The 72,089-nt window shown below is 42.2% G+C and overlaps 1 protein-coding gene and 1 long non-coding RNA gene across 3 annotated transcripts in view; one reads left to right on the top strand and one right to left on the bottom strand.

Annotated features, from left to right (window-relative positions):
- Positions 1 to 3,947, bottom strand: part of LOC126406902 (G-protein coupled receptor 26-like) — a 9,437-nt gene extending 5,490 nt beyond the window's left edge. The window contains exons 1-3 of one of the 2 annotated variants that reach the window (XM_050071460.1): positions 3,179 to 3,947; positions 2,275 to 2,388; positions 1,049 to 1,272 (exon numbers count right to left, since the gene is read on the bottom strand). In XM_050071460.1, coding sequence (XP_049927417.1) covers positions 1,049 to 1,272; positions 2,275 to 2,388; positions 3,179 to 3,849 — 1,009 coding nt within the window. In that variant the 5' untranslated portion in view covers positions 3,850 to 3,947. Of the gene's footprint in view, positions 1 to 635; positions 1,273 to 2,274; positions 2,389 to 3,178 lie in introns of those variants that run through there. The other variant, XM_050071459.1, reaches the window with a different exon arrangement.
- A 2,725-nt stretch (positions 3,948 to 6,672) lies between these two features.
- Positions 6,673 to 36,369, top strand: LOC126407161 (uncharacterized). The gene is made up of 3 exons (XR_007571758.1): positions 6,673 to 6,807; positions 33,083 to 33,140; positions 36,192 to 36,369. It is a non-coding gene; the product is annotated as an uncharacterized LOC126407161 (long non-coding RNA).
- Positions 36,370 to 72,089: the final 35,720 nt, after the last annotated feature.

A 72,089-nucleotide genomic window follows, 5' to 3' on the forward strand; every position in this document is an offset into this window, starting at 1 on the left:
CCTCTACTGTTGTCCAAAAACTATTAAAAATACCTCTATGAGTTGCACTGGCTGACATGTTCCTTCAATTCAATCAATCAATTTTATTTATAAAGCCCAATATCACAAATCACAATTTGCCTCACAGGGCTTTACAGCATACAACATCTCTCTGTCCTTTGGACCCTCACAGCGGATAAGGAAAAACTCCCCAAAAAAAACCCTTTAACGGGGAAAAAAAACGGTAGAAACCTCAGGAAGAGCAACTGAGGAGGGATCCCTCTTCCAGGACGGACAGTCTCATAAACATGGGCTCTGTTGTTTATTTTGATGTAATGTCCTGCTGCTGTAAATATCAGCTTGTGTACCAAATCTGCTGCTGAAAGTCCCCTACAGATGCACTTTTAATTCCTTTTAAGGAACATTTACAAAGAAAACTGCAGTGCTCAGTCGACTAAGGAAATGATTTAGATTTCTTTAAATAAAATAATTTATTTGTGACCTATTTTAAGACTTGTGTCCTGAGCAGGAATGAAAGAACTTGGGGCTGAGTGCCACGGACATGCTGGGAAAAGGCCCTGGCTAGATGGTAACCCTAGAAGAAATATCCCTGTCTCATTAGGTTTAGGCACAAAAAGCACTTTGTTAGGGTGAGGGGAAGATAATGGTTTGTGTTACAATGATCGCTTGAAACATGGAAAATTAAATCTCGTGAAAGTTTTCGCAAATCTGAGGTTACCATCTAGACAAGACTCTGAGGAAAGTATTCAGAGATGGACTCGTGTGCAGTTTGTTTTGATCTCTCATCTGACAGTATGAAAAATATAGAATATCACCAGCCTCGTCCTCCAACAACTAATTAAGTGAAAAGCTCACTCTGATGTTACACCAACACACAGAGGTGAATCTACTGTCATACTGCCGTTCTCATGAATGTTGACATCAAAGTAAGATGTCAAATCCAAACCACCTTCAGCACTATAAAGTACCCTAACTGTCTCTGAGAGTGATTACCGTCACGGGCCGAGTGGCTTGTTGGCAGGTGGCTGGATGTTGTTGGTTGTGTTGCAGTTGTTGTCGCTCCTCACTGCGCTGTTCTCCATCCTGAGGGAGGAGGAGTTGAGCGGACTCCTCTTGAGGACTTTGTTGGCCAGAAGGTTGCAGGTCTTCCTGTACTGGTGCCGCAGCAGCGAGTAGACAAATGGGTCGCTCGCTGCCTTGCTGTAGGCCAAACATTTGGACAGCACGCCCCAGTGAGGGTTTATGGGCCACGGGGAGAAAAGCTCTACAATTCTACCTCAAATGAAGACAAAAAAAGAAAATAAGTCACACGTTATCCTTGAGGAAAACGCAAACCAACTCTTAGTAAGTGGAATGGAAGATATCTAAAGCGAATGACCCTCTCCCAGTGATGTAATGTGGTGAAAATGTCATCATTTCACTTCACTGAAATGTCACCACTGTGCTGGGGAATGTGAACTGATGGGTGTCAGTTTCACTGCCTCTGGATTTCTTGCTCGTTAAATTCATTTTACAACAAATCCAGTGCTTGACACTTCCTTTGTCCAAATAAATCAAAGTGAAAACCAGCAGGAGCCTTGTTTTGTCTTTAATCTGTCTTCTTAACGAGCGTGATCTCCTTAAGTCTAACATGTCTCACCACCGCACGCCTCCTAATGTTTGCACAATTCTAACAGCTTCTGACAGGTTGCCACCACTAATACTGGGGCTAATACTAATGAGAGCCAGTGATACCATCACTGACTCATTTGCTATCTCCCTCTGTCTCGCTCCCTCTCCCTCTCATCTCCCCAGTTGTGGAGACTAACGACAAGGATTAGGAATGTGTGTGGAACCAGTAAGCTGCGGGATAATGAAAAGGAAGTAGTTGAATATGTTTAAAATGTTACCAGATAACAAGACAGCATTGGAAATAATTATCGCCATCTGTGTTCAGGCGATAAGGCGAGTGTAAGCACATTAGCAGCAGCAAGGTAAGTGAAAACCCAAAATCACTCTGTCAAATCGAGAGAGAGTCTTGGGAGAGTTGTTCTACTCGTGAAGCAGAACGAAGAAGATAATTTGAATCTTTTTCTTACAGCTAAGTGAAGACAAAATGTGCAGAATTCAACTGTAGTTTAATCTCACTGACGCTGAATGTAAAGCATTTCTTTTCAATCTTGTGATTCAAAAGGAAGGACGCATTCACATGTTTGATGATACTGTACATGTTGTTAATTACCTCATCACCTCACACATAAATCCCCATACACAATACTATCAATCTCTGCTCACCTTGTGATGACATAAGGGGTGAAGCACACCACAAATGTGCCGATGAAAGTACTGATCTTCTTGGTGGCCCTCTGCCTCCTCCGCTTCTGCTCATCCAAGCATTTCTGCCGCACACTGCCAAAGCACACACGCACAATTATCCACCCGGGAGGCATGATCAGAGACATGCAGACATAATGAAGCAGTCCGCAGAGAAAACATGTGGGATGGACAGGAGGAAGCCAGTGAACTGTGCGCCCTGTCTCTGAGGATTGCACTGGAGAAATTTACACTGTGCGTTTTTCAATTATGTTAATGGAGGGTTTAATTATTTGACTAAATCGGGATGGATGGCGGATGATGGGAATGCGGAGAATGAGGAAGGCCTTGGTGACCCTAATGAGACATGATAGTGTAAACACTGACTGCAGGCGGGCTCAACAGGGTTTAATCATCATCAGTGGAGCATTTTAAATGAATGTGTGGTCCCACAACATATACTGTTATACAGCAATTAGATAAAAGTCTAAATTTGACGGGAATCCAACGTGACATTTCAAATTGCTTGTTTTTGTCAAACAAAAAATTCCAAAAGAAGAGACAGGAGTTGAATTAAAATGATATAAGCAGCAAATCCTCAAAGTGGAGACATTTCTTATGAATAAATTGATTATGTTTTTGTCCATCAACTGACAGCAACTAAGAGAAAACCAACACCATCATCATACAGTGCAGGTTTTCAGGCATAACCACACTTTTAAGCACACACAACGTCTTAACTGCAAATAGAGCATGCTCTGATTTTGCCACAGGATCAAAATGTTCCTTCTGCTCACCATACTGAACAAAATGAAAGGGAACAGACACAAGCATTTCCGTCAAAGACAAATGGATTAGACTGAGTACATCTCTAATGACTGTTTACCTGGGGTGAATATCCACAAGCAGCACCAGCGTCTGCATAGTGATCACGTCGATGCGTTTACAGTGAAACCTTGCAACTTTGAGCACTTTCAGGTACGTTACACACAACACGATCAGCGTGAGGAGGAAAGTGAGGGAGTGCAAAGCCACGGTGAATATGATGAACTGCGTCCCGGCTCCCTTGGCCCTGACACTGCAGAGAGTGCACGATGCGTAAAGGTGATGGTACCCGACCCAGGAGCGGCAGGTGGCCACTGTGGAGAAGCAAAGTGAGTGAATCCACGTGTATGCCAGCGCTATCACTGCGTCCCGGTGCCGTATTCTGGAGTGGTAGCTGAGTGGGAACACAACAGCCACCCATCTATCGATGCTGAGAGCTGCCATGCTGAGCATGGAGTTAGTGGTGAGAAAAGTGTCGAGGAAACCCACAATTTGGCAGAAGCCGCTGCCTCCGGGGTGGCCCGTGGTGATGAGCCCGATCAGAGTTAGTGGCATGTTGGACACGCTTAGCAACAGGTTGCAAAACGTCAAGTTGAGAATAAAAAGAGCTGGTACCTGTTTGCGGATCTCTGGGTTGTACAGAAAGCAGATCAGCACCACAACGTTGGACAGCAGCGACACGATAATAATCCCCAAAACCAAAACGGAAGCAACTATGTCCGCTGCGTCCATGGTGCTTCCTCTGAAATATCCAGACTTTTGATGAGTGCATCCACAGTCCTGATGCGAACTGTCATCGTGAGCTGCAGTCACAACATATATGAGTCCCATACATTGTCATGCTTACTCTCCCCGGGCTCCAAATGTCTTCAGTAAACGCAGCGGTCCCTCCAACAGCGTCCACACTTCAGCCGCAGGTAATTCATAGAGAGAGAAAGCTCGCCTGGCTGTTATGAGGAAATTTGGGAGTCCGTTTCATGGGAATGGGGTCACAGCAGGAAGCTTTTTTTTTCTCGAGAGGCGCTGCGGTAGTTTTCAAGCCCCCTTGCTGCCTCTGGTCTCACAGCTCAGGGTTTCCTGACTGCGCAATTGCGCATTGACACGATGGCAGCTTTGAAAAGGGCATGAAAGTACTTCCAGCTTTCAGTCTCTGTGGCTCTGTAACTACTTATATTGTCCTCTCTGTCAGTCTAAAGCACGTTGGTGCACCCCAGTTCAAAAATAGCCTTTTGATGTAAAAAATAGAAGCACGACGCACGATTGCGTAGCTGGTGGTAAGGCTGATGTCACCAGCATCACGTTGAACACATGAGATTATTTGTGCAAATATTACACATATAAATCAAGTTCTTGGGTGTTAAAATAGCACAGTGTAACTCGTTAATTGATAATTATTTTGTGCAAGTCAGTGCCTGACAAGGTAGAATCACCACTTTTTTAAATAAGAAAAATCTCAGCAGCAAACACTTACAGTTTAATCCACTGCTTAGGGAGCATTGCGACATAGCAGGGAGACCCAGAGCCTCATCAGTGCAGTGTTCAAAGCCTTATATGGCGCTTCACCTAAATGGACGCAGTGCAGCTGGACTCCTCCATCCAGATTATTATAGTGGTCCAGAGTACAGCAGCAGCACCACAGCCTCTGGTTTACAGCAATACTCTCTGTGTACAGCCTCCAATATGGTACAGAGGGAATACTGTGGTTTCTGGCCCATGACCTAAAAACATGCTGGTGTGTGTGTCAGTGAAATTGGCCAAAAGGACCAATATTGCTGTCATTTCTGCAGCAGCGGTGCCTACACCAGGATTAAGATAAACAGGGGTCATAAGGTCATAAAGTATCCTCTACAGTAAGAGTCCTGTATTTAAACATTTTACATTAGTGCAAACATGAGAACAAGAATATGAGCAAAATGCCTATGCTTCGACCCCTGCCACGGGCCCCACCTGCTGGCAGCAGAAAAAAAACGTGTGGTTTATGTGGAACTATAACTTAATCATTAATTAATCTAATTCTAGATTAACATGTGACATAAAACTGTGGTTGCTACTGTTATTTATGTCAGTGGTTGAATATAATTGTTTTAGCCTCATGCTACACACGGTACCTTTAACTTCAGCTAACGCTACAATGACATCACAAGACTAACATTACTTTCCATAATATTTGCCAAATATAGACATGTGTGCAGTTAGCTAACCTCACTTATTATTTTAATACCTATCTATAAAGGTTACCTCGAATTATGTAAGATAACTTTCTTACCGACGATTCAGCACGGCCAAGCTATTCTGCGACGTTCAGTCAGGTTGCAGGTGTTCAGATTTACTTGGGACCATGTTAATTGGCGCCTTTCAGCCGGAAGTGTCTGTGGTTGCCATAGTGACAACGGCTGTTTTCAACCAAAAAGAGAATAGGTAGTTGTCCTCGGGAATGCCTCTTTGATAATTTTTTTAAGTTATATTACTAAAATAGGCGTGCCACATTAGAGAACCATTCCGCCATTTTAAACGCAATAAACAGAACATTTTCACGAGATTCAAACTCACTACATAATATGGCACGTTTATTTGAACAGGCACCAAAGACGAAACTGTGCTGGCCTAATTAGAAAATTTAGAGATATGAGTTAAATTTACAGGAAAAGCAACTTGCTTCCTTCCTGTTTTCAACATTACGGCACAGCAAGGGTGATTCAAAATGCGACTGAGTGTTAGTACATCACTGGTTTACTCAAACAAGAGTCCAAAGACGAATACGATTGTTTACGTTTTGACATTGCAACGGAAAAATGAACAAATAGGCATTCACGAGGACAGCTATCTTCAGTTTGAAAACAGCTGTTGTCGCCAGTAAGCATGGTGGCAATTAAATCAAAAACACCGGTGTAGGTGGGCGTCCACAGCTCCACCCTCTCGTCCAAATATTTGCATGTCTGGCTCCAGAAATCCAAGATGGCGACGGGCAAAATGCTAAACTTGAGGCTCCAGAACGGCCTTCCACAAACCAATGGGTGACATCACAATGGCTACGTCCTTTATTTTTACAGCCACAGGCTGTGTCCGGAATCACTCACTACTTACTGCTATATAGTGGACTATATGGTGAGTACGCCATTTTGAAGTGCCAAGTGCCCAGTGTGGGGGCAAAAAAACACCACTGCGCATGCCCAAAGCCCTGTTGCCTTTCTGCAATCTGATTGGCTATTTTTATATATACTCCTGTTGACGTCATTTGCACGTATTTGGCGGACGTTAGCATGAATATGCGGATTATCTTCAACTGTACAAATGTTAAACAATAATATTAAATAAATATGAAAGCCTTCTGTAGAAAACCTGAGAAACACAGTGCCCGCACCAGCCGTAGGATATTATTATTATTATTGCCTAAACCAAACCTCGTGTAAAAATAATCGTATTTATCGCGGAGTGGTTCTCCAGGTAAAAAGTAGCTAACGTTAACTGCTAGCTTGTCGGAGAAGATGCTAACAGGTGTGTGTGTTGTATTTGGAGATTGTACCTGGTCAAGGACAGACTTTCAGGCTCTCAAACATCTCCCCGAGAGGATTACTCAACATGAAGGCAGCAGGACAACGTGGTGAAGTTGGGCAAACATAGCTAGCAGCTACCCAAACCGACAGCGCATACAAACGGGGAGTGACCAGTTCAACGGCTCCTTGAGAACAGGTAAGTGGTCAGTCTCATTATCACCTGTGTGTAACTGTTGGGGTTTGCCTCTGTCCAAAGTAACTGTTAACGTTACTTCTCCATTTTTCCACCCCAAAAGACTCCTCCCCACAGATTGTATTATATTTTTAGCTTTGTGAGTATTAGCTATGTGTGCATCCATGTCTGAGCATATTTTTTAACTATAGATGTCAAGTAAATGTAGTGAATTAAAAAGTACATTTTCTTCTGTTTAGGAGCATAAAAGGAAATTCTCAATTAAAGTCTAAGTAGGCCTACCTCAAAACAATCAAACACCACTCCTATATAATACTACTATACCCAAGTATAGTGCTTGTGTAACTATACATAGTCACATCCCACCACTGATACAAACACAACATACAGTAGGTGGCTCTATACAGTTCCCTGCACATGTACCCTTCACAATAACCTTGCTGATAGCCGAATAACTGATCTAAAGCATGATGCTTCAAGCAAACTTCATGTAACTCTGCTCTGTAAAGATAACACGATTCCCTCTTTTGCATTACAGGCCCTGTGTGCATGTAGGGCTCCAGTGTTGCTATCCAATTGAATTTTTCCACATCTGCTGTCAGGCAGTGATATTGATAACTGTGCAGATAGTGAAGACCTTGAGAAAATACTGTTTCCAATTTAAAAAACCTAGCATTTTTTTTATGGAAGACAGGATGCATACTGAGATTTGCAATTCGTGCCAGAAAGTTGTCAAGCAAACGTTGTCAGACGTGCAGTGGATGGTGTATTTTTGTGATTCGCCCCAGTCGAAATCTTCTCAGCGCAGTAAACTGCACTGATCCAGTGGCCCAGTAGATTAGAAGGAGCTATTATTTGATCTAGGTCTGGTGTCATATCTGAGGCAGAGAGTCTGCAGATCGTCCTGCTGATGGGAGAAGACGTCAGAGATTGACTGTCATCCGAGACAGTGTAATGTGCTGTGGTAGTGGGCGGTGAGATCTACAGTGTTTAACAAAACAGAACACACAGACTGAGCATTTTTATGTAAAGACTTATGTATATATGGCCGTTATGCTACATTAGTAATATAGCAGTTTCTAGTTTCACCTATTCTTTAAATACAAAGTAGACTCATTTACCACTGTCACAGACCACCATACGTTCCAGCTCTTTAAAAAATTTCAATTAACATGCTCAGCGAGACCTCCCAGTAAGGCTGAAAGTTAAAATTACTCATTTGCGAAAAAATGATTTGCCTCAGATTAGTTTCGGGACCAAAATCGTGGATGTGATCTATAGTGTTTAATTGAAAGAGATTTCTTTTCTGTCTGGCTACAAGGATAAGAGAAACCAGTCTATGTCTTATAACAGTGGTCACATGTGCAGCTGTCTAGCCATCCTATGAATTATCAGTAATGACAAATTGCCAATAATGGCTGCGCAGATTTTCTAATTAATTCCAGAGAGGGAGAGAGAGAGGAGCTTTTCACTTCTGCCCTTTCCACATAGTGAGGGAACAGACGGTGAGACTACATTGGATTTTTTTTTACACAGCATCAGGTCTCTGCAGTGCTCCTCTAAATAGAATAAAGTTCAACTTCATTTGCCCATAGACGTCAAGTTAATGAGGTGAAAGGTTACAGCTAGACACGACCACACGTATAATCCTCCAAGAGTCTCTGCAGACACCTGCAAATGTGTTTTTGTCTCAAAAAACCCAAACAATGATTGTCAATGCTTTTAAAAACATTTTTGTTCTACACAAATAGGCAAATTATTTCTTATTTCTGTCTTACATGACCTATCTAGAGACCATTTATAGTGGAGTTTCTGCTGCTGTGATGGGTTTTCATATATTGACAGTGTGCAGCTCAGTGCTGTTTGTGTTTGCCTGGCTTGATATGACTGCCTTGTTGTTGACTACTTCCTAGTTTACCTTTGCTGCTCTTGCTGCTCAGATTCAGTTTATGATGGGATGTGCATGAATTATTGGCATTTAAGGCTTTGGTATGCAGGCGAGGTCTTGCTGATGGCTGTTCAGTTTGCTGTGCTGCTAAATCTCTATGTATCAATAATTTGCACTGGTATAAATAAGTGGTGTAAGTTCATGGGGCAGTTGAGCTAATTTATTGTGTTGTTTTCTAGCAATTGCTTACTTTGACGCTAATGAGCATAGTTATGAATCTGAATACTCCTGTGTGGGCTGATTAATTTTAAGCATATTTTTAACTTGGTCGTTTTGAGTTGTTGTGGAGGTTTTCTGTATTCTCATGCTGTCTCCGGCTATTTGGGGGCAACAAGCTGTAAACACAAGACTGACATATTATCTCACCTGATAAATTTGTTATTGTTTGGTGAACATGTTAGCAAAGAAGGTGACTCAGTAAGGACTCGGCCAGATGTTTCTGAGTTCTTGGCTGAGATGGACGGCATTGGGCTGCAACGTGTGTCTTTTGGCATTCATTTTTAAGGATTCTGTTATTCTACAGTATCCTTGCTTCTATAATTTATTCATGAAAAACATTTTCCGAAACATTTGGCATGTTTTATGCATGTTTGTCATCCCGAGGGGTTTGGATCAACGAGGTCTTGTCTATTAACTTTTCTTGTGGCAATTTTTCTTACGCCTGATAGAGTGCTGTGACCAAAAAGAAAGAAAAAAAAATCTGAATCCCAAAATTGAAAACCAAATATTTAACAATTCAAAACATCCTGGTCCAATTCTACTATTTACCCATCTAGCAGACACGGAGCAGCATTCATTTTGAGTCGTGTCAATATTTACCCCCCTCTTTAAGCTTTGTTTTGGACTCCATCAGCACCTGAAACAAACTGTCTCACTCGAGCTGCTAAATCTTCCATTATGTTTATCATCTATAATTGCTCCCTTTTCTGCAGTTTGGTACTGGTTTGGTAGTTTACAGCCTGGTGGTGTTAGAAATGTGGTTGAAGAGGGAAGAAACGTCTGCTCTTTTTCTGTCTTATGAAGCTTTTCTAACCTGTTTGAATAAACTGAACATAAAGGGTGGTCTTTGCTCCTGAAGCAGTGACATTTTAGAGGTTACAGTTTACCATGGGCCTGCGACAGCAAGCTTAATGAGGCTTTTAGAGACCCCACAATTTGAGCCTGTTCTCACATGCAGTTGCATGTTCTGCAAACAACACATCAATCAGCCTTGTCTGTTTTGTTTAGTTGTATGAATTAGCTCATATAAGCTGACCGTAACATTTATTTGCCTGCTTAGCCGGACATCACCTGTGTCTACTTGCACAGTTGCAGCTTTGTCAACTTGCAGAAACAGTTTCACCTTCTGTACATAATATTGTCAGAGAAGAAGTGTATACAATGCATGTTAGCACTGAAACAAAGCTCATAGTCGTTTACTAGCTGTGAATAAGAGTGTGGCTTTAGGTCTGTTTATTAGACGTCAGACTCCAATTTGTTTGTGACAGCTGAAAATTCAAAGTCTTACAGTTTGTATCTTCATCTCTGTTTTTCTTCCTCTGCCAGTATCCCTCGTCTACACCTGTAAAGCTGAATTTACCGCACACACTCAGCGTGCTCCTCTCGTTAGACGCAGGACCACTTTCATCTTACTGTAGATCTGAAGGCTGAGGTTTTCCTATTGGCTGAATCTCAAATGGCTGGTTGTGTCTTGGCTGTACATAAATTCTCGCAGCGATTCCAGGCTCAGTTAATCACGCTCGCCCATCTGCTTTGATGTCCTTCCTCTGGTAATGAGTGTGACATCGCTGTACACAAGCATGACAGTAAGCAGCTCCCAGTAGTTTTTTTTTTTTTTTTTTTCCTATAAATGAAGCAGGGACTCTTAATGAGAGATCATGATGGTTCATGTCAGAACCGTCACTCAGCATGTGTGGTTTGTCTCTAAATGTGATGCGTGTTCCTAAAACTGACTGATTTTATTACATTATTATCTGGCTTCTGCTAGTAGCTTCAAAACTGTGTATGTGTATCTGTAACTTTCAGTTTAAGTGGGAATAGATTTCAACAAGGACAGAAGTCACAAGAGTTTCCTTCACAGTTGATATCTGTCAGCTCTTGATTTTATTAAAGGAACAAGTCAGTTATCAAAACGTCCTCTTGAGCACAGTAAAGCAAATACCATACGGTGTGCATGTTGTAGAGCGGCGCTAGCAATAGATGACTCGTGCCTGTGGCTGAATAAACACGCCTGGCTGCAGCCCCAACTGGCTCATGCACAATTTCCGAGGCTGTCTTTTCATATTATTCTTTGTTTGTCTAGTGCTTGGACAGCAGTCTCACTTCTGTAGAGTAAGCTCCACATCCACATGCACGGCCAAGCTGCTTGTCCTGTGTCATGATTCATACTTTCATACGTCGCTTTGGTGACTCAGAGGAGTGACAGCGAAATAAGCATGCAAGTATGCATTTTAGTCTCTTGAGGGGATGTTTTGTTGTAAGCGCACGGTCTGTGAAAGCCAAAGAAGCACACGAAAAATCATTCTGTCTAAGTGCTTAGAAAATAAATCAAGGGCTCTCAATGGGGCCTCTTTTTGTAGTATATAATAAGTAGATAATGCAGGTACTCATACTTATTATGCCAGTCTTGCTACTCTAAGAAAAAGACATGATGCTTCTGCAAAAAAAGGTTTTATTCTAATGCATAATTCAGCTTGTTCAAGCCTAATTTGAGTATTTCATCTTTTTTCTCTTTACTGCTCAGCTATTTTAACATTAGGGAAGCATTGTTCATTTCACACCTATTACATAAAATCAAACGCCTCCTGAAGTGCAGGACTGACAGGCTTCTGAGCCTTAAATTAGCATAACAACCTTTCCTTCCCCTGGCTGAGCTGGCTGCCCTCCCTACAAGAGGTGAGATCTCTGATTGCAAGGTGTCGTCCACGCACTCGAAGTTATCAGCAAAATCATCGGACCATAAAATGAAGTCTTGATTTGTAGGAATTACCTCTCAATGCCTTTTTCAGTTGTCAAAAAATAAGGGATTTCCCCCCTTATCTCCGCTAAAGCTTGCGAGAGGCGAATAGTCTGTGTTGTGGCTCGGTTGTACAATTTCAGAGAAAGAATTGTTTACACTCTCCACTTAGAATGGTGGATGATGGTTTCAAGTGTACGCAGCACTGGAAGTAATGGGTCTAAGTGGGGGAAGAGGAGTCATTTTTTCCAGAGACCTAATGCAACATGTCCACCCAGAGAGGCACAGCTGATACTTACAAGAAAATAGTATGTCAGAAGGAATGAAACCTCAATAATGTTTCAGTGCAGGCTGTTCAATACATCATAACTCGGCAGTGTCCTTCCTTACCTCTGAGCAGTGATGTCAAAAATATCGATTTACTGATTCTGAATATTTAAAAGGGTTTTAATACTCATTTTCCACAGTATGGATACTACTTTCTCGCTCTGCCACAGTGCTCTTCATAGTCCCATCTCCTCTCACTCAGTCTCTGTTACCACTTTAATTCAGTTGGAGGGTTAGGTGTGAAATAAAAACAAAATTTGTTGGTATCAAAAATAATATGGTTTACCAAAGAAACCAAATTGAATGGCTAATTGTTGCTGGTTCACTGACTCATCTCAGCTCAGTAAAGAGCTCTGTTTCAGGCCTCAGCGTGGTGTGAGGAGGAAGTCGCTGCGCCCCTTCGTGGGGATTGAGGAAAGTAGGATCCGTCCTGTCTCTCTGTCTACTCGCTGGGATAAAAAGCCACTGTTGTCACAAATCAGTGGCACCAATCACAACACCCACACTTTCTGAGATGTGGGTGGATGGATGTGCAGATCTGTCTGTCCCCTGCTCCTACCTGACAGTCAGGACTGCTGCTGCTACAATTCATTAGACTCACACACAGCTGTTTGAGCACACGGCGATGGCTGGGCGGAAATAGCTTTAAATGATTTTGACATCTTTCCAAAATTTCCTCAAGCAGTGTTCCTGATTCTGTGAGAGAAATACAGACATAGGTCATTTATGTTGTTAGATTATTTGACATTTACTGCAACAAATGCACTTGTCATTCATTTCCAACCTGTGTGGAGTGTTGTGTAACTTTTGATGCAGTGCTTCCCCCTAGTGGAGGGAAATTATATGAAATAAATAACTGCATTTAAATAGTAATTCCAAGACATAACATATTATTATTACAAATAAGATCATAAAAATATTTTATTTTCAGTTTGTTTATGAGCAAGTACATATTTTATTTTACCTGCTCATCTATTGAGGTTACTGATATGTTTAATTAGCTGTTGTCATAGTGATTAAACTGATTGATTTGATTGATTGAGTTTTACTCAATTTAACTCTTCATATAAACAGGTGACAGGGACAGGAAATGACAGGGGGACTCTATTCGTAGGAGCACCTCTGGTCCCCGTGTTAGTCACTCCCTGTTTTGACCAGAGGGGGGCACTCTCTGCTCTCTGTACCCTCTGTCAGCTGAACCTGGTGGAGGTGAGCTGATGCAGCGGTGAGCTGTCTGAGCTGTCAGCACTCATTAGTGCTGTCTCATTAAAGTGATGTCAGTGGCACTCCATTAGCAGTCAAATGAACAGCTGCCCTGCCTCGGGGCCAAGTCAACGACTGAACTCTGTTGGTCAGGGAGGTCTGCAGGTTAACCGGCTGTGAGCAGCAACAGAGAACAAACTCTTTTTTTGTTGTTTTTATCAAATGGTCTGCAAAACTGTTCAATAAGAACACTGTAGCTGCTTTTAACTTCTCATCTGTACAGCAGAGCAGACAGTGAAACACCTACTGTGCTTGTTTTTCAAGCAGGACTATAGTTACTAAACTATACTTTAAAAGGCTAAAATGATCACAGATCCCTCCCATGTCCTGTATTCAAAATACAACTGCTATTTTATACCTGAGTAGGTGTAGAAAGTCTTTCATGTCTGTCAGTGAATCTTCTAAACTCAGGACAAAAGGAGGGTGTAAAAACAGAGGCAGTGTTGTTTGATTTCACTTTATGTCTGCACTTTGCACCTGTTTTTGCACTATGTGGCAGCCTTTATGTCCATGACAAATTTCCCGAGGGACAAATAAAGTAATCTTGAATCTACATACATGACACGGCAAAATAAAGGAAAAAATCTCCCTCTGAAGTAAGCGCATATTATCAGCCTGAATCGCAGTGTAATGCTGTAACAGAAAAGGTCACCCCTCCCCTCTAATTTTGATGCTGTAGATTTGATATACTTGCTCAAATATAAGTGTACTGTATATATAATATAAAATGAAGGGTGTGAGAGCAAAATACAAATTTGCGTCTTTAAGCTGTAATATGTAATAAAGCTGCAGGATTTTCCCAAAAGAAAAAAACAATGTATAGACTCATACATAAGTAATTCCTCTTCACTTCACTTACAGGTATGACTCACTAGAACTGTGTGGCATTGTATTTACCTGCAGTATGTGATTCAACAGATGTAGACTGTGGCCAGAGGCCTACTGTTGGCTGGTTAATTGGGCCGGCATTTAACCCACCTTCCGCTTTTTGCATGTTACCATTTCAAAATCACCTTCACTACCCGGAAATAACAACAGTCTCCAAGCTAACATGCAGAAAATGACGAAGACTTGGATCATGCAATAGGTGTAAAAATCTACAGCAGACTACATCTCACAGGACTTTCATGCCTGATGTTGGTCTGTTTTCTGACATGGCCAGTCAGAGTTGCTTTGCAGCATCTTTTTACCCTGGCAGCGACGTCAGTGACATTGACTTCACTGATGTATCTGTTCCGCTTTATATGAGCTTCTGTGATATTGTCATAATAATGTTCTGTAAGAGGAGCTACATGCAGCCAGCATATCGTCAGGCTTGACCTTTGGGATGGCCGTTTTAGAATAATATTAGTCTTTTTTTCCATCAGAAGAAGGTGAATCACACAGTGACAATGTTCTTGTGGCGTTTTCCTGAACTGGACCATCTTAATGACGGTGCTCGCCTCCTCATGTGCAAATATTCCACCAAAACAAGTCCCCCCAAAACTATTTTGTAAGGGCACCATCGCTGCATCCTGGGCTTACCCCGCCCAAGACAGTTGTGACTGGTTTAAAGAAATGTAAATAAGCCAAAGAATTTTTGCCCCTATGGCAGAATGATAATGTGGACCCCCAGACCTTTCTCTTGAGCTGAAACATACAGCACTGTGGAGATAGGTCTGGCTACATAAAACTTATCTGCAGAGAATCTGACATCTGCCTATATTTGCTTCTTATTTTGCTATGCAGGGGAAGTTATGGGCACAGCACGCAGGTGAGACTGGGACTAAAAAGGTGGCACCTGGGGCCAGACAGCACAAATCCAAGAGAAAACCATGACAGTTGTGGGCACATCACTAAAAACAAAAGCAAATATAGTGAGGCAACACGCCACGTGGACAAAGATCAAAATGATAGTGAATCAGGGGTTGGCTTTCAGTTTCTCTGGCGAGCGTGTTTACAAACAGGAACAGACAATTCCTGCGTTGTAAACCTTTCACATCAACATAAGAATTTCAGTCTAGAAAGAGATGGTGTCACCAATATTTGATCTGTTACACATCTTTGTATGAATAAGTCACAGATGTACCCTGACTGCCACATGCAGCTTATATTAGTTTAAACAAACAGTTACCCCTCTTTGCCATGTGGGGGCACAAGTGTGTGAAGTTGCCCCATTTGGCTCTGACACCCAGGATTTTAGTGTAAGTAAAAATGTAATGTAGACTGGTTTTAAAAAGCATGTTCCCAAGTTTGAAACCTGGCACTATATGTGGTTTTAACAAGCCCCTTCGCAAATGACATGGAAAACATTTGATCTCTTGAGACGTCTCAAACACTGAAGGCCAACCCACACTTCAGCTCTTTTACCATCATCCCCTTCCTCTCCCTCAGCTCCTTGTGACCCGACACATGCTACACCTCAGACAGCCACTCAGCTAGACCAGGATCTGAATGGTATTTGGGGTCAAAACTACGATATCCCCCATTTGCCTCCCTCCATTAATGGCCTATTTAGCGTACTGCCGATGGCAGTAAAGAGATAGCTGGGCTTTTATACCTTGTGACTGGATATATTAGCAGGTAATGTCCTTAAAGAGGATTAGCGGATGGAAAGAGAGGAAAGGAGAAAGAGGAGGAGAGTGGCTGAAAGCGCCGTAGGGATGGCATGGCAGTAAATAGGGAGGTGATAGCAGGGAGGACAGGAGAGCTTATGCTGCCTTGTGCTGCCTCTGGCTACGGTCAGGGGATTAGCAGCCATTGTGGATTCTCTGGTATCCTGAAGCATGTTGAGTCATAGCTGTTTAATTGTTTGCATATCAACGTGTAGAAAAATAAAGCTTCCTTCCACATATGAGCAATGAAGAAGCTGTTTGTCTCATAATATTGAGCCGTCCTCTCTTAAACGCACACAATCAGGAAAATCAGTGGTCAAGGTAAATAAGTGGTTAACACAGCACTGGTCCTTTAGTGGTTAACTTTACCTTTTGATCCCGTGTAGTCAGTCAGCCAAGAATGTGCCGTGGGTCGAGGTCAAGAGTCCCAGCAACCCAAACAAATCATCTTGTTTGCTGTGTTCAGCAATTAACTTGCTTTCTACTCAAATACATTCTTAAACAGGCATTGAGACCTGTGAGGATTACCTTTAAGAATGAGAATGTGTGTACTTGGATATTTTATAAAGTAGGATGACAATAGATGAAGCAGGATACAGACAAAAGGAAAGAAAAAGAGGAAAGGCTAAAGATTCATTAATAAAAATAGTCACTTAGCCCCTCGGTCAGAGCATAACACACCCTCTTGCAAGGCCTTAGGGGTATTATTGGCAGTCGACCCCCTAGAAATGGGGGCCAGATGGGGCCACCAAACATTTTGGGGTAGTACCCCAAGACCAAAAGCCATAACTGGATTTCAGGAGTTCAATTATGCTGCTAAAGCATATAGGCTAGTTGAAAACTATGTCTATATGTGAGTTAAGGAATCACAATACTGATGTACTTTGGTTTCTTATTTTACAGTTAATATTACTAATTACCCCACCCCCCGTCCTGTGGATGCCATTGATTATCAGTGATTCTAATTTGTCTACTGTTTCTTATATTTTGTGAAGAAGTGAAACATCTTTTTAAAAATTTGTATGGATACTGATTTTTTATGACAGACGGATGGACCTTTCCAGCCCAGTATCATCAGGACTCACATTCACACTAGACTGTTGTGCACCTTGTTGCATCAAATGCCAACACTCAGTGCCAATGTAGGAAATAGCCCTTTAAGTAGCAGGGTAAAAGTAAGCATGTGGAGGTTGGAGTGGTGGATGGACATGTAGAATATCTAACACACCATATTTTGTCTGCCATGACCACGATCTGCCTCTAACCTTAACCAGACCATAGTTTCCATGCAAGGGTATTGTAGGAATAGATTATTTCACAAATGTTGGTAAATGTTGGTAACCTTCTTGTCTGGCAAAAGAGTTGACTTTTGTCAGATGATAATACATATATAAATGGGGCTGAACCTTAGCTGATGAAGGTTTACTGGAAACAAAAAAAGCTTTATTTGGATAAAGTGAGTTCAAGCAACTGTTTCTCGTTCCTCCTCAAGACCTTTCAGATGACAAACACTTTTGAATGAGCTTCTCAGTCTAATCTGCTCCGCCCCTCCTCCACCGTTCTAACTGCCATATGACTAATGCCCTAGACCCGAGGCCGCGGCTCGGCCCAGCTAAGCTGTTTTGGGGGGATTTGATCATGCATAGATGACATTGAGTTAGAATGGGTCACTGCAGATTCTGCTTTAGCCACAGTCTGCTGGAAAGGAGTCAAGTGGAGGGCAAGCACCTGGGCTAGCTGACCTTTACCGGCAGAGAGGAAGCGGAGAGGGATCAGGAGGGGAGGCTGCAGAGATCCACTTTGTCAAGAGTCTGTTTCAGGGATGACTAAGTGAAGCATTTAGCATCACATGAAATCCTGTCATCAAAACCGGAATGGTATCATCCCTAGTCACTCTCTGTCCATTTCCTTATCTACTTAAACTTTTGTGTGTGTGTGTGTGTGTGTGTGTGTGTGTGTGTGTCACACATTAATACTTCCTCGTGCTCACTCAAGTTTCCAAATGTTGACAAAGTGTGAGACTGTACTCTCTCCAAGGGAGGTATGTACAAAATCTTGTCCGTGCCAAGACATCCCTGTGACCATCTCTGCTCTCAGCAGCACTGAGGGTATGAAAGGAGCATTGTGTGCAGCTTCACGCTCCATGGCCAATTGACTTCTTTTCCCATTAATCAAATGCGCTGTTTACCTAATCTTTCATAGCATTTCAAAACCATTAAAACCAAGAGGATTATCCTAGTATTTCTGACGGTGTTTCTTTACCTCAGGTACAGGTGCCCCGATAACACTCTCCCTCTTTTGCTCCCCCTCTCTCTCCTTTCCTCCTTTCCTCTCTTTAGTCTTTGCCCCTTTATCACTTCCTTTTTTCCTATTTTCACTTTCTTTCCCTTTCTCAGCTTTCCTCTCTCTCCAAGGATTACAGTTTGCATGATCTCAATGCTTAAAAGTGCAACCTCTCCATCTCACCAATGGACAACTCTACCCCCCGCTCTGGATAAATAAAGTATTATTGTCCGATTAAAGCAGATTAAGCAGATGGAAAGGGGGTCAATCTGAAATTGGGTTTGATTCTGCACTTATCTGAATTCTTGACTGCTTCCATAGTGTACACTTTTGTGTCTTTGAGCAGGAAGTTGGTGTGGGTTAGAGGGGCTACATTTCGGAGAGTGTATCTCACTGTAGAGCTAAAAGAGGAAATTGTGAATTGAATTGCACTTAAAACCCCTCTTTGTAAAACTAGACGAAAGCGCAAAGCAAACTCACATGCCAGAGCTGTTGGCCAGGTTCTACAGGTAGGTGTATAGGTTATAGCCAAGCTGCACTGCAGGTTGTTGTACCCTGAAGCTGTGGAAGCGTGTTTTTACTCGCTTCAACCAGCAGACGACCAACTGGGGTCAGATCTTTAGCGGTTAATAACAAAAAGTCTGCCTATGAGATTCAATAAAATAGTGCCAGTGGAAATCTAGATTGTTGCACAAATGAGTGTGTGTGAGACTTTGTAAGTATGCAGCCAGGAAATTACATCCATATTTGACAAATATGCACCTCAGGAATTATGTTAAATGCAAATGTGCGGTGTAAATCAGTACTAACGTGTCTTATCTTGAAACACAGTAAAAGGTTGGTTCCTCAGCGGTTCTTTGATGCAGGTTGAGGTGCTACATTCTCTACTTCTTCAGCGTAGCGACTATTTCCAGAGGATAACACCCTCAAGGAGTGGCTCTCAACTTGCTGCCCCCATTTGCATAAAAATATTCCAGTACCCTGCACATTTGACATGATAACATCCAATAACTCTTTAGAAATTATCAATAATCACTCATATTTTAAGTATAAGTGTCATGTAGAAGCATCTTAAATCTTCCATGGTATTATCTGGCATCGTTCAAGGGCCCGAAGGAACAAAAAGTTAAAAACAATATATGGCACTACTTCAAAAAAGCGCTGTAAATCACCTTATAAACATGGGTGCCATATAGAACAAAAACAGGTTCTCCTATGTGTGTAGCATGACTGACTGTCACGTAAAAGGCCGGAATTTGCATACCGTCATTGACGTGCAATTAGCTTTTATGTTTTCATTAACCGTAACCATCTTTTGCTTCCCTTTATCATACCGTAGTTGCTGTGCACAGATATTGTGCTGTTGGAAGCAGTTTTTTAAAAATGCTTTTATTGTATACAATCCAGGGTTTCACAGAATCATCCAATATTGACGTTGTTGACTTGTGATAGGGTTGTTTTACTGGAGTGTTAGAGTTCTTTGGCGTCCCACATATTATCTGACACCATCTGGCCATGATGAAAGTGAAATATACATGTAACTTGAATGTTAACTCCTCAAGTGAAGAATAACGTGACCTCAGATGATTATGTATATTATTAACTGTGCTTCAGATAATTTCCAGTTAGCTATCAAGCTTAAAACTCTTAAACTAAGGCGTAACACTGAAAAATTAAGAGCATATGATTACTTTTACTAAACCAAATCTAAAATCTCTTTAAATGACTGTATTTATCACTACAGCAGACTGTGTGCATACATATGCTTGCACACACACACACACACACACACACACACACACACACACACACACGCATGAGGGAGTTAGTCATGTTGATTGAGTGGCTGCTGATGATGCTGAGGGTTAATCTGTATTTAGTTGGTCCATCCGGATGCCTTAGAGGCCATCTTATTAAAGGAAATGAGACGTTGTGAGGCCTTTTTCAACAGACAGTTACTGAGCTCCGCATGCATTCCTTCATGTCTCCTGCATAGTGGATAGGAACAGCGCTGTCCACAGTAGGTCCCAACAGAACAAAGCTAGACAAAAAGGCCCTTGTGCTGGTACACATGTTAGAGAGGACATGCCGGTGTGTCAATCCAGCGCAATTTTGAAAGTTTATCTCTAAACAGAACGTGACCACCGCAGACGGCTGAAGTTCTGAGCTATTTGGATCAAGATAGCCGAAGAATCTAGAACCGTAATGCTTTAAAAGATTGCCCAACCCCTCCAGTTACAGGGCGGAGGTTGAAAAAATGGGGACCTGTTGAAATAGACTAATAACGTCTTATTCGGGTCATTTTTTGGCTTGCCAAGGAGTTGACTGTACGTTTAGATGAAAGGGTTTAATTGGAAATGATAACCTGCTGACAGACGGGATCTGTCAGCCCACAAGCCCTGGCTGTCTGTCTGCCAGTACTGCAACAATATCCACAGGGAGATTGGCAGATAGAAGCTGCTGTCAACGCCCTCAAGCTCAGGGTTGTTCCAGTATAAGCCCTGCACTTGTGTTTGCTTCAGCTAGGGTACGTGGCACTATTGCTGGCTGTGTGCAAGAAGCCCTAAAACCTCCACACACAACAAGCAAAGCAGTACCTGTACACACAAATAGTTTCTGGTCATTTACATGCTGAGGATAAAAGGATAAAGACACAGGGGAGATGAGCATCAAGGAAACTCAAATGCTTTCGGACCATCAGAGCAGTTCAACAAGATCCAGGACATCAAAGCCACTTAAATATTTTTCATTCTTGGGGCCACAAAATGCAGGATGATATGACAGACACACAATAGGCCCACAGTTTCCTCTTGGCCCCTGCAGCAGTGTTGACATGAGTAGAAATTAAGTTATCACCCCTTTTTAAAGTCCAGACGGCTGTCAGACAAGGCCCAGTGGCACAGGGGAAGATTTGATGGTTCCAGCAGCGAGCTGCTTTACATAGAAAGTTCAATCCCACATCTCCTTTTCCATGAGTGCTGTGCTGCATCTCAAACCTGCTTCCTACATGTGTATCAGCTTTGTTGACTGATGCTTTGAATAAACCTGGCAGTGTGGCTTGTGTTTCTTTGGAGCACAAGAATATTTAGTGGCGTATGAGTTGATGATTCTGTATGTGACCACCTTTTATTGTTGATATAACAAATATTTATAACTGATGCTTATTGTTATGAGGATGCCTTCAACATTCTCCCTTGCATCATCTGCCCTTTTGTCACTCTCAGAAAGTTTTCCTCTTTTAGTCATCACCTAATTTACTTATCAGACTGTGTGTCTGCTCTTTGTTGCCAGTTACTGATGCCAAAACATGTCAAGGTATGTAACATCCTAACATGTCTGAGGTAAAAGAACAACTAAAGTCATTATCAGAAACTAAAGACATAATGAACACCATTGAACTAGTTACTGATGTGGTTACAGTATAATCAGTCCAAGAATAGACCCAACAGAGTCTGTGTTCTCCATTCAGATGGTGACTGAGTTGAATCCAGAATGCCATGTCAAACCTAGCTCTAGGTCCTGTAACTGCTACCTTCAAGGTTCCCATAAGAGCTTCCTTGGAGTGTCTTAAGGCCCCAGACTTCTAACATCAAAGAACTTGTGATGATGAAGGCCGACTGTTATGTCACTTCATGCCACCTGTGTCTTTGCCAAAAAGTTGCACTTGAGCACACTGCAAAGACTACAGCCAACATCCAACTAACATGTACGCTCTGCGCCTGTGCAAGAGGAAATAACTCTCATACCAGCAGGTGGCAGTAGTCTGTTTTTGTCATGCAAAAAGGGAAATCGGATGGCAAAAAACAGCTCACTAGTGCCAGTTGTGTGCAAAAACTAGGGTACTGACAGCCCAACATTGATCAACAGCTGACTGTTTCCTGAGGTCAGCCTCCAATCCCCAGTACATTTGCCGAAGAGCCATCTTAGCACATCATTAAGCCACCTCGGTTAATCATCTTCTGGGGTTCATGTTGACCCTGAACCTCCAGATCCAAGCATGTCACCTTGCCCCCTCGGACAATGTTGGGTGTCCCCCAGTTGGCTTCTTGAGGTTCAGTCACACTGACTGGTACATCTTTTTGTGGGGCTCTTTGTCATTGCTCATACCAACAATCCAGCTGTCGTGTACCTGTGTTTGTCCAGGCAGGCTGGTGTGACCCAGCAGATACTGTATCCTGGATCAGTATGGACTGTCCTTGGGGTTTCTACCCTGTGGTTTCTTTTAAAAAGCAGTTAGATTACACAAAACTTCCAACTTTAGAAAGAGCTGTACTTTGCCAACAGAGTTGCGAGGCAGAGTGCTTTTTCAAAAGCAGCCACCTTTGATGTGTTGCTTCCTGTATATTTCCATTTAGAAAAAGATGGAGGCAAACTGAAAATAATATCACATGAGTGAACACTACCCAAATAAATATTCCCATATCCTACATACCTCATGAGAAGGTTTGTGAGGACATAGAGGCATATAAATGTAGCTACTGTAACTATCAAACTAGTACATCATGACCATGATAGCTGTGTCTTTACCCAAACAAATTAAATTAAAGGTAGTAAATTGTTGCAGTAGGCAGATAAGTGCCTGTAGCGTCACTAGTGTATTGTGAAACTTCCACTAAATATATGAGCAAATGATGCTATTGCATTAATGCAACAAATATATTTGTCTTTATTAAGAGAACTACCAGAAATGAGGCATTAGCATAGAAATCACCAAAGGCTCTTTCTCAGGTGTGTTTTAGGGGATTGGTCACACGTATTTAACTTTCATCATGTTGACCCCATCAAGGCTGTGCCCCACCCTAACTTATCCCCACAGAAACAAACGTTAACAGGTTCCTGCTTTAAAAGGGAGTCGCTCGCCATCAGAGAGCCACCATTTAATTATGACACACAGGAAATTATCCCTAGAATGGGCCCAGTGCAGATAAGAAGTCCAAGCCCCCTGGATGACAGCTCTAGAAACCTGAGAGAACTTATCACCAAAGTGGAGGGTGGGGGCCCACCACTGGGCGCCTGACAATCTGATTGGACTGTCATCCCCAGGTCATAATTAATATATTTATCAAATTAATAACTGAAAAGAAAATCTCAGCGTCATTGGCGCTATTGTAAAAAGAGGCTTGCCCTGGCCCCAGAGGTGAACAGTGGCCAAATTCATGTGGCGGCCGGTTTCCCTTGTGGCTAATAAGGCTGCTGTCAGTATAATGGGGGCAGAGGGGGGCAAAGTGAGCTGACTCTTTTAGGAGCCATGACAGATAAATTGCCTCCCCCCTGCACAGAATGAAACAGAATTTAGAGGAAGAAAAGAAATACGTTACTGTCTGCTGACAACCACAACCACAGCCTTTGCATATGAATACGTGTTATTGTATAGAAAGTTACGCAAAACATGTACGAGACATCACAGCAAACCAAGTTATTTGATTTTATGTTTCTAGGCTTGATGGTGTCAAAGCACTTATGTTTTATTCACTCATATTAAAATAATAATTTGAAATGATGATAAGCATTCATAAGAGCCGATCTCCTGATAGCTTATTGGAGTGTTTCTTTACATATATCCAGGTAAAGTCTATAGTTATTTGATAGCATTATGTCAAAACATACTAGCAGAAACACAGGGCTTCCTGTTACATTGTAAATTTTTATTGGAACTGCCTTCTACTGAAGAAAAAGTCCCAATGAAAACTGCTGACATGAAGTCTTGATTATCCAGGATAATGGAGATACTGTTTCTGTAAAGAGATATTGCTGTGGACACCACAAACAAAATTTTATACACCCCTATGGTAGTGGGGTGGAGACTACCTCTCAACTATAGGCCAACCAAACAGTTCTGGGAACTTCAAGTGCTTTTTTCTGTTTGAATGCGCACCAACAGGAACATTGTAACAAGTAACAAAAGCCGACAAAAGCCGACCGCTGTAACTTTTGCTTTGATGAGTCAAAATCATGTCGTATAACCCCCGTCGCATATGCTCAGTAAAGCCTGGGCATCACTCTCGGTCCATTTGTCCATCTTTTCTTCATTTTTTTATTGTTAGGAGCTGTTCTTTGTCTTTTGTGTCGTCTGTTGTTTACAAGGCTAACAGTTTTTTAAAAATGTCGGTTGCCGGTGCTGCATTGGCTCATGTGATCAACCAATCACCATACACTTACACCACTCTAGGTTACTCTTGTGCTGGGAGAGTACTGACTCTGAAATAGGGGCTAAAAAAGTCTCTCAAAGTGTCTTTCTAAGAACTACAATCATTCCTAGTTCTTGTGGAGTGGGCAAAATAAAGAAGGGGGGTTCTTAAGAAATTATCCTCTGGTCCCAAAATAGCTTGTATAACTGCTAATTAGCATGGCTAAATACCACAAGGGGTAAGTGAGTAAAATTTGTTTTTAAGTATTTGAGTGAACTGTCATTCAGTAACTTTGGGGCAGCAGAAACAAGCTGTGAACACAGCATTGACATTAATCACCTTAGGTTGATGTGGTTAACTTGTTATAACAAGCAGGTGCCTATTTACATATCTAGAAGGTATTGCGCAACATTAGCGTTCATTTGGAGTCGTGTCTCTGCCACCTTGTGAACAAAAGTTCAAAATTCACTTTCATTTTGACTCTGTTTTTGTCTATACCAACTCCTGAAGGAAATATTTTTAGAGGGTTTTAGCACTTTTTGCTGAACACGATGAGATCACTGTGCATAAACCGAGAGGGGGTCAGAAAACAATGACCTTGAGAGATGCTAAAGCTCCGTAGACTTGAACTGCAGAGACAGGTGATAATTCTTATATATTAATTTAAAAATATTGATCATAGCTACAAGGGGATTTATCAATGATGTTTTTGTTTCAGTTGTATTTGCCATATTTACATATTTGTCATAGTTTAAGTTGTGTTGATACTTTCTAAAACCACCTTTTAATGTCATTAACATAACCTCCTAACCTGTGTTAGAGGGTAATTTACGTCGTTTCCCCATGAGGCTGCATATTAATTGTGACCCCAGACCACGGCCATATCCTCTCCCGTGCAGGTGGAAAGCCACAGTGGGGATACTTTTATCGGGCATTCCAAGGGTACAAAACAGGAAGGAGGGGAAGCCGAATTGTAAAGGTAACACAATCAGCCGCTAAAGTAGTCACAGGAGTATCAGTTTCTTTAAGCTGCACTGAGCGCGGCACAAGATTAAGATGTGGATTACTGAACATTTACTTCATGTCACACAGACAGAGGCATGTGGTTTGTTCTATAAAGTGATACGGCACCCTGACCTTCTTGCAGTCCTGTCACGTGATATCATTATCCAAAAGAGATGTATTTGTGATTTTTGTGGATTTGATTGTTTGGAGGGTGGTAGCAGATGCAGAGTTTGGATGGTGCATCTGACTAAATGATGCTATGACTGACAAAATGGAGCAAAATAATTTATATATCGGACTTGCTGTATTAAAACATTGTACTTTAGTTTAACAGAAGCCAGTATGTAGCTTGAGAAGTCACACATTTTTCCCCACAGACTGGAATCTAAACCTGTGGGGCAGACTTCACCTTTGACTCTTGCACTTGACCCTGCACCTTGGGAATGAGTTTGTGGAAGTCAGACATGCTCAGACACTGTTAGGCATTTCTGCTTGACCAGTCCCCGGTTGATCTGTGGCTGAAGAGAGAAAGTAACATAAGTGTGTGCGTGACAGAGAGACATAGATTTTAATAACTGACTGGTGACACACCCTTACATTACACATGATGTGATACACCCAAACCTCAACAGTAGATTTGATTCTGCTCTTGAAGGTCAATCATTAATCTCCACACAGCTGTGGAATCAAACACACAACCTAGATTCAGTTGGTAGTGTGTAAGTGAAACCTGCTGTGTGTCAGATGTCAACCACTTTTTGTTTTACGTCCTTAAGGGTTCAACCCACTCTTCTCCGGACTCTGCATCCACTGCCGCTCTGTATGAGTGAATGGGAAACACAGGTGCACATTGGCGCACAGTTACATAGACCCCTCCTTCATGTCCTGTGTGCATTGTGTCCATTTTCTTTAGGTCCATGTTCCATAGGGGCAACAGTGTGTGTGTTTCCAGCTTTCAAAAAGGCCTTTGAGATCGTACCCACTACCCACCTGCACTACTCCTTGTTGCGAACAAATGTACAGCTTTCCGCTAACCTGGGTAAAATGTGGGTGAAAATATAGAGTGAGCAAAGGAGCGAGTGGAGCAGGGGTTGGGCTACCCCCCCCCCCCCAAACACACCCCTACTCACAAACCCACCCTACAGACTTTCTTTCAGGTTCTTGGTGTAGAGAGAGGCCGGCCGGCTGTCCCAAAGCGTTTCGCCTCCGCGAGCACGCACAAGATGTCCATTCATGCCCCATGGTCCTACAACTTCGCCGCTCCCCTCCCCCTGCTCCTCTCCCTTCAACTCCAGCTGAGGCAATTCAACTCGGGCCAGAAGCAGGGACCTTTAATCTAACAGAATGTAGCAGGCACCTGAACTACTTAACCGCTGTGCTTGTTCAAGGGGGTGGGCACGGAGGCTAAGGTAACTGGCGTGTAACAAAAAGCCCCGAACTTTATCCCTGGCCAGGATGAGTACATTTCCTTTCTGTTGTTCCCAACAAAGGCCAGCAGGCACAAATGGTCTGCTATCTGTGTCACCGGGAAGTGGAGAGCAATTTGTTTCTATTAAACAGGACGGTCCTCATCTTCCCCAATCGACCCCCTCTCTCTCTGTCTCTCCCCACCCATATTGATTCGGGTGGCTTTTGTGCTGCAGGTAAAACCCTGCCAGTCAGTGGGTTTCATTTGAGCTCACCTTGACCAGGTGGAGACCCTGTAGTCTTTACTAGGGGCCCCCTGAAAGAACAAAAGAGAACCCCCTCATTTTGTTGTTCAGGTTAATGTGAGTATTTACAGGGGGCACATGGGGCTTCAGTTGAAATGAACACTAAAGGTTGTCGGCGAGCGAAAACTTGACTGCAGCATTCAGGGAGCTGCTGTTGATCTGTCCTTTTTAGTTCATGGCTGCAGGTGATGCACAGCAACTTGAGCCTTGTGCACACACTCACACACACACTCCACTATATAACCCATCCCTGTGCTTCCTTACTACATCATATCAGCGGCAGCTTGACCTCTTTGATTTATCCAGATTCCTGTAGAGGGCAGAAATACAACAGTGAGCCACTGTATTTCACCCACGCTGGTTCCAATACCACACAGACCCATTCTCCCACTTTGACAGAGGCAAGATGGCTGCTTTCATAAGAGGGTGTTTCTCATTTTTATTTAAACCCCAGTCTCAGGCCATTCGTTTTAGTCCCTGCTACAGATATGAAAGCTTTTGAGTACGATTGTATATCAGTCATGATACCACAAATCAAGCCACAGGAAACCTTGCTATTATTTTTGTGCAGTGTAAATGTGTATACTGCTTATGAAACAAAGCGTCATGGTTATAGGTGGATCCCTGTGGGAAATCACATATCAAATGGTGATGTTTCCTCCGTTATATCTGCTGAGGTTTCAGTTTGATTGGATTTCTTGTGTATCTCTGTAGTTTGCACAGTCATTATTATATAAAAATTGACAAAACTAGTGCTCTGAAAGGGATCAGAATTTCTAATTGTGGTTAAGATATTTTGTCACATTAAAATTGCAGTGTAAAACAGTCACAGATAAAGTGTGCTCAGTTTGTTTCTGTTTTTCCTCGTTTCCTTCACCCAGTTAATTAGGAATCGGACACATATGGTTCAATTCATTTAGCTAATGAGCACCTCTAAATGGTTAAGGCGAGACACTATCCCTCCTCACTTTCTCTTCATCTGTCTTTCCATTTCTTCACATTTTCCCTCCTCGTCCCTCTTTTATTTCCTCTCCCCCCTCCCTTGCTTTGTATTGACGCCCTGGGACCCCATCTGGGCCCTTTGGAGGCGTGAAATGCACAGTAATTATTAGTAATCATCACACACCATCAGAAACGGATCCTAGTGCTGTAATTACATGATAAATGTCTGCCTAACACATGCCCTCTATTTAGCAGCCCCCTGGAGACCGCGGATAATAGACAGCTAACAGGGATCCGCAGAATGGGCCTTTCAGCGCTGGCCGGGGCTCATTGTCTACGCGCCAATACACCCTCACCCCCCGTTTGGCAACAACGCAGACCCCGATCAATCCCCTGTGCTGCCCCCCCACCAGCCTACTGACCCCTCCCCATACACACACACACATCCCTTGTCAATGCTAAGTAGACAGCAACGTCAATCATTGGCATTACACTGCATCGCTAATGGCTGCCAAACAATTTCACAGGAGAGAAAAGAGTTTTGTTCAGTCATTCATCATGTAATGGTGACTTGGTTTAATGCTGTTGCCTCTGACCCCTGAGCAAAATGTGATAATTGGCATTATTATCATCATCGTGTCTTTTGTTGCTTTTTTCCTGTATCGTTCTGATCAGAATGCAGTTTTTGATTGTGTTCTGTTGTTACATACCTAAGTGTTTTTTTACACTGCAGACCGAGCCCAAAGGAGCGTGGCATGCTTTGTCTGCAGACTTTGTTGGTATGCAAAGGACTGCTTAACAATGTGTAATCTGCAAACATCTGCTTTAGTTGTTTCGACATATGCTCACAAGGCTTACAGTTATCTTTAACCAGCTGCCTGCCTTGCATGCAGTAAAGGTCCATTAGCGTAGAATGAGCCGTTTATATCTACATATGGAGCCAGTCCTCTTCCACAAAAGCTGCTGCATAGCCCAGAGCGGACAAACCAAACACTGGTTTTAGATAGGGCCTTTCAAGTCGTCTAGGTCATTGCAGTTCCTACACACTCCGCACACCGGAGAAGTTTCAGCCCTGCAACTTCACTGTTAGAAGTCCTACACACCAGGCCTTTAAAAAACAAAAAATGATACTTGATTTTACATCACATGGACACAGCTAAGCTTACTGCAAAGGCAAATTAAAGTGTCCCTTTTACAATAGCAGGTGTGTATTGCACTCTTATGATCTAAATTATTAGTGTATAAACAGAGGCCCTGTCATTGCAACAACTTTCAGGTCATGAACTGAAGAAGCCTCTTGGATGTGAGGTTAAACGTCTTCAAGAAACTCAAGCAAGTCCAGTTGGCTACGATATAGCACTTAAGATTACCATGACCTGGATGACTCAGAATCTTCACCAACAACTTTTAAGTTGCAGAACACTTGATGCAGAATAAACATAACAAAGCATTTAATACTGCAGCACATCATCTATATTCCAAGTTTAAAACCATTATTTGTGTACTTTAACATGAGTTTTAGCCATTTAGCAGATGTCACACAGGCCTCACTGCCTGAATTCAAAACATGCAAAGTCACAGGCAGGCTGGGTGTGACACTGAGAGCAGCAGTCAGACCAGACGGTGACATAAAGGAGAAGGAAAGCGAGGGGCTGTCAACTCAGTCCACCAAGCGTAAATGAGACTCTCTCTCTGCACTTTTTAATGCAAATAAGGCCGAGGTGAGTAAATAGACGTGTGCACAGGTACTTTCATTCAACGCTTTTATATGATTTTTTTTGAGTGCCTGTGTACTTGTGTAACAACAGCGATGGAGGTCGTCGCAGTTTGAATCTACATCTGGACTGATCAGATATGCATGCAAAGGAGGATGCTCTTATCTAAATGCATAGAGTGAAATGAGGAATCGTGTTTGTGAACAACAAGGGGAATTTGCCTGAGATTTGCCTAGCTGGCCCTAAACAACGGTCGACTCTTGGGGGACATTTTATATATTAGCCAGGCAAGGCCACAAGGATGTTGGCTGTTAAACAAATTTGATATATAGTGCATTATGCCTTGTTAAAATATTAACAGTAATTGCTTTTGATGTTGGCGTACTTGCTGTTTATTTCTTGTTCCTGTTAATTCATGAATACAGGATATAACCGATTTACTGGCAGATGGCCGTCAGTTGGTACCACGGAAAGCCCAATTTACCTGTTCACCTCAAATGGCAGTTGAAATGGTCTGTTGGAAGGAGAGGGTTGTATTTCACTAAGACAAAGGCAGTTTGAGTTTGAAACTGCAGCCATTGATTGTCTGCATCAACAGAGGCTCAGGTGTTGCCATGATGCCTTTTGACTCTGACAATACTTCATTTTTCCTCCAGATGGCAACAATTTTCCTTTTCCCTGTTTTTGAGAGGAGGATTTCAGAGGCCAGAAGCCATAAGATAAACACAATGCTGTTTTTTAAAGTATGTTATCTGTGCTTCAAATATCTTAATTTGTCACAATCTCTTTATTCATTGGTTGACTTTTAATCATCAGAATCTGGTTTATTGCCAAATAGGTTTTCACATACAAGGAATTTGCCTTGGTGTTAAAGTGCATAACAATAGACATAGTAAAAGAGTGCGGCAAAAGTCATGAAACATAAATAATACATATATACAACATGAAAAAAATAAAATATTTACTGTATATCTGTTTTCAAATGAAAGCTGCACAGTCCTGTGCAGGAATGTGTGAAAATATTGACCAGGGAATGTGCAAAAGTTCACAGTACGAAGTATATATCTTGGGGTTATTGCCCACCATTGCCATGCCAAGACCACACACACACACACACACACACACACACACACACACACACACACACACACACACACACACACACACACTACAAATGTAACAGCTCTGCCTCAGTACAAAACGAAAAGCAGACATTGAATGAAAAGCAGTGCAATCTCAAGCAGAGTCTGACAATAACAGACATATCAACTATCCCCTAATTGATACAGCTAGGCAGTCAGTCAGTCACTTAATGAATAGCTAATAGCCCTCAGCAATGCTATGAGTGACAGGGCCCGAGCATTCCACCTGGTGGAGGCTGCCCGGGGACTGCACTGGATGGGGATGCTTCTCATTAATGGAGGCGGGATGCCTGGCAATTGTTCAGTCTTGTGTGGAGAGGCCTCTTGCACATGGAGGCCACGCTTCTCCCTCAGCTAGCCCCCATAGCCGCGGACAGCCGAGCGTCACAGAGTCACCGATAATGAAGACTTGATCAAAGAGACGTAGCATTCCAGCGGGCCCGGCCGAGCAACCGAATAGGAAGAGAGAGCAGGGCAGAGTGAAGGAGTGAAAGGAAGACGAGGAGAGAAAGGAGTAGAGGAAGAGAGGGGATGATGGGGAGAGAAGGGTTATAGTCCACTCTGCATAGTAATGCTGCAATTAGAGAGTTTGCAAAGCATGCTTCCGCTGGCAAAAGAAAGCGCACTGATCTGGAAGTTGGCCATCAAGATTTAGAAAGTGCTTGACAAAGTGATGTGGTGTGTGATGGTTAATAAATTGGTTTTAATGGCTACAAACTGGGCAAGGGTGAACACAGAAGGCCTTACTTGTATATGTATAAAGATTTTTTTTTGTTTGCATCAGTGAAAAGCTGCAGGTTTTTTTTAGCTACAAAAGTAAAAAAGTGACACTTCTTTAAAACCCAATGATAGAAGTCATTAGTGTATCTGCATTATGGGTACAAGTAGAGGTACATATGCTACTCATTCATTTGCTGCGCTCGCCACAAGCTGCAGCATTATTTATCTTAATGCATATAACTGCTAGCCCTTCAACTGACCCATAATTTGCTCCTAATAACTGCTGTGGGCGGACTGATTATAGCTTTTCATTAGTGCCAGCAGCTTTTACTAGTGCTATCCCAGCTAAAGGGCCCTTGCTGTAATTGTTAGCCATTATAAATATAGTACGTCGAAAGTATAGGGGGGGCGCTGACGCCTCTTTGTTAACTGCTGGTGATTGAGCAATTAAACTTTGGCAACTTAATTACCTCTCCACAACAACATGGCTATGAGGCATTAAGACTGGCATTATGGTAAACATTGTTGTCAGAGAGCGACGGCCTTGAGCTGGATGATGTATGAGTCTTTGTTTATTGCCAGCTGCTTGCAGAAGTAAACAAAGCATATGATGTCAGGTAAAGAGTAACAAAGTTGTTTTTTGTGATGTGATGTTTTGTTATTTTAATTATTGATTTAATTGGTTTTAAATAAAATCAGAAAATATTATTAGAGCATCTTTAATATTAGAGCAGAATGGGAGTAGTGGCATTTTTATGTGTATTAGCCCTGTTATTACAATATTTATTCATACCTGACCACCAGCCTATTAATTAATTGCCTACTTAATGTGACGTGTTGTAGAGCACATAGAGTGAAGAATCAGGCCCCACAAGCACTGCCGCCGCAGCTAGCTCTCAGCATAGAAAGGCTAACAGATGTTGCACGGAGCAAAACAAAAAACACCAGAATAAAAACCAACATCCATTCGTCAGCCCGAGTAGGAATCACACTATGCAAGCTCCTCATTAAGTGGCATTAAAACTGTGAAGGTCTATAATTATCGAATAAATCCTTTCCCACATGAATGAATTCATCTGCGTGCCATAATTCTTCCCCACACAGAGCAGCTCTGGCGGTGAATGAGTCTTTTGTGCGCCACTGTGGGAAGGCTTTTGTGAAATTACACTACTGCATAATGATGCTAATCATAAATTAGCATTTCAAGATGGAGCAGCGTGTTTGTTTGTGTGTGTGTGTGTGTGAGTGTGTGTGTGTGTGTGTGCGCTTGTGCATATGAGTGTGTGCATGTATATAAATTTGACAAAGTAAATCTAAGCAATCTAATTTTAATTTTCATCACCAGCTCACTCAAGTATCACCAGACAAATATTCATATTAGCCTTTCCTCCTGATTTTTTTCTGATTGTGCCATGTTCCTGCAGTTACATACCAAAATCAATCAAAATATTTTGTTGAGCAAACGTTATCACTTAAGTTTTTGATCATAAAATGTAAGAAGATCTTAAATTGAGTTCATAGTTTGTTTCAATGTTTCCCTCAGGCAGCTGCGGGCCATTGTGGATGAAGTTGGAACTCAGGACTGACCTCTCTGCTTGAATGTAAGTTTCCTCCCTTCATCATCCTTTTTCTCTCTTTTGCTATGTATGTCTCTCTTTTCTGTTTTCTCTTAAATCTGCCGCACAACTAGACAAACAAACACGCACAGAATGCAAAAATCAACACACAACACAGGGATTGTAAACACTAATAGAAGCCACATGACGGTGATATTAGATTCAAGTTTCTATTCATTGGCTGAGAGTAGCAGGTGTGTGTTTCATTACCCACCAAAGAAAACACGACTCCAGTGCGGGCTTCTTAATGTAGGGGCTTGACCAACTAATGAAAGCAGACAAAGAGACCGATCTAGAGGCAGCGCCCACTCTGTGTCCACTTAGCACCGAGCTGGAACCTTTGCCAATTAGGACCTGTTTGTTTGATGTGACAATTAACAAGGAGGCGCTTGGTCATTAATCCCAATATGGTTTCACTCTGCTCACTATTAAGATGTCCACCTTTGTTACAAACATCCACCGTGTGTAAAAGAAGAGACAAATTAAATTTTTTTACATTAGTTTGCCTTGTTGTAAATTTTGTGTGTCTACTTATTAGTATTATTATTGTCAAATAGGTCATTTTATTGAACACTGTGCCCTGCGTATATATGTAAATAGAGCTGTTTAGATGTTGTTTAGATGGTCACTTGTGAGTCACAAATGACTCAGAGGGGTCATAAGTTCTTGATATTTACTTGCAGACTCACAAGCATTGTTTTCAATTACTGCAACAATGACTAGATATGTGTCAGGGTTATGCAGAAGTCATTTGCATGAAAAAGATCTCTGCGACCTCAGGACGAGGACCACATGTAAATGATAACTGATGCAGTCTGCGACACAACAAAAGGACACTGACAGCCTTCCAGTCACATTTAAATTTCACCTCTATTTACAGTACCTGAGCTTTTCTCAGGAAGGGAGTCATTCCAGAAACACATTGTCATACTTTACAGTAAGTCATTGGTTGGCCTTTGTTGTTTTCCACTATCCTTATTACCAGAGTCAGTGTGACCATAGTGCTTTGCATCTTTCTCAGCTCTGCCAAACAAATGCAGCTCGTATATGCAAAGTGTATGGCTTTTTCAAAGATAGAACTTCATACACCACCGCTGCTCCTACGATGTTTTCTAATCTGATTCTTAAACAGAGTTTGACAGTCCCTGTTTTGCCATTGGAGTGTTTTTGCCACTTTTGGATGTGACAGGGAGGTAGCTCAGTTTTTGAGGGTTTCCTGTATAATGCGGAACACCCACTCCGTCATGTATAGCACAGTCGCAGCAGACCTGGGCTTGTTAATGCTTTCATTGCAAGGGCAAAAAGTACATTTTACTATAGATGCAAAAGGCAGCAGCTAAAGTTGTTGCAGTTATCTACATGAACATGAATTTAATGTGTGTTAAAAAATAATAATCAGCAACAAAGGCTTCAGTGGAGGGACAGATAGCTGTGGCGCTGACTGTGCACTAGGTGGTGCCCCATCTCTTCACCAAAGCAAACCCACATGGTGCTAAACCCAACACTGAACCTGTAATGAACTGGCTGTACATGTGAGCAGGAAGCTTTAGTCACGAGTGGCAGAATATCAAGTTACCAGCACTGGCAGATGTTTGTCAGTCAATTTGTTCTTCTATATTTTCAGATAAAATCAATATGGACAATACTGTACTTAAGTTATACGGAAAAAAGTGTTTGGTATGTGTGCCACATGTGTGCACAGCTTCATACACATATATACACATACATAAGCATGTTTGCAAATGTACTAACACACACTTATGTTCCTCTTTTACACACACTCACACCTATATAAGTACATGCAGCCCTGAACACGCTCTCTGTCTCCCCCCACCCTCTCTCTCAATAACTCATAATAATGTGATCTGAGGAGAGAAAACTAGTGCTGCTTGATTAAAAGGGATTCAGGTGATGAAGGCTCCAGTCTCGGAGCTGAGGGCCTATAGTTTCAGCCCGGCCCAAGGCAGCAGCTGGAAGCGTAATTACACGGGCTGATTTATACATCATTAAGGCCTCCATATAAGTCACCCCTTTTGAAAAGAGCAGTTAAGCTACTTATACTTTTCACAAAACAGCAGCAATTCTGTATAAAATGAATGTATGCCGTTCCTCTGAAAGCATATGGTATATTTCTCACCTATTAATAATTCAAGTTGAATGAGCAAAAATTAGTTGGCTCGGTTACCGCCGCGTTTGTCCCACATTAATTTCACCGACATTTTGTAAATGGGGCTATTACGCTAAAAACAAAGCAGAGTGAATGACCACGGTTTGCCGTACTTAGGAAAAGAGAGGGCCTCATTCGTACACCTGTCATTTTCAAACAAGGCACCATTATGGTTTGCAGAGAGGGGGATATCACACCTTTCATTGTGGCTGTGTCCCTTCTGTGGAAAAGCAGTAGCCTTGAAATTGTTACCTGCGAGAGAAAGCCATTTGTAATCTGAAAATCCAGACATTTGCTTTTCACTTCAGAGTCTGTCAAATGAGTGCATTTCGGTCACCGTTTCAAAATGAAAGAAGCGAATAATTAGCATTTCCACTGAGGCAATTTACGAAGCCCGTGTGTGCTTTACCCTTCGCGTTCTTTCATTCTACATAATGCACGCGTTGAGTTTCTCCTAAACTCTTAAACTCATAAGTAAGGTTTGATTGAAATCAAATGAGGCCCTCGTTATTTGGGTAGCTGCAGAATACACAAGTGAACAGGTGTTCTTTTAGATATACCGGAGCATATACATTTTAACAACCCTTGACACCTTATATACACACTGATTTTGAGATACGCACACACACACGCGGACATTCACCAGCAACACAGAAGGAGCAGCTCAATGGGGCTGAGCACATTGTTGCTTTAACCTTCTGCGCCAGTTATCCCTCTCAGAGCTCCAAGCCTTGGCAGCTAACTCTATTGGCTTTTTGTCATGGAGCCTTGGCTTGTACAGTGGCTGGGGGTGGATAGCAGAGGGGGAGAGATCAGGGGAGAACAAAACAGCAAGAAAAAAAAAATCCTTTCTTTCCACATTATTTCAGGAGTGAAGTGAGTGTGAGCAGGGGCTGGAGGAGGCCTAGTCAAGGCTTGTAGAGGCCCCGTCGTCTTGGGGTCATTATGCTCAGCAGATCATTAGGCTCTGAAGAGGAGGCACACGACACTGCAGCCACAACCTCTCAGCTGTGTTGCCACCCCCTCCTCACCCGACCCCTCCGTTCCTCACCGAGGCTGAACGGTGAGTAAATGACCTGACCTCTGCCAGCACCTCGGCTAAATACTTGTATGACGGCATCTGTATGGCTGCTTGATGCTGAGATGGATGGACGAATTTGGGCTGCACGATATGAGGAAAATATGTGATAATGTTGTTAAATATCGTACATAGATAAATAGATAGATTATTTTATTCGTCCTATTAGGAAAATTTTCTTCACGCTTCCATACATCTTGAGTGCCAACCTGACATATACACATACCCCACAGATACCACATACATTTGCCACACACACATGCATTATTATCTAAAATAATATCACTTGCTATAAATAAAAAGATATGAAGATGTATGATAAAATGAATCAGAAAAAGTTCATTGATAATATTACAGTTACCCCCAAAACAACTTGTTCCAACCTGACTTTTGTTGTCACCTGCATACTGATTTGAAATCCAAAAATCAAGCATATCCCCAAATTCATTTTCGTAATTGTCGTGCATGCACTACCAAAGCGGCAAGCTAGCTTGGAAGATGGAGACGCCTAAAAACATTTCCATTACTTTGATGCTGTTGGGAGCAAAGATGACAAGAGCATCGTTGTTCCAGGCAGTGAGAACTAAGATTCTTTCCACTGGAAAACCTCCCACAAACTCTTATCTCTCAAAACACCTACTAACACAGCACATCAACACGAAGCTCCAGGAAATACACTGTGCCAAAAATGAACCATCCTTTTCCACAGAGGATGGCTGCAGGCAAAACAACCAAAACTAAATTTTAATGGTGGACAGCTGCAGGCTACAAGCGACATGGATGGATGGATGTGTGGTGAATAAAACGTTGCCTATCTCTATGATTCACTTTTGGTCTGTCAGACAGATTTTTGGGAAAGTACTAGTCACTGGCAACAGAACACCCCCACTTAAAAAAATTATTTGCCTTTGTCATAGCATTACCAATGATGAGCCCGATGTTCACACAGAGGCCCACATGCAAAGTCGGAATTTTGGGGTGTAACGGAAAAGTAATAATAGTACTTTTGAAGAGAAGAATGTGTAATGAGTAATAAATTACATTTTTTGTTTAAGGAGCCCAACAGCTGATAAAATATAACTAATTGCTTGCTAAATTAAAAATTATTTCCAACATTCTTTTATTGAACAAATTGAACTCAGCACAAAAAGCACCAACAATAATAAATGGTCGTTACATTTTAAAGTGTAGTTTTCTACTGATTCTGTGTTTCTACTAACTAAAAAATCCCTGAGTGCAATATCAGTCTTTCATAATGTGTTTATTGCACAAGTTAAAATTGCAATGATGATGCAGCCCTCGAACAAATTCAGCAGACTTCCTTCCTAGAACCAAGCGTAGAAAGAACTGGGTGTACATATTGCCCTCTGTCCCTGTTCATCTCCACCTGGTGACCTCCTGCACCTTGGGATTGAAGCAAGTCCTGTGTTGAGGGTGCATGTTCCCTCGCCAGGTCAAGTGAGCTAACATGGAAATAGCTAAATCAGGAATCTGTAATTCAACACTCGCATGTGCAGACTGAACGTGTTTGTGTCATTATGATATTTTACATGATGAATTCTGTCCTTAATGGACCCATTAGCGTGCAGGAAGAAACCAGTCATACAGAGGTCATATCTCAAATGGTTGGCAGTCATAAATAAAAGGGCAGTGACAAGTGAGGAACTGTTAGATTCGTATTGGCTGCCACATTTACAAACTCGGCCCTCTCCCCGTCGCTCTCCTCCTACCTTCCCTCGCTATCTCTTCCTCCTTCGCTTGAATGTCACCACTCTGTGGGAGGATTTAACGTTGCTTTTAACCCTCATCGCCTCATAATTACCTTGACATTTACCCTGCATTCAATCAAGTTTTTAACAGCAGATTTATTGCAATGACTTTTTTGTATTGCAGAAGGCAGCAGTAATTATGCAGGTTATTAGGAGTCTTCATGTTAATGCAGTTTTACATCGATAATATGCGGCCTCCACTGTTTTCCTGTATGGAAGAGCGCAGTGTCAGCTGCCTTAAGACAGAGTGACACAGGAAAGGACAGAAATACTATTAGATGAAGTATCAGATGACTTGGGGTATGAGGAGTGGAACAGGGTAGCACTGCCTCTCCCTCCTTTATTGCTCAGGTTATTATCACAACTGCTGGGGAATTGTCGAGACGGGGAGATAGGAGTGGCAACGATCCATCCGGGACTCGTTCATCACCACGCGCCGCAGCCCCCCGAATAGAAATTACATCTGCATCTGAATTAGTAACATTATTCGCCAATTTGGCTCAGAGTGAACATTGTTCCATTGAAGGTGGAATTAAATTAGAAAATGAGTGAGTCTTTAATTTTCAGATTATAAATCAGGGAATATAATTCACCTCCTTGTACCTTAAGGGCAATCACATTATCCTAAGCGACATTTTATCCTCAGCCCCGCCAAGTGATCTCGTCACGACGCGCAGTCACACACCAATCATGCTTCCTGGGGAAGCAGGAAATACATCTTCTCCTCCAGAATTAGACGTAAAATATGAGTGTCTTCTCCTGCGTGAGAGCTTATTTTACATGAAATTTGATGGTCCTTCTGAACTCATAAACACTATAGAGAATTACTTGGTTCAAGTGATGTAGCTTCTCTTTGCAGCTCTGCAAGTGCATCATTTTGTTGGTTGAAAATCAGGTGAACATATAGAAAATATAAGTCCTACAGCCCTGTCTCCTAAAAATTACACTTATATAGAGCTTATGTGAAACAGCAAATACATTATGAGTGAGAAAATTTAGAAAAATGATGTTCATTAATGTATCATGCAAGTCGCAAAAATATTGATAGTGAACGTATGGATAGTGCAAATGTTGACGAATGTTTACAGATGATGTGTTTCTGTTGTTTTCAGCCAAAATAGGCAATCTTTCAATACAGTATCCATTGGTACTGACTACAGCATTAGTTTTTTTGCCTTTTTATTATCATTTAACCAAAATTATGATCTTCCTCTCACCATAACCAAAGTGCTTTTGTTGCCTAAACCTAAGACGGGGGTCTGGAAGCAAACCCAAAGTTCTGGTGTCAAGGTCTTGCACTTTGTACGCCCACTATCCTCCCCAACCACCTCCTTCCGAAGCTTTTGCAGTACATGAATAGAGTGTTAAGTCACATATTGCCACCACAATGTAATTAAGAAAGTAGTTTACTTCACACAAACATTTCTAGGAGACAGGATTGGTCCTACAAGTGTAAAGTGTCTGACACTTTGAGAGTTTTACAAATTGAAAACACACATGCAACCACTAAGGTTATTCAAAACCTCAATATTATGGATCTGAAACCACTCAAAAACACCATTGTGCTCTTTGTTGCACTATTCCATCTTTTTAACATGGTGCAACCCTTTGAAAGTTCCTACCAGGAGAAAAAGATCTTTAAGAGCAACTGAGCTTTGCACCTTTTCTAAACAGTCCTGTAACATTATAGTGAAAATGCTGCTCGGTTGTAATAAACAACTTAGCAACTTATAGTCGCACATAACCTGGTCAAATTAGAAGGAATGGATCGACCTTTTACTGCCAGCCGCTGCTATACTGTGGTCCAAAACTCTCAGCCTGTTCATTTCATTCTGGCCAATGCCCAGACCTCATTAAAAATGAATGCACTCCTTAAACCCCAACACTAGGCCTTTTCCATTAGGGAGAGAGATATGAGGGTGATAAACATTATTTGTGATCGGATATGAATCGTGCGAGGATTGGCTGCAATATTGGAAGCCACATTGAAAAGTGATTGTGCTTGAATTCCCCCGTGCAGTTTCATGCCATATCACAGCTCTTGTAATTTGATTCCTATTCATTTTGGCCATTGTTGTGTATTATATTGAAAGCCCTATCAGGCTGATCTAGACCAACCAATTTGGATTTTTGTTATTCTGTCCCACTTGGTTGATTTTAAGCTGATCAGGATATTTGCCTGGCACAGTCTTGGGCATTCTGAATGGCCTTATCTTACATTTAATTACCATACCGCCTTTGTTGGAGCAAAATTCATCTATTTTGGTGTGTAGTGGTGGGGCGCGTTTCTGTCTGAGCATATAAAAGAGAGGGGGAAAAGGAGAGAGGGACGGGGAGTGTTTGGTTGTCTTCACTTTCTGTCTGTAGCTCTGATGTCACAGCCCCCTTTGATATACTGTACAGGTGTATTTTCACGGAAACAGTGCATTGGTGGATCCCCCATAAAAGGCAATAAACCTTGACAGGCTATTGGAGATTCACCCCTGAGCGCTCCACTGACAACCTCCCAGACATATACATTTAATATTCCATTGATTGATTGATTTTATGGGACATGGTTAACATTATCATCAATACTGCCCTCGGGACCAAGACACCAACTTAGTCGGAAAAGACTTGCCATAGATTATACATGGCGAGGTGCCTGATAAACATCAGTATGAGGGGATTTTTTTTTATTGCAGCACACATATGGTATACTTTTTTATATGTGTATATGAGGGCTGTGTGCATATTTCTGAGCATGTGACTGTGTGTGTAAGGCAGTGTGTAGGCCATATGGGGATGCATTTCATATGGAATTGCAGTACAAATAGATGCACGTCACCCAAGTGCATTTTACAGCATCCTCCACACTACTGGTGGTTTGAGCTGTATTGGCCTGACTGTTTGACCCCGGCACGGTAATCCACGTGCCTGTCTTACTTTCCTCCAGGTTCACTGACAGTCAGAACAGGATGATAATGGCCACCCTTGGACACTCTGCACCAGGGGGCAGGGATGTGATGGGCTGCAGCTCAGGCACATATTAATATTAATACGTATAAAAGCCGTCCGGCTGGCACAGAGTCATCAGCTGTAGACACACGCAGACACACACACACACACACACACACACACACACACACACAGAGGGGAAGTGTGCACATGGAGATACACACACTCTCTCAAACGCACATCTGCATGCTTGCAGACACACACATATACACAAAAACAAGTAAAAGGCCCATTATGGATGTGACTGCGTAGCGTTTGCGGATGGACCGTTTCCCAAGGTCAGTTTGAAACATTTGCCAGCAGGAAACCTACACAAAGTGCCGGTTGTTCACACCGTTTGGGGAAAACACACATTATGTAAATGATTCTTCTTTTGGAATGGAGCGCACACAACTAGAAACAGTGTGCTAATGGCTATCGTGTCAGCCAAAGCTAATGGTTGTTGTGTGTGTGTGTGTGTTTGCTTATGTGTGTGCAGTGCTGCATGTGTATGTAGTTTGTACTGTATTTTCATGTCTGTGCAAGGGATAGCAAGATGCACTTAGTCAGAGCCACCTGATCCATGAATGCATGGAGGATTTAAAGTGCAGGAAGAAGTGAAATGCAGGCAACAAGGAAAAAGTTTTTCATGCTTTACATATTTCGGTTCATCCACAAAAGCTGTTTGGTAAACGGTCCAGTAATGTGGGGGGGGAGGCATGCAGACAGAGCAGGCAATAACACACCTTTATTCAGGGACTAGGAAGGCACACAATGTCACCCCTGTCTCCCAACCAACAGAGGGCCGTGTTAGAAATCAAATTCTATTTGCATATTGTTATATTTGGTTTCAACAGCATCTACAAACAGTCTAAAGTAATGGTGCATGCTGGCAGTTCATTTGGCATAAAGTCAAGGAAACGTCTGATTTTAAAGAGTGCGGATTACACCTTTCATGTTAGGGTAGAGGCCATGACGTTCAAACACAAGGGCGACAAGGAAATAAAACTGATATCATTTGGAAATGAAGTTACCGAGGGGTGTCTGAGTGGCTGACATGTACAGTGAACTGAAAAGCAGATTTCAATGTCAATAAGCAAATCGAGGAGCCAGGTTCTTGTTTTCCTCTACATTTCAGACACAGAAGATGTAACCGCTGAGAAGGAAAATTAAATAGCAAATGGAATAGCATTCCACATGATATCTGTCAGGGATAAGTGTGCAGGGGCATAATGCTCATCATATGTCACTGAACTGCATGCTTGAACTTGATTAAATCACTTTGTGATCTGTAAGAAAAATGAATTGATTCCCTGAAATATTTAGCGAGGTGTTGTTAGAGCACAGAATGTTGCAGAAGGGATTAGATGCTCTTAAGGCTGTGAATCGAAATGGAGGTCTTCAAGAGCAGAGGGGCCTTTGAATTTGACCCACACCTGGATGTTCTTGTGTCCGACTAGCCATTTGTGACTTCTTACGATCAACATGGGGTGTTAAGAGAGGGTGAACACTGTTATTATCTTAATACCCAGCTTATACGGATGCACAATAAAGTCATATGTGAGTAAAAGCCAACTGAAATGGACTTTTTTATTGGAGGAAATTAAACCATGACTCCCTGGGGCTTCCTCCATGAGGACACTTGACACTGTCACTCCTGCTAAACAAAGACACCAAGACCTGTGATTACTCTAGAAGATAACTTCCAATGACGGTATAACTGAATTGAAAATAGCAGAAGAAAAATACAAAAAGATTGATTGGAGGATGTTAAAGAGAAAAAAGAGGAAAGTCGTGATACAAGATAAAAATTCAGTTTTAGAGCATTTTTTTGCCTCTATGCTGATATCATGAGAGAAAAAGTGGAACAGCAGATCTATACAGTTGTTCTTAGTTTTACCTCGAGACTAAAGAAAACTCTCGTCTTCTCCTGAGCGGGGGGGTTGGGCTGGGACAGGTCATATTTCACCGTCAGCCTGACTTGCCCCAACAATGTGACAGCAGGTGACAAATAACCTGGCTCATGATTGAAATCTGACAAAATAACACTGTGTTTTATAATAGCGTCCCCAAGCAGAAATATGGCAGCCGCAAACTAAACAGTGCTTCATCACCTCCATGCCAGTCCCAGCGGTTCTCCATTAAGGGCCAGATCATTGTGTTTTGCCTCCCCCCCATCCCAGCTGACCGCCGAAGTGACAGCCCCGGCTTGCTGCTGTGACATTGAAAAATATTTGTACTGACAAGGCCACAAATCACACGCCGACAAGTTTTAAAACTCAATATTCACTCAATGTGCATCTGCTATATTCTCGTTAAAAGTGTAATATGGTAGTCTCTCCCCTCTGCGTTCTTTTATTATTATGGTATTGACAGCGACTATAATAAAGTTGTGCTGTTTTGATGCCAGGGAGGGAAGCGCGGGAGATGGAGAGATTGAAAGAAAGGGTGTATGGGGGCGAGAGACGAAGAGAATGGCTGGGATGGTTGAACGCCCGCACGGTGCTGTAACAAAAGTGCTCCATTTTCGTGACAGAACTTCATCTGACATGTTTAGTTTGATGGTCTACCTGTGGGTTTCTCAATAAGTCCATCACGCTGTAGATCCAAACACAAGTTTTGAAGCAGCAAATGTAATATATCTTACACGTAAGTCACTATTTAACCCTTTTTTCACCACTCCTGTCTTTCATTTTAACACATCACAGCTCATTGGAGTATAATCAGCGTACCCTTTGCCTCCTCTAGACCCCTATGCTCTACTATACTTGTGCCATCGAGCCGTTGTACTCTAATATCCCCTTAGTTTGAAGCCTTGTCGACCATGTAGGCCCTAATGTGTGCCCAGTGTGCACGAGTAAGTGTGCTTTAGGCTCATTGTTAACATAAGGCCAAATCTGTAATATAGCACGGACAATTAAGTGCACAATTTTTGTATAAATGCAAAATCCCTCACTGTGAATTATTTAATTCCCTCTCTACAGTTCATTTAATAGAGCCCTTTTGGCGGGCGGTTTGAGTCACAGAAAACTAATTTGATTCTGCTCCTTGATTTAATTAGATTTTATGATGTATGGTATTGCTAATTCGGTGGCTCACCATGCGTTGTCGGCGCCTGTCCCTTGCACTGGCGGTGAGCTGTCAGAGCCCCATTTTTAACAGTATTGAAAAATTCAAGCTTTATTATTGCCCCCTCACTCATTTTCTCCCATCAGGGGGAAAGTAATGAGCTTTTAGTCTCTCCTCTTTTACTCGTCTCCCTCTCCTCTCTCGTATACTAGCTCCCTTTTTTTTCTTTCCTCTATCTTCATCTCTCTTTAGCTCTTTCTTTTTTTTCCTGATGCACTTTTTTTTCTTTTCCTCTCTTTGAAAACAAGAGAGGATAAAGAGTTAGGGAGAGCTCAGGGGAAAGAACTGTAAGAGCAGGAAGGCAGAAAGTAGAAATGATGGCACCAACGAATGCAGTACAATGGGAGAACACAGAATGAAATGAACAGAGAGTGAAATGAACAAATAAGATAGCAGGACAGGGGAAGGATGATCGAGCAAAAGAGTGAGAGAAAAGAATAAATGTGTCAGAGAGAAGTGGAATGTGAACACAGCGGCGATGGTGAATATGAGAGATAAGTAGCAGTTAGAGAGGGAAAAGGAGAGTGAGAGGAGAAAGGGAGTCACTGAGGAAAATGAAGGAGATCAAGGAAGCAAGAGGGAGAGAGTGAGAGTAAGGGGGGGGGGGGGGGGGGGGGGATGGAGATTGTGCCATACGCTTACAGCGCTCCAGGCTTGCTGCTCTGGCATTAGCGCACTGATTCATGAGTTAAGTTTCCCCAACTGCCCACGGCTATTAGCTTTCAGTTCCTTCGGCTGTCATTTAGACTCCAAAGAGTCTTTTGGTTAATGCACTGTTTTAATGAGAGTGCACCACTCGCTAATATATTTGACTGTATGAAAGGTCACAACAGGAAGCTAAACAGATTGAGAGAGAGGGAGCGCAATGGCGGCGGGGCTGTCAAGATGCAAGACAGGTTTTTTTCCGAGCAAACGGATTGGAGCAGGGGGCCGTCAGGGGTGGGCGGCGGGGTTAGCGTTAACCCATGAGGCAGCCCCGCTACCGTGTCACTGTTCCACGGCTCGTACCCCCTTTACCCAGCATCCAACTGTGCATAATAGGCCCCTGGAACTGATGGGTTACTGCTCCCTCTAATAGTTACGCCCCATCCATCACCGGCTTTAACCAGAGAGAGAAAGAAAAGTTAGAGAAAGAGATGGAAAGAGACAGGCAATGGAAGGGGCAGACACCGGGAGGAGGCACATGTTTCATTACCCATATAATCACCAGTCTGATTGCCACACAAGCAATATAAGAGCGTCTTACGGCAGCCGCAGGAAATTTATAGCTGTCTGACGATGAGATTCCCACCAACCCGTTAAATATCCCTGGAATGCTGAGCCGATATGGGAGCAATGGAACAAGGATGGTTCCAGAAATATGGATTAAGACTCAATAAAAGTTTGCAGGTTGAAAAATTTAGAGCATTTCTGCACGCCTTTTTTGAATTTCTGTCTTTCTATACTGTGTCAACCTCAATATGTGATATCTCCAACCTCACGATGCTTCACCCCTTTATTTCCAAATCCAAGGTGTTCCAGAAATCGAAGTTCCAACAATGGTGAGCAACAGCCATATCAAACATTTTGACAACTCTGCATAAACAAGCATGGCCCTCCGCCCTCTACCCTCCTCGCTCTTTGTCAACACGCAGCCACCGTTCTGTCACGGGACACCCGTAAGGGACTGTCTCACAGTCGCAGAGCTGTGTCTAGGTTTGGGCCCCAAACCCGATAATCTAACAGTAATCCATTCAAAACTAATCAAACATTTACAAAGGTGCCATGATGGGGAGAGAGCTCTATTCATCAGCGTCCTCCATCACCAACACGCAGGCCGACCTCGTTACGCTCGCGGCGTCTCAATCTACCTATGCAAATGAGACAGCAGCACGCGGGGTGAGCAGGGGACTGACAACCAGACTTGTGTACAGAAATTATAAACAAATATTCATCCATTATGGGTTGAGTAGCGTGCGTCGGGAAAGTGCCTGGCAGTGAGGCTGCATACAAACTCTTCTTCTGTTGGACGATTATTCACCGAGCAGGAAGTGACAGTGTTGTCAAGGTGAATTAGCAGCATATGTCAAGCTTTTGTTATAAATCCCGGCCTACTGCAACCCTTATTTCCCCCCTCCACGATGTATGTACACGGTTGATGATATATCAACACCGCTCAGTGATTAATAATTCAGCGAGGGTGATTCCACAGGGGGAGTTGTGGCGGGACATGGGACAGGCCTTGCAGTGAGGGTTGAGGGGTTTTTGGGGGTGAAAAGTGGGCTCCCTTCCCTGTAATCCTCTCCCAGTGCCTGTAGGCCCCGGACCCTTTCCCCCCCATTACCCAAACCATTTGTTTATTGTGCAGTAATTACAAACCTTCAAGCCCAAAGGCAAACAGGCAGAGAGGCGCTGTAATGATGGAGACATTTATAACAATATATCATAACAGCAATGGAATCAAACAATGAATTTATGTCACGGGATATCAATATCAACGAGCAGCAAAACAACCAGGTGGTTATTACTTCACAGTGAGTCAGGGCTTGTTGGAAACAGGAATATGCACTTGTTAAGGTAGACTATTATTGATTTGTAATGAACTGCATCCCCTCCCTTAAAAGCCGGAGTGTTAGCAGGGTAATATGTTGCATTTTATTTCGCAATTTCATGCATGTTTGCTTCACAAGGTTAAAAACCGCAATCTGTTCTGAGACAAAAAAAGAAAATTTTCTCATTTTCAGCACTCCAGAAGCCATTTAATGCTCCCTGTGTAAGAGTGGCAATCCCTATTACCGCTGGATAAAGTGTACCCTTTTTTATTTGAAATGAAAATGTCAGTAATTTCTTTTGAGATTGATGACTCCTTACACGCGGGCCCAATAAATGAAAAATTGATGAGGCTCAGTTCTCTCTTTTAATATTTAAGGCAATATTAAAGTCTCTCTTACATCTCATGGAAATAGTTTTATTTAAAAGGAATAAGACCATTGGGCATTGTTTACTGAACACCTCATGCATGTTTTATAAACCCGGTGGCTCTTGGAGGAATTCAAAGGCCCTTGAAATCGTTACTGTTTTGCAGTAAGTATAAAACGACTTAAGAGGAAGTCGAATGGCATCGGCATTGTTGTGTAGCTGCTCTTGTGTTGTTGGATGTGGGCTGCTTTGATGAGGGTGCCAGTGGTGGATAGCGGTGCCAAAAAAGGGAGGAGGGAGTTGCACAATAAATGGCTGAGATTTTATTTCTTCTATTGGGTCGTAATGTGTGCTCGGTGAGGAAATTGATGTTTAATGTGGCTGAGCGGACGAATGGGATGAATTGCCATTTAAAACAAAGACCCATGGGTTGAAAGCAGGGGAGGAGGGAGAAGAGGGGAAGTTAGAAGTAGGACAAGGAGAGGAAGCTACTTGAACTGTTCAGATAGTTTAAAACAAGCCAGAGGCAAGGAGAGTCCCATGCAAAGGCGGAAAATGATACCCAGGTATTACCGGCTAAATTGTCTTGGTTCAAATAGTTCTTCAAATGGGTTGAAACGGGGAGCTCATAGGTATGAAAGTACACAATGCACCAAATCGAGCAAAGGAGTTCATACCTCACAACAAAGCCTGACCTGTGATGACTTCCATAGCTTTTATGTGCACAGAAAGTTAAATAATGCTGAATAAAGCTTTGGCCTCCAGTTAAATTACTGACCCCAAATATTTTAAAAGCAAATGGTGGGAACTTCAAGGAAACAAAGCCCTGCCAGCATTATTTATGGTATATTTACAATACTGCTCTATACTTATGGCTACATATTTGTTGCCAAGTGAAACATTTAACAGAGATTTAAAGGTCCAGTGTGCAGGATTCAGGGGGATGTATTGGCAGAAATGGAATATAATATAATAAGTATATTTTCTCTTGTGTATAATCACCTGAAAATAAGAATCATCATGTTTTTGTAGCCTTAGAGTGAGAAGTTAAAATCTACATAGGGAGCAGGTCCTTGTTCATGGAGTCCACCATGTTGCACTGCTGTGTTTCTACAGTGGCCCAGAATGGACAAACCAAACACTGGCTTTAGATGGGTTGCGTTTTTGCATTGGTCACGGTAGTTAGCAGCCCCTCTGTGCTGAGCAGTGTCGGAAAAACACTGATTTTTTTTAAACGTGAAACTGCTGTATTCAGTGTTTGTACAGGTTTAAATCACCAGGTGTGTTTGTTTTGGAGCAGATGAGGCCTCTTCCGATAATAGACCAATTTTGAGTGGACGTCACAGCAGTTGGGTGTGCACACTGGTAGCAGAAAAACAGTGGACATCGGAGAGAATCAGTTGTGCCGTTGGATGTCAGAATGGGGATACAGATAAAGACAACCTTCATTTTTATAGAAAAACATCGCGTTAGCTAGCTAGCGAGCTAGCACGTTGATCAGTTGTACTTACACATTGAATTCTATTATATGGGGACATCTCCACAGCTATTAATCAAGGACAGATCCATGCTTGACTAACATGAGTTCTTATGATGATTTATCTTTCACCACGTAAATAAGTGAGTAATTCAAATAATCCGAACACACACTCCTCTACTGAGCCTAAGCAGCAGTGAATAGCTTAAATATCGAGATCCCAAGAAACTGGAAACAAAACTTTTTTTCCCCACTACACGTAGATCATGAAGTCATGGATATAAAAACATTGCAATTGGTTAAGAAATCTAAACATTATAGTGCTTTTAGCGTTTTATTTGGCACTCACACCGACACCACTACTGTCCCTTTCTGCCACCAGTTAGGCCAGTTACTGTTTACAAACACAAAAAAGAAAAGAGACCTCTACAGATAATTTGGCTCCTGCTTAAAACCTCCTGATCAATGAACACTGAAGGAATTCTAACCAGGAGTTCATGCATGGCACATGGGAGAAGTTTCAGCTGGTTGCTATCTGCAGTCCTCACTGCCAGATGCCACTAAATCCTACACACTGCTCCTTTAAGTTCAGTAATTTGCTGAAGTATGCTTTTTTTAAATCACAAAAATGGTTACATACATGTGCGAGCATGTGTCTGTGTTTTTGGCTGTGTGCACGCAGCATGCTTGCACATGTACACACGCACAAACACACACAGTCAGAAAACAGCATATAGTGGAAAACCTCCTATACCAGCAGGACACAATCAGCAGCTCCAAGTTGAGGAGCCCATTACATTGTAGTGGTGGTTAACAGGGACATTCGAACTGAGAACCAAGATACTCCAGCTCCCATTTAGACAAATTAAATCAAGTCCCATAATGCTTTATGTATCTGTTGCCTGGGTTACACATCCTAGCACACCAGGCCCCTTGATGGAGGGCGGAATGAAGCCTTTTATATCAGATGCTTCGACAACAGGGGGTGACTACTACCTGCCAACTATTATCAAAGGCACTGGTTTCATAGCCCTGCCATATTTTTTGATTGATCTAAATTACACGTCAGTGAGTGCTGCAGTAACATGATCTATAAAGAGATAGCGACTACTTGTACATTATTAAACTCCCCGAGCGGCTGCTCTGCTTTTGGATTGCTGTAATTATCTGTGCTGGAGGCACAACAAGTGGCCCAAACACAGCTGTTAGCCTGCCTGCGCACCCGAACACTGGTTGGCATTAATTGTTTCTGAACAGAAGCTACATTTGGCAGAGGTTAACATTAAGAGGAGGGGCAGAAACATGCCTTTATGTCTGTAACCAAAAATGAAGCATGTGTACAATTTTTGACTTTTTTATGCTTTTATTTGAATACTAAATATTATATGAATCAGAGTGCAACAAAAATAAGTCTTGTAGTTTTTGGGGAAAGGATTGGTTGCAGCACTGGGATCCCAAGGTGAAATCCCTGACACAGTTTGCTATAAGGAGCACAGGATGTGCGGCTCAACTGATATTCATCTTTACATCTTCTCTCCAATATCCCATGAAGAGAGCTTAATCAGCCATTTTGGTGCTTTATATATTTTAAAAGCAGAAATTCCAGTAAATCCTCCTGGCTTTAACTGTAGCTGCCTATGGCCTTCTGACATCCCATATATCCCCTCCTGTACGAGAGAGAGAGTCAGCCAGAGAGGAGGGCATACCTGAGGGACCTCTGTGGGACTCTGGTGTGGGTCATGTGACCCATAGTGTCCGACTCCGTGGCACCAGCCAGGGTTTGTGGCCAAGTGCTGGTGTTGTGGTGACAGAGACGGTAAACAGGACGTATCGGTTTTACCGCAGCGCCTTTCTTTACCTCAGAGCAGACCTCTGTATTGTGAGCGCATACTGTACATTGCAGATGCAGCTCAGCTGAGAAACAGCATGAAAAAGTGAAAACTTAGTAGGCGTGGATGAAATAATAGTTGTATTAAGGATCATCGAAATCACACAATCACCTTGCTGCAAGGCTGTTCTGTTGCAGTTTTATGTAAAAGCAGAACATGCATGTGAAGAGATTTTTTATTAAAGGAAATCCATAAACAAGCCCCCATAATGTGTTTGTCTTGGTTTACATCATCACACACCATCAATGTCTTTTGCTCGCAAGCCTTATTTCACGTTTCACCTTTTACGAGGACTGCTTGGGAGTGGAACAGCAGATGCAGACATTGAATTCGAATTCATACAAGGCAGACATAATATCAGGCAATATAGAGGCAGACAGAGAGGCTATTGAAATGCAAATAGACTGCTGGGGCCGCGGCAGCAGGGAAAAGAAATTGGCCAGGATGACAATGCAAGTAAACCACTCCAGTTTGTCAAGAAGGCCACGCTTTGTCACAAAACTGGGAATGGATTTCAGTACAAGTGCTGCTACAGCACTAAAAAGAATAATATTCAAAAATAGGAGGAAAGGAGAAATAAAATAGTTGCCCACTGCACAACTCTCATGTTAAGATTGAGAAATGCCTGTAAAGTTAGCGTTTTTCAGTTTATTGCCGTGTGTTTTCCGAGGGACCCTCTTATGTGTGCTGGTTTATGGTGGACCATGAATGTGAGCGATGTTGAGGGCGACTGCGAGAGGGGGGGAAACGGCACGCGTGCACGTGCGCGCCGGCGCTAGTGTGCGTACACACTTTCTTCATGCCTCATTCTCCTCATGAGTGGCCTTTCAGTGCACGGTGTGTTTTGTTAGTCAGGTTGGCACGCTCCATCAGGAGGAGGGACACAGAACTGGGAGGCCTCACCGGACCCTCAGCCATAATAAATTACCTACAAGTGCTGCAGAACAATAACACAAAAAAGTGCGAGCCATCCATTTCGCCACCATTTACAAGAAATCAATATCAATACTTAATGCAATGCGGATGAAAAATGAGCAGAGATACAGGGGCATAATACAAGCTCAAATGAAAGACCTTGGAGTGCTGCTTCCCAAGGGTTCGGGGGATGAGGAGGGAGGCATGATGTGAAAAAAACTGGACTATAAGAAAGATTGCATTATAGCTTTTGTTTTTGTCCCTCATCTATTTTTGTAGTTTAAGCTCCATAATAATCTCTTTTCTCAGCTCGGTTGTTTAATTGTTAATCAATGCGCAATTTTGACTCACCAACAACCCGAGACGGAACATCTACAAACATCTATTTAAAATACGAGAAAAGAAAGTAACATTTAAAGCTGTACTTTTTTAAACTTAGCGTAGCAGCGATGGAGGCGACCATCCCAACAGTAGATCAGCTAAATGCGCTGACATTTCCTTAGCAGTCAGAGGAGATCTCTTTACCATGTCACAAATGAATCATCTCTTAAAGATAAACATGATCTATATTTGTCCTCAAGGCTCGCTGCATGATGTCATCACAGCCTTAATGTCCCATTTCATTGTGGTGTTCAGTGATGTATTGCAGATCTTTGCACGCTGTGTAAAAAACTCTTGAGCCTTTTTGACTGGAGGATGATAAAGGTACTGAGGTAAGTAAAAAAATCTGTAACACAGAAACATGGAGTCTTTTCCATGAAGATGTCAACAAGGAACATATTCCTGTCTTTCTATGAAGCCAAATGTACGTTGTTTTTCCACGTTCACGTGATATTGAGTGATACATGTTGTATTACATATGCACAGAGCATGAATTGTGTCAGTGGGGCTGCCACATGACTAAAGGGCTACTTTTTTGCTGCCAGGTGCATCACCAGCCTCAATTAGACTTGTCATGTGCAGTGAAAGGCCTTTTTAAATGGTGCTTTTGTGTTGAAGTTCCCCATGTCTTGTGGTTTAAACTTCCCTGGTTCCCTGGAGGGCCGGCTAGCAGTTTAGTCAAAGTTTATGTCCTTTTGTCATTCTCCTATCTCCACCGCAACCCCCGCCCTTTTAGTCCCTGATGGCATATGCACTATTTCAGCATACGAACCATAGCTGTGTGGGTGAGATATGGCCTTGCCCACGCAACTCTAAAATGGCATTTCTGCTTTGGAAAATGCTTTTTGCTTTTGAATGAGCGCTACCTTTTATGCAGGTTGACCATGAGAGAAAAAAAAAGACAGATATGACATTGTAAAATCTCAAACTCGTTCAGCTAAAGTATAAATCCTTTTGCTGCTCGTTTTCCATCCACCTCCTGCTTCCCCCGAGTGTGGTGGTCTCGGCTCGGCCGTCTGTCACCAGTAGATGGCACTGCAGCCAAGTTATCAGGCCGCACAGCCACCACTTTCACCTGCCATCTCTGGCTGCCAAAGAAAAAAGTGCAAATGTATTTGTTTCACCCTGGCTCTGAGGGCTTTTTCAGCCGTTGTGTTCAGAGGCCAGATGCAGTGTGTGTGACACAGAGAGAGAATATCAATAACCAATATGCTCACAGGCCAGTGGCCGACGGTTCCAAATCCTCTAAACGCACAGCAGCGATTCCCCCTTTTAAAGTCTGTCCCTATTCAAATTACACTCTTGTTGCCCTGAAAACACAAATGATCACGGCTTTGGTGATAAGCAACCAAAAACGGAGCATTTTTGTTGTCTCTCGCTCTTTGTACTCCGGTTACTCAGGTTACAGGCCATCAAAAGCAGTGCGTATATTCTTTACTATTACGTCTGCCTACCTCTGACTTATCAAAAGGCGAATAACATCAATTAGTCTTTGGAGGATAGAGTATTTTTGTATTGTTAAAGGTCTGGTGTCGAGTTCTGAAGGGAGCCATTGTCCCTTCTTGAGCTCGAGTCCTTTAGAGTGCATAAGTGTTTATTGAACTCAATAGAAAGCACCGGGACAAAGGGACCTGATATTCCTTACTCACTTGCTGCATAGTTTGTATCATAATTCCACTATAAGCTGTTGCGATCGGCACTGTGTGGGGAATTTTGGCAGCCGTTCAGTGCGGCTCTTTGAACCCTGGTTGGCCCGGTTGTATTGTGGGTTCCACCTGGTTACTCCTGAAGGCCGATATTAACCCGGACCGTAGTGTTGACTTTGAGGGTATTTGGGATTTCATGTGTGGAATTAGGAGGTTGTGTGGTGGGGTTGAGCACTGAAAGGATTGTGGTTTGACATGACATGTGAAGGCTGTTGTCCATTGTTGAGATGTGGAGCTGCAGGCTAAGATCTGGAGAGAGAGAGTGTTTGAATTTCTAAAGAGTTTGTGGAGCCAAAAATGCTCTTCAGTATATATATTTTACACCTGAAATATTGGAAATGCTCGTGCTTATCTTCTGTTGGAGCACTATAATGCAAATTAAGCATTGCGACTCATTGTAGACCAGGCAAACAGAATATAATAGGTTTTTTACACAGCTGAAAATCATCTTCATTGGTATTCTGCAGCAAATCTTTTGTCTCTATGTGTACCTGCATTGTTCGAGTTTTGATCTTGAATACACCTTGAATCAAACATGTCCATACATTTCTCTCCCAGACAGATGAGTAAGTGATATTGCAGAGTAGAGTGTGACAAAGTTCAGTCTCTTGTCCCCCTGTTGCCTCGGGCTGTATGAGCTCATGGCTGTGCAATATGGAATCAAAGAAAAGTGTTTGGTTGAACTGAGGGTGGACCCCTGTGTCACAGTGTCAGTGCTAACATCAGTAAAACACAAATACTCGTCACTCACCACTGTGTTTTGAATGGCTGTATCGCTGTAACAGGTCATGTAAAGCACACCTCTTAGTCACTGAATTTTTTAGAAGAATAGTTCAACATTTGGGGCAAATATGAGTTAGATGAGAACATCCAAACTACTCCCATATCTGTCTGTTAAATATAAAACTGGAGTCAGGATACAATTAGCTTAACTTAGCATAAAGCCTGAAATCAGAGGGAAAGAGCTAATCTGGCTCTGTACAACCAAAAAAAAAAAAAAAAGATTACTGTACCAGTGCGTCTAAAACTCACTAATTAACACATAGCTAGCTTTCTTTTGTCCATATGAAACTGGATTATCTTTGTCGCTAGGACGTAATTCAGAAAATTAATTGCGTACATTTTAGGAGACAAGGTTGCTCAGCAAAAAACGAATAGGGATTTTCCAAAGTAAAACTATTCCTTTAAAGAGCAGACTGAGGCAGCACTCGAAGTCAGCCTTTTGTGCAGTGAGATTACATACAAAGTCAATGGAAAGACTGTAAATTAGGGCAAAAGTATTGTCGCCATCTGTAGGCACCTGGAGCTCCACCTCTTGACGTCAGTACTGTGTAGAGACAGAACAAACAAGGAGAGGGTGCTGAGATTAGTGAGTAAAGCCACAGGAATATATGCTGAGTTCTTAAAATGTGTGTAAATAGAGTAATTGAGTTGGTATTTTATTGTGTAAAGTAAAAAACGGAAGGAGTAAAGCTGTGCTGCTGTGACTGAATGAAAAATAAATAGTGTTGCAGTCTTCGTTCATGCTGGTTCAGAGCCCAGAGCCTCACTTGATTCTAGCTATACATTACTATTTGCCAATTTAGCCATTAGCTGCCCTCACCAGTTAGTTAGCACAACTGTTAGCACAGTTTTTAAGGGCAAATATTCGCCAGTTGCAAAGTACTCTGGAAAACACTCCATATTCAAGCTAGTAACGCAACATGAAAATATGCTTTGTGTTCTGTGTGAACACATCACAGTAATGTCCTCTTAAATCACGTCTTAGACCGCTTTACAGTTGCATTAAAACACGTCTTGTGTCCAGATTGTATTTAGTCATTATTTTACCTGATTACATTTACACCTGATATTAATATGTGTCTCCAGTGTCCACATTGCTCTGTCCAGCTCAAACAACCGAACAATTATAGCCATTCTCATCATTTACTTCATCACTGCTTCATAAGTGGTTTGCTTGCGATATGAATTGCCTTTTCGCCTTTTTTGGAACCAAATTGAAAGCAGACACTTGGCTTCATCATGACTCAATGTAACAGGGTCAATTTTACAGCAGTAATATGTGTAACAAAGTCAAATGTACATTTGTAATATTAACTATTATATTATACAACAGTTGCTATTACCTGACATGCTTAGGCCTCCATAGTCAATATGTGGAACGTTTGATACTCAGTTTCTGTACCCCCACATTCACCTTTGGGGGTACCCCACCTATAACGGGGTGTCCCCCTCCTTACTTCTCCCCTTTTGCTGTTGTACTCCATGGGAGAGGGTGGACATTGCTATTGAAGTAATTTCCATGTTTTACCGCTGTTAAGCTGTTTATAAGTTCATTTTTCAGTATAACATGCTAACTTATTCCTGTGTCACTTAATTTGTGTAGGGGCTCGAGTTATATGGCAATAATTGACGGATTCATTTGTTTTTACCTCTTGCTGTCAGACTTGTAAGGAATAAACGGAGATCACCATCAAAGATATCCACGGTCTGAGCCTCTTCATATCAACACAAAGCAGACAACACTACAGTCCGCTGGTTACATCTATCCACGAATGTAAGCTTTCTTGCTGTTTTCTTTCTAGTAGCTTAGCTCGCTACCTCGCTGGTTTGGAACAATCACGCATAATTATGTACTTCCACCCATGTAATTGTTCTATGTGGATAGAAGACGCAATTGCATTTACATTTGTGTAACACAACGTGTCCATGACTGCCTCTAGAGGTGGTTTGGCTGATCGGATAGCAATCCATGCTCAGTGCATTTTTGATACATTTACACCTGGACATTACTGTGGTCAAGAACTATCCAATTGTAGCCAGTCACCCAAAACGCATTTTAATGCAAGGTGTATTGGAGTCTTAATCTTAGGTTACTTCTTTTGTTTCTTTTATTTACAGCACTTTGTACTCAAACAGTGAACGTAGCTCCAGACATCAGTCCTCAGAGTCTGTGTTTATGTTGCAGTTTGAGATTAAGCGTTAAGGTTCAGCATGTTTGCTCATTCTGAAGTAGTTGGTGCAGTGTATTACAACTTAATTGCAAAAATGTAGCTTCATGTTGAGTGATATTAATTCCAATGGTGTTGAAATTTGGGGTCATCAAACCAAAAATTAATGACTACACCCACTCAGCTATTTCATATTGCCCCTTTCCATTAATATCATAAATTCTGAAGCTTCCTTTCTGCCTCACCTTTCCTGATCTGTTCCTCCTTTCCTTTCCTTTCCCTCCCTCCCTCCCTCCCTCCCTCGCTCCCTCCCTCCATCTCTCTCTCTCCCTGGCGATGATTTTTTAGATCACTTCCATTAACACCGGCATGCTGAGCTCTAATTACTCACTCACTCAGCGTTCTGGGCTGCCCGCCGCTCGTTTGGGTAAGCAATGTGGCCCGTTAGCAAGATGCTTGTTAACTGAATGCACTTAATTATATAAGAAGATAATTACATGTAAACGTTGCATCTAAAAGCAGCCATCCAGCCCCGCTTGCTGATTTAATAGGCGCATGTTTAGGATCCCTGTTTTGTTTATTTTAGAGTGAGGTGATTAATTGCCTGCTCTGATGAATCTGCCGGATGTTGTCTCCATTGTGGCACAGGCACAATCGCACAAGGTTTATGAGTGCATGTTTATTTGCCTTTGTGGATGAAATGTGCTGAACTTAGCCCACAATTTTAACTGATATTCAAGTCTTTTATCCTGAGCTGGTGATGACTAATTTCATGTTAACACACTGCTAAGAATGGTGAAAATAGTCACTTGAATTCTCAGTGGACAGACGAAGCAGAAGCAGAACCTGCATCTCCCTGCTTCTGTCCGCAAAAACAAGAAAGGGGGAAAAAAAGGAGCATGACAATGACTCATTTATCAATATTCTATGATCCAGGGCAAATGATGCGGCTCTAAGCTGAATTTCATTCAAGCTCCTGTCAAATGAAAGATTATTTAGTGTGTTTTAAGAAGGTGGAGTGCATGGTGGAGATAGGGGTCAGAGTTGGAGGGCTCCCCAGGGAGGTCCTGAGGGTCTCGGGGACATCAGTCGTCCATTATGAGCTAATCAGGAGGGGGAGTGTGTCTGTGTGTGTGAGAGACCATGTGTGTCCATGTATGTATTGAGAAGGGGGAGGAAAGGACGGAGAGAAAGAGAGCCGCCACGTGTTGTGTGTATAATGTGTGTATGCTATGCTTGAGTCCATGTGGTGGCAGGTGTGTGTGTGTGTGTTGGGGGGAGAAGAGGTCTTGCTTGCATCTCTTAATCTCCTAAAGCAGCAGAAGGCAGGATCCCCCAGGACGTTATCCACGAGGGCTCTAGGCCCTCATGAACATGGGACAGACACCTCCAGCCTCCAGATGCTTGCAGTTCGATACAGTCCCCAAGACTGACATCCACCCATACTCTCACAGGGCTCTTTGCACTGCCCAGGGGACCTGCTGTGTTAAGAACATGATATGGTATTTACAAAAAAATATTTGTAAATGGGGGTCTTTTGGCTGTCCGTAATGGCCTCGTCCATGCTGCTGTTTTTCCCACCCTGCCATCTTTGGCTGGAAATGCAAACCAGGGGGGGATAAATGTCAGGAGATGTATGCCCCAGACGCCTGGCCCGGACTGCTACTGTCTCATCCAGTCAGCCGACACGTCCACTTCGCGACTTTAAATCACTCAACTAGAGACAAGCTAACAGCTCCTTCACTTACCGCCACAGAAATGAAATCCCCAAGAACTTTGATGAGTGAAAGTGCATCGAAAACATTAAGTCATATTTCATTTCAGGCAGCTCCTTGGAGCAGTGCGGCAGCGGATGTGAGGCTGTGAAATTTCCAGTAAAAAGTGTAACTTTTTTTTTTTTTTTTTTTTTTGAACAAGCACTTTCAGATAATAAATTGATGTTTCGATTAGATGGGCTTTATTCGCGACCACTCAGGAAACAAATACACCACAAGAAACAAAATATTGAAAGGGAAAACTCAACAGAAAACCTCCATTGATTTTCTTTTTTCTTTCATAGAATGAGGGGAAAAAGCCCATGGCTATGATGCACTAAAAGGACTAATAGAGCTGCATATGATAAACTGATATGCCCTGTTTGTGTTACTGTAGTTTAAAGTGTCATAGCTGGTAAACCCGGAAATCTTCCAGGTTCAGTCGATTATGATTTCCCAATATTCAGGGCTGTCGGTTGAGAAATCAAAATTGGTGTCGAGCCCGATTCAGTTGAGACTTTAATAAGACAGGAATGCAACAAGCACAGGCAGAAGTATCAAATCATGATGACTGGGAAGCCATTTTTTAAGATTACTTGAAAAGATAACGCGCTTTATTCCCGAGAACACTTAATTATACTGCTTGTTTGCAGTGTTCATTTGGAGGATACATGGATTGGTAGCCTGTAAGTAGAGGCAGCTCAGGGAGGATTGGGTGTATCAGAGACACCTGATCTTTCCCCAGGCGCACTTTTACAGCCTCTGAAATGAGACGCATCTTTGATTTGCTCGCCCTGTAAACAGACAGAGACATGAAGGAGCTCTGGTCTCAAGCCTTGCTCCGAGCTGCCAAAGATTCACCGCTTGAAAAATGGACACAGTCACCCTCCTGACGCTGACACATTTTTTGTTTTACGCTACACTGCCATATTAGATTGCTAATGAAATCCTGGTTTTGCCAGTGTTGCTGTAATTGAAGCTTTGTAAAAACACTCATTATTATTGAGAGGATGTATTCATAACTGCCGGCTGGGATCATGACTAATAAGTTATCAACAACGCTCAGACATTCTTGTAGTTCCTCTGTCACGATGACAAGTTTTTTTCCTCAAAGGTTTCAAAACACACACACACACACACACACACACTCATACAGACACTAAAGATTCTTGTTGTTTGGGTTCCCTCATCCCCTGGGGCCTTCTCTTGGCCTGTCAACAAGAGGGCCACGACAGGTCCGTGAACAGGCTGACAGCCTTTTGCTGGGGGCTGCTCGCTCACCAGTGGAAGTCTCATTAGATTGTACAACATATTCAGAGGAAAGATAAAATAGCTATGGGAAAATAGTTAGCTTTAGATGGGGTGATAGGGAAGTGTCAAGGGTATGTTGTAATCGTGAAAGGTTACAGATTTGTTGTCTGAGTGCGGGATCTAATAACTTCTGTCACAGTTGGTGCCTTGAGCACACAGAACAGGTTTTGCGGTGTAAACGAGATGTCACACACAATACAGCTTTGTAACGACTGCTTAGTACTGTCATGGTGTGTCAACAACTTAAAAAAATATACATAAACACTTCAAAATATCCCACGATAAAGTTAATTATTTAGTGTTTGTCATTTGCGTTGATTACTCCAAGTGTGCAGGCGAAAGTAGGAGTTATTATTTCATTATTGACCACTAATGTAACCCCACTGATAATAAATAGCAATGTATAAGTGAGCTTAAAGAGATTAATATTGCAGTTAATTTATAACAAAGAAGCAGGCTAGCTGCAGTTAATTAATATTAATTAACATAATTAATATTAATTAATGAATTAACTATATTTAAGCATACATCTTTAGTGAAAAATAGCAGCTACACTTAGGAGTGTTAAAAAAATCTGGGTGAGGATTTCTGGCACAACCACCTACTTCTAAGGTGCATAAAGGAGGGTAACAAGTCTAAAGAGGTCCTGCAACACTTGAAGTATATAGACCAATTTAATTGCAAGACCAACATGTTTTAGCTTCATGGATGTCTGATGAAGGCTACAACCTGAGTTTTGACCTCTTTCTACTGCTTAATTTTGGAAGCATTAGGCCTCTTTCAGGCTGCAACTGACCATTATTGTCATTATTGATTAGTATGTTCATTATTTTCTTGATCAGTTGATTCATTATTGGTCTATAAATTGTCAGAAAATGGTGAAAAATATCGATCAGTGTTTCCTAAAGGCCAAGATAACATCCTCAAAAGTCTTGTTTTGTCCACACCCCAAAAACATTTAGTTTACTCTCACACAGGAGTAAATAAACCCGACAATATTCACATTTAAGAAGCTTGAATGCTCCTCCACATACTGTACTTAAGTCCCTGATGGTTGACATGTTAGGATCGTTCTTAAGGAGTGGAAGGCTATCAGTGCTCCTGGTTTCTTTAGATGGCTAAGGGAACTAGTCTCGGGGATTCACCTTGAGAGACTTCGATGCGATAAACTGAGTTTGCAGGATACATTTGAGAGTATTTGTGGCCCAGTATCTAATAATATCACCATCTAATAGCCTGGCTTTTTGGTTTGTCCTGTTTTTGTTTTTTGTGCTTTTGTTTTTCATGTGGGTTGAGTATGTTTGTTAGTCTGTTTGTATTTGTCACCTTTGATGAAAATTAAATATAACAAGAAAATGAAGCTGGAATCAGAGAGATTTAACTTTTATTTTCCACTCAAGCTGATTATTCGATTATAAAATTAGCTGGCGTTAAACATAATAGTTGACAAGTAAAGGACTGTACATTGTAACTCATGCATAATTATAATACTCATGTTTGCTGTAAAACATATCAGCCTTTCTTAACCAGCTGTAATATAGTCTTGTTATTTTAATCATCATATTGTTTCTCGAAACCAGTTTTTATTTGCAGTCAGTAGTTTAACTGACCACCAAACACAGCCGATATTTGAATGAAGCCGTTTATGTAGCTCAGGAGGGAGAGCAGGTCGTCCACTAATAGGAAGATTGGCAGTGCTCCTCAAGCCCAAGTATCCTTGGGCAAGATACTGAACCCCAGATTTTGTTAGGTGTGTGTGAATGGGTGAATATCAGTGTCGTGTAAAAGCATTTTGAGTGGTCAGAAGACTAGAAAGTCCATTTACCACCATTTTTGTTAGTATACATCATGCAGAGTTAAATGTGTCTTTTTTACCTGGTGTGTGTGTCTGTTTTTGTGTGCCACCATGAGCTCTAAACAGACAGTTTATCACATTAATGCCATGCCACCGCTTGTTTATCTAGACTGATGAATCATGACTTAATTGGCTGTAATGAGCTCAGTTGTTTTTAATAAACTATTCCTGGCAAAGTGAGTGAGCGGAGCGGCGGGAGTTTCAGGACAGAGTGGTGTGCGTTGAAAAAATCCTGTTGATGTTTTTAATTAAAACGCATCATGATATTTAGTGAAGTAGAAGGCCAGCTATGCATTTTCCTCCCTTAAAGTAAGGTTTTACATCTTTATATATGAATTTGCCGTGTGAGTAAAAGAGAGAAATGTCAGTTCCGCCCCGTGATTTTGGTCCGCTGTGACCTTTCCTGTTGTGGGCTGAGTCAGGAAGGAGGATGGAGGGATGGTGAGTGTTGCTCCTCCTCCAGACAGTCTGCCTCCACTCTGTGAACATGAAGCGGTGCGGTCGGCTAATGTGGCCGGGGAGAGAGCAGCGGAGCTAAGATGTCATGTCTGTCTGTTGGCTAACAATTAAATGTGGCACCTCAAGCAGATCAATTTGACTTTGAGGCTTCAGGTTTTAACTCCTCACTCATCCCTCACTCACTTTTTTTCTCCCCTGCTCCCCTCTCTTCCTCTCTGCTGCAGTTGTTTTTCATCCTCCCTTTTGGCACAGTAACACCTCTTATGCACTATGTGCTTTACCATCTTTTCACCTTTTGTTTTTTCTTGTATTCTCCCTTAATTAGACCTATTATCTGTCTGCTTTTTAACAGTCAGCTGAAAAGTCAGAACTTAAACAGCAACAGAGTCAGAATAGAAACAGAGCTAAAAAAGCCGAAAACGGCACACGCGCCAGACAGACTCCTACTCCAGGACGGAGACGAGCGACGCTGCGGGGAAACACAACACCAGCACAAACCAGCACTTGAAATATCAACGCTCCAGCCTTCTAATTAAAGCCAAGACTAATGGGCCCTAATTGCATCGCTAAAATGTACCAGTTCTCTTCTCTCTAGTGTAACTTGACTACACTTCTCCCCATATGGATTAATGGGGACCGGAGCTGCAAACTAAAAAGCAGTTAATTTATCGGAAGATCTGTTAGGGAGGATGAAAAGGGGGGAAGGAGGAGAAAAACAGCAGAGGAGGAGGAGGAGGAGGGGAGGGGTTGGCAGAGAAAGAGAAGTACATTATCAGCCTCTTGTTATTGAAAATGCATTGCATATCTGTCTCCAGAGGTTTGCATTTGGATTAAGCTTGTTAATTTTACTTATTCTTCACTCTGGCTGGTACCCAAACCAGTTTACCGTGTTGTAAAGGAAGACAGGCTTACAGGACAACAGTTACATTAACTACTTGTGCTTTTAATTATATAACGAGAGTGGTTACTTAGTGGAGAGAAAGGGGAGACAAGGGGCCGGGGAAATGGTGGGAAAGGAGGGGATGGAGGGGCTTGTTGATGGTGTAGATATGATGCCGGGCTTTAAAATGTTTCTGCTTCTTTTGTGTGGCTTCTTTTGTTTATCAAGGTAAAAAGAAAGAAGGCTGGAGCCATTTTCTGTGGTGAGCGAGACAAAATGTACTCAATAAGACTACAATATACGTGTTTAAATTACTCTTTCCCCCAGGTGGAAAACCATTAAGCTTGGTGCACCAATCTGTTTTTTTCTCTCCGTCTGTCCACCATCCTGATCTTCCTTTGTTGTTGGTTTACTCTTCATAATAGCTTTTTATCATATCTTGCTATTAATCCATTAGAGGGTGATATTCGTTTGGGGTAATTTCAGTGCACATTTCAGGCAGAGGGAGGCATGAGCAAGAAGCTTCTGCACCGCATTTAAACTAATGCGCCTTCAATTCTGATGTGATACCCATTACAATGCCACACACAGGCCGGCATATTGAGAAATGTGTTTTTAATATTGGCCTTGTTAACATGCCAGTTGACTGAATAAAAAAAAGAAGAGAAAGAATGGTGAAAGCACTCTCTGCATGGATCTTCCGCATTCACACTTCATTACTTTTGTCCAAGCAGAGAAAAATAAGTCGAAATTGAGAGTGGTCTTTGGATTTGAAAAGTAATTTGCTTGCAGTGGTATAAGATCTGTACTTTTGAGGGCTTCAGTGAGTTTTGCTGCAGCAACGACTTGTGCGACGTATAATCTGGTCGCTTATTGTTGGATTACAGATTGTGGCGTCTCCAGTGTCACATAATTAAACAACAAAATACCTTGTTTGCACGTTCTGATGCACAAAACAGTTTAGGGCAGCATTGTGGTTTGGATTAACGTGTTACTTTGTTAAGGTTCAGGGACCTTTGTCACCATGGTTAAAATAATAACTGTTTGGTTAAGGGTACGTCGGGGCTGTGCACAGAAAATTCGGGGGGCAGGTGCGTGACGTGGATGCTGCTCCACAGGGTGCTTCACTTGCATGTGTTAACGTTGGTAGCTGTGACAAGGGGGTCAAAGAGAGATGGACAGGGGGTCATGCAGTCTCACAGAATTGACCCTTCGCTAAGCCCTGCCCTTGTGTGATCATCCAACAAGTTGTCGGAGTAAGCATGGAGTAACACTGTAACTAACTGCACTCCCTGAAGAAATATTATCATATTTTTGGAGAAATGAAACAGTGATTCCAGAGAGAAGCAGACAGAGGGGTCTACAGTCTGTGTTTGAAGGCCGGGGCAGGGATTTCTGGGGGAAGTCAAACAACTTTCATCTTCGCACAATGCAATGACGCACAACTGGTTGAATATCAGCACAGACCAACCCTGCTGTACAGGAACCAGTGAAGGGAAGCAGGGAAACTTTGCTGATATTCAACCAGCTGTGTGTCATCACATTGTAGATCCCTGCTTGTCTGGCGGCAGAGGTCTGTGAGTTGGCAGCAGCATGAGGGCTCCCTGCTTACTCTGATAGCTTGACAAACTATCACAAAGGGGCGGGGCTTAGCGAAAGGTCAATTATCATCTAATTTCTGCGTGCAGTTTTTTTAGTGGCGTACTAGTGGGTGTAGTTTGGTAGAAAGAAAATAGTTCCTACATGAAACTACTCACAACAAGGTCAGTGGATTATCTTGAGAGACTGGGTCATGATGTCTGGAAAGAGACTTTCAAATATATTCTTTTGCCACTTTGAGCACCACAAGCCATCTAGTTCCATTATATCAATCTAGATTGATAAATAGCACTACAGGTAACAGGATTTTGGGGTAACCTGTTCCTTTTAAGATGCTAGTTTCTGAAACTGTATGCTATCACCAGCATTGCAATACCAGCAAATCATTAACTTCTCACTATGTTACTGCTAAAATCCTGATTTTATTTTAATCATGATTGAAATTCTTTGAGTGAAATGTAAAGGTTTGGTTACACAGTGGCTGTACTATCTGAGTATCTCCAGCTGTGATTGTAGTCAATTGACAGTTTGACTCTGTCCTTCCGCCTGACCAAACCTTTTATCTTTAATTGTGCTCACATTGGACTTCCAATCAGACCAATTTTGCCTTTAGCAATAGCTCAATCTGGCTAATTGGTTTCGGCATTTTTTTAAATTGTAAGGTATTGATTACGCGAGGTCATCTCTGTTTCACAAATAGGAGAGTCTGCCTTGCTTTTGTTTGGAAACTTGTGTAGCTCTCACCCATTCAGATTTGTGAGAGGAGAACAGTAGTTCTGCTCATTAGCCCACAGACCAGCTGGGTAGTGATTTGCAGCCACACACATGCACACATACACACAGCTGCATGTGTGCACATAGTGAGAGTGTGTGCGGTACAAACTTACACATGATGCTATCCCTAATGCGGTTTGTGGTTAGAGCAATCGTCTCTTAGTTTTTTAATTAAACAGTCTGGTACAATGTACAACCTGGATGGGAAGAGCTGCACTTTTAACTTCCATTTATTTCAGGCCTGTGGATGTTATAGGGAGACCAATAGCAAATAAAGGGAGAATCAATGGGGCTTCATTAAAAGCAGCAGGCAGTCTTTTGCCTGGACACGGCTTAATTACAGTTTCACTGGCATTTGCTTTAATTGGGGGAAATAAAGGGAGTGAAGTGGAGTGAATGGAGGATATTAGCATATCTATCACTGGGAGAGGCCACAAGGTCCTGTCCAACCTGCGGCTGTACACGTCACCTCTAACCCTTTAGATCCGCACACACAGAATCCCACACAATATTGTGTCTTTTCTTTTTTTGCATCTTTCTCTGATACCTTACAGTAAATACACTCGGATGCACATGCACATTTACTTTTTACTGGTGTCTGGTTCTCAGACTTATCGGGATAAGGTAGTATTTCAGAAAACAGAGACAGAAACACTGCGTTTGAAAGGTATTTACAGGCAACCGGTGCTACACATCATGAAAATAGAAGCACTTTTTTTGTATCATACTTTTGGATGCAGCCTTGATCTGTACAGTGGTATATTTAGCCTGATAAAAGAGGTGGTAAGGAGACATTTAGGAGTAGTAGCACATTACAGTTTATAGGTTAGGTGCTTAATATCAACAAAATTGATATCTTGCTCAGTATTTTAAAGAAATTGTTGGTTTTGATTCATTCTTTTACAGTAAAAGATCCTTAGTCACAGCTGTCAAAACCTTCAAACCATGTTGTTGCATGTTGTGTCCAGCTCTGGCAAATGTCTTGTGTTGCTAGACGTCTATGTATGAAAGGATTACATGACAAGTGACATACTAAAGACAGCACATACAGTGAAATGGTGATTATGCTGTAAAAATGTTGGCTTGTTGATGGCCTGAAGTCAGCCAGAAGTTCAGCTGAGAGCCCTGACACACCTAGCCGAAGGTCGGCTGTTGGTCAGTGTTGAGCTGTTGGTGAGCATCTGTTGCCCTAGCTTTTGCTGTGTGTCCTGCACCATTGGCACTAGTCGGCTCCTGTCGGTGGCTTTTTGGCCAGTTCAGCAAGTTGAGCTGGCGTCAGAGCTGGCGGAGCCTGTTTGTGAATGAAATCGCTCTGATTGGCAGTTCAGCTCAAGGAGGAAAACAAACAAATGACTTAAGTCAACAGGGCGTGAGATCAAAACAAACTTGTTATATTTGGTAAGATATTTTTTGGCTATTGAGCTATTTAACATAAATGGTTTGTAAGTGTTTGTGTTATTGTTTGCTAGCATAGGGTAAATATTTGTTCTTTCAAAATTAGGCTGTGTTGTTAATATGTAAAATGGCAAACTAGTGTCTTGAATCCCTCTTGTTGGTCTTCCAGTTTCTCTTTTTGAATGACAAATACAGACTACCACTGCCTGCTGGTATGGAGAGTCTCACACAGGTGCAGAGCGTACATGCTAGTTATTGGCTGTCATCTTTGCGATGTGTTCAAGTGCAACTTTTTGGCTGCAACACAGGTGACATGTGGCAACGCAATAGTTAGCCTTTTTCACCACTGTTTTTTTTATGCTGGTTTGGTGCATCTGGGCCTCAATACTTCAGATGCCTTGAGGTTGAGAATGAACAGTAAAAGCAAGTTTGACAAAGTCATAGCTAACCCATCTCATACACCATATTAGGTCTATTTGGAATGTAAAATACATAGATACACACATTTAACTTAAGCCCAGAGAACCATATGTGATTTATAAATTAGGTCCCCATGTCTGTGTTTCATGCTGCACATTCGCACAAGATAAGAAAATACTTTATTTTACTCAAATTTACTGACATTATCCCCCAGATAAGATGCACACAGTCATTTGTAAGTCTACTGTACACAGCGCAGACTACACAGCACCTCTAGCAGTGATGTACAGTGCTTAACTCCGTTTTTGTTTTAAATGTTGCTAAAACAAACAGAGCCGTTTGTCCTACACATTGTCACATGTCATCCATCTCACCGTCATTTGAGATTTCACTGATGGATTTTAGTTTGTTCTTTCTGGAAATGGGTCTCCATGCTTGTAGCAAGATGAGCCACCTGCACCCAAAATGCTGTTATGCAGCCTCTATAACTCTTGATTGGGAAACAATCAATAAGAGAGCAAAAAAATGCAGCCGGTGTATTGATGCTGTGGAATATGAATATTAAAACCCTTTCAGATACTAGAAATATATGCATTGATAAATCAGTATCTTTGACAATGCTACCTCAGTATTTAAATAACTAATAAATGCACACTAGCTAATCTGAGACAGTAAGGGTGGAGCTGGCTGTTTCCCAAATTCATAATCAATCTTTCACAGTTTCCAACAGTGTAACAAAAATTAATAACAAGGTGGTGGTGTTGACTTTAAAATAAATTTAAAATCAATTTAACATTTCATTCTGAATGCACAGCTTTAAGTTTTTCTTTTGCTGGTGAACTAGATTGGCAAACAAGGATCCATGTTTCCTGTATGGATTTAGTTCACCGACACTGCTTGTAAAATGCCAGGCATCCTTTTCTTGTCTAGTTGGACACACAAGGGAGAGTGATAGATTCACTGTATGACACTGTGCCATTAAGAGTGGATAAGAAAGAAATGTCTTATCCACTGAAGAAGTAATAGATGTGAATCATACTAAGTGAAGCATTTTAATGACTTGTGTGTCTTTTGTTGTTACAAAATATGAGACACTGAAAACATAATTACAAAAACATTCAGTAAAAATAACTGTGGGTATCGGCTGCATGTGGATGTGATCCCCTCTCCATCCTGGCTCTGTCTTTGACAGTGACTGATAGCCAGCCAGGATCAAACCATCCTCAGCGGTGCTTCGGTGACAGGTGAGCGGAGACAGTTTGAGTCCCATTCTCTCCCTCAGCAGTTAATAACAATTTGAAAAAGGGTTCAGGGTTAATAACACAATCATTACCTGGATGAGGACGGGAGACAGCTGTAAGCATGTATGCAGATGGACTGCCGTCATTAGTCCTTGTCAAACAAGCTGAATAGGCGTGATCTGAGAGAGAGCACTTCAGATTTCAGTCATGAATGAATAACAGCTGAGAAAGGTCCAACATTCAGCTTGTTTTGAGATGAGCTTTATCACAAGACAGAGGGTGTTATTTTTTGCTCTCATTCGCACAAAGTCAAACTAGGATTTGCTCTATGACGTATTTCATCCATCTTAAAAAATTCAGCTAAAAATGGTTTAGTACAGTCTGTACATGTTGCTTCATGTGACAACAGATGTGACCGAGTGAGCACACCGCGAGGTCCTTCATTATTGAAAAGATTGATTTGTAATTTGTAGTGTTCCCATCTGTCCTGGTTACGCAAAATTATGGCTAAACCAGTTAGTAAACACTTTGCCCCATTGTCTGTTGTTTTGATAATCACCCATAATAGCATCCAGCATCAGTATGGTCTTTAAACCTGATTTAGGAGTTAATGGAATAAGAGGGAGAGGCAGTCAGTATATGCACCGGGCCTAATGTCATTAGAAATGTTTGCGGAGGCTAAATTAAATCAGTCGTAAATTGTGCTCTCAAGTAAGCCAGAAAAACCCTGCCTCGTCGAGGAGAGGAGGGGGCGGCGGGGATTCATATTTTAACCTTGCGTAGAAAATGCACTTAAACAGATTAAAATAAAATAGGGACCGTGTGGATGGATGGGAATGGTAATTGCTGGTGCTTTAATGGTTTCCTGTTAGCCAAGTCGGGCTGAAGGCAGAGCTATTTTAAAGTTGGAAACGGTGATTGAGGTCATAACTTTGCAAATCTGGTGATTAAGCCAAAGGGTGCATGTCACCAAACAGCACGTTACACATCTAATGGGGCTTTTGCTGAAAACAGATGTTTGTGGAGAGACTTTCAGAGCTCTACATGCTAAGTCGTGTTGTAGAGCAGGTGTGGGCTGGAGTGGATGGCTTTTGACCAAACAATGCAGCAGAAATGCGGACTGCGAGTGATACAGCCTGCCAAAATGTAGAAATCTGTGTGTGTGTGGAGGTGCACGTAAAGCCCACCCATGTGTGTGCCTCATTCAGTTTCCTTAATGCTGTCAGTGCAGGCACACTGTTTGTCTGCTTGCATCAGGTAGCTCATCGCACAACGCAGCCCAGACGGTAATGATAGCCGTAAATACTCTGGGAATTCCCAAACCTGGATTAAATTAAGACAGTGTCTTTCCCAAAATCTGACAAAAGGCTGGGGAAAAAAAGCACAGTGTCTTTATCATGGAGTGTAATGTGGTTACATATCATACATGATGATATTACAATGATAAAGTGCGCGGATAAATGATTTCTGGGCACTGCTGTGTGACGTATCTCCCTTTTCTGTAACATTACCTGCAGATTTCAACCCTGATGCACTGATTTTGAACTTTAATGTCGCACCACATACCTGAGATATTAAAATACCCTGACTTCACGTGAACACATTTCCTTCCTTGAGCTCCCTGCTTCTGAGACTTCGCTGGTGTGGCTTTACCTCTCTAACCCGGGTTCACTTGTAACTCGGCACTGTTGGCTCCAGGTAAAACTGCGGCCCCATGCATGCTCATGTTCAGCTATTGTGTAAATCAACAAGGAAAAGGCTGTGTGGATTGAATGGCAAACATGCAGGTGATGACACATCCCCCGGCACACACAAAGTATGTGTCATTACTCAATGCCAGTTAAATTGTCAGTCGAGCAAACTGTCTGTGATATTGCTCTGCAGCCTGTGCATACTTTGACTGTGATGCTGTCATTACATGCACCGCTTTTTAACAGGCAATCAAATCAGGAAAGGAGCCGTTAAGAAGCGTTTAAGACATTAAGTCACTGATCCAAAGATTTTGTTTGGGTGTGGAGGATGAAAATAAAGCAAAAGATTACCTGCGCTTGAAATTCTATGCACGTGGGTTCAGTTTCAGGTCCTGACCTCTTATCGCCGTATCTCCAGAGACCATTGTATTGTCCATTGGTACAATTGAAACTAAATTCAGAGAAGAAGAAAGTGACACCGCTGTCCACAAAAATCCCCTTAAATTGGGAAGCATCTTTCTGTCAACTAAAGGCTGTCTTCTTTGATTGCAACCAAATAGTTTGTGACACTTTGTTTCCTTCAGTAAACACCATCGAGAAATGTACTAATCAAAGCCTGTGAACTCTTCTTAGAAAGTTAAGAAGACCTCTTGGATGTTCGCTGTCGCTCTGTAAATTGAAACCCGGACTTGCTTGTCGGTGTGCCAGAGGTTGATGTCACTAAGTAGCACAGGGTGACAGAGACAGAGAGTACAAGTGTTGAAAAAGCAGGACAGGAGCATGTGTAGAATCACCTGTGTTGTTCCCTTTGTGTCTCATGCTGCAGGGCACATAGCTCACTGGGTCACAAGTGTGAGCTCAAACTCTTTTGTCCGATGTCTGCGCCCCGAGGGTCCCCATCTCCTGGCAGGGAAAGATATCTCAATGCACTTTTTTTTCCCTTAACACTTTATTTTACCTCCACATTGCCTCTGGCCAGGGCGCAATACGGTGGAGTGATCTTTGTAATCCTTTATACTTAAAGGATAATTCTGGTGAGATTGCCTGTTTTCCTTATTGTCGACAAATCCCAAAAGAGACCAAAACCAACAATGAATTGATCCAACTAACAAGTATTTCCTGTGTAGCCAAAGCAAGCTCATTCCTCTGTGCCAAACACTTCTACTGTTGTCCAAAAACTATTAAAACACATTAGTGAGCCACACTGTTGTACTGAGTGACATGTCCCTTTATTACCCTGAACATGGGCACAGTAGTTTGTCTTGAGTTGACCCTTTACACACCATCCTGCTGCCTTACAGAGTCTGCAGCTGAAAATAGTCCCCAACAAATACACTATTTACTGCAGAACTACAGTGCCCGGCTGTTTCAGGAATTTAATTTAATGTAAATATATATTTTTTACCATTTTTTTTAAAGATTTAAATCTTCTCCACACATTCTCACTCCCAACTCATCAAATACTGATGCATGGGCAGTGGCCCTATATGTCAAACTATGATGCTTTGGGTAATGTCCTGCGTCAGTGTGGTTGTTCAGGGGGGAACTGCCCATTGGTCCGACAGCCCATTGGTCCGACAGCCCATTGTTCCTACCATATTAAACTCATTGTTCCGAAGTCCGTTCCGAAATCATCATGATGCCCTGTGGTTAAGGTCTGGTTAGGTTTAGGCACAAAAACCACTTGGTTAGGGTCAGGAAAAGATCATGGTGTGGGTTAAAATGAAAAAGAAAGTGACAAACACATAAGCCATGAGCCTGCTCCACCTCAAGCCGGTCGCAGCGCACCATACGCCCGCCGCAAGCCGTTGAGCACCGTGGACAGTCGGACTAATGGGATGTCGAACCAATCGGCTGTCGAACCAATGACATGGACCCGTTCAGGGACGTTGTGTCAATTTACGCTTGTTACATTCATTGTATCTCTTCAAAATAATGTTCTGTTTTCACAGGGAAATGTACTGCTTGTTAAACACATATAGTCTCTTTTCAAAATGAACTCAGAATGTTGGTAAAAAAAAAAACTTTTTTAGGTTTAGGCAACAGAGGTCTGTGTTTAGGTTTTAAAAAACTTAATGGTTTGTCTGAAAATAACTATGTATAAATATACTAGCCCCCTACATTGTATTAACTCAATTAACTATTGGTTTCAAATGTGACACGAACAGCAGTCCAGCGTTGGTTTAACCCGTCCACCTCCCCTCTTGCCCACACTGTGC

Source organism: Epinephelus moara, chromosome 19 (assembly GCF_006386435.1).
Source record: "Epinephelus moara isolate mb chromosome 19, YSFRI_EMoa_1.0, whole genome shotgun sequence".
NCBI classification, from domain to species: Eukaryota; Metazoa; Chordata; class Actinopteri; order Perciformes; family Serranidae; genus Epinephelus; species Epinephelus moara.